The sequence below is a fragment of the Lactuca sativa genome, chromosome 8, assembly GCF_002870075.4.
Source record: "Lactuca sativa cultivar Salinas chromosome 8, Lsat_Salinas_v11, whole genome shotgun sequence".
In the NCBI taxonomy this organism is placed as follows: domain Eukaryota; kingdom Viridiplantae; phylum Streptophyta; class Magnoliopsida; order Asterales; family Asteraceae; genus Lactuca; species Lactuca sativa.
The window spans coordinates 220,607,187-220,679,275 of record NC_056630.2 but is presented as its reverse complement, the minus strand read 5'-3'; the positions used below and the strand labels follow the sequence as shown (position 1 = coordinate 220,679,275).

At 37.2% G+C, this 72,089-nt stretch overlaps 3 protein-coding genes and 1 long non-coding RNA gene across 8 annotated transcripts in view; 2 read left to right on the top strand and 2 right to left on the bottom strand.

Annotated features, from left to right (window-relative positions):
* Positions 1–3,391, top strand: part of LOC111890623 (histone-lysine N-methyltransferase ATXR3) — a 10,143-nt gene extending 6,752 nt beyond the window's left edge. For both annotated transcript variants that reach the window (XM_023886720.3, XM_023886722.3), the window contains exons 8-19: positions 1–364; positions 437–508; positions 591–701; positions 766–866; positions 950–1,049; positions 1,131–1,226; positions 1,312–1,479; positions 1,577–1,756; positions 1,838–2,085; positions 2,161–2,269; positions 2,348–2,650; positions 2,734–3,391. The exon at positions 1–364 is cut by the window's left edge and continues 630 nt beyond it. In XM_023886720.3, coding sequence (XP_023742488.1) covers positions 1–364; positions 437–508; positions 591–701; positions 766–866; positions 950–1,049; positions 1,131–1,226; positions 1,312–1,479; positions 1,577–1,756; positions 1,838–2,085; positions 2,161–2,269; positions 2,348–2,650; positions 2,734–2,910 — 2,029 coding nt within the window. In that variant the 3' untranslated portion in view covers positions 2,911–3,391. The remainder of the gene's footprint in view (positions 365–436; positions 509–590; positions 702–765; positions 867–949; positions 1,050–1,130; positions 1,227–1,311; positions 1,480–1,576; positions 1,757–1,837; positions 2,086–2,160; positions 2,270–2,347; positions 2,651–2,733) is intronic.
* A 22,719-nt stretch (positions 3,392–26,110) lies between these two features.
* On the bottom strand, positions 26,111–30,957 carry LOC111890626 (formin-like protein 3). 2 transcript variants are annotated; one of them, XM_023886725.3, is made up of 7 exons: positions 30,009–30,957; positions 29,548–29,938; positions 29,023–29,482; positions 28,186–28,379; positions 27,834–28,069; positions 26,801–27,655; positions 26,111–26,611 (listed from the first exon to the last, which is right to left on the bottom strand). In XM_023886725.3, exons 1-6 carry the CDS (start codon positions 30,147–30,149, stop codon positions 26,825–26,827), a joined length of 2,253 nt encoding a protein of 750 aa, XP_023742493.1. In that variant the 5' UTR covers positions 30,150–30,957; the 3' UTR covers positions 26,111–26,611; positions 26,801–26,824. The 2 variants fall into 2 exon arrangements, with proteins under 2 accessions (XP_023742493.1, XP_023742495.1); XM_023886727.3 differs by having other exon boundaries at positions 29,548–29,934; positions 30,009–30,147.
* Positions 30,958–34,651: 3,694 nt separating this feature from the next.
* LOC128128127 (uncharacterized) lies at positions 34,652–71,182 on the top strand. Its single transcript, XR_008225764.1, has 2 exons — positions 34,652–34,962; positions 71,040–71,182. It is a non-coding gene; the product is annotated as an uncharacterized LOC128128127 (long non-coding RNA).
* Positions 35,168–41,388, bottom strand: LOC111890627 (beta-amylase). 3 transcript variants are annotated; one of them, XM_023886729.3, is made up of 9 exons: positions 41,117–41,254; positions 40,523–40,672; positions 40,222–40,290; positions 39,258–39,656; positions 38,906–39,070; positions 38,414–38,674; positions 36,977–37,186; positions 35,631–35,870; positions 35,168–35,550 (listed from the first exon to the last, which is right to left on the bottom strand). In XM_023886729.3, exons 2-9 carry the CDS (start codon positions 40,544–40,546, stop codon positions 35,353–35,355), a joined length of 1,566 nt encoding a protein of 521 aa, XP_023742497.1. In that variant the 5' UTR covers positions 40,547–40,672; positions 41,117–41,254; the 3' UTR covers positions 35,168–35,352. The 3 variants fall into 3 exon arrangements, with proteins under 3 accessions (XP_023742497.1, XP_023742498.1, XP_023742496.1); XM_023886730.3 differs by having other exon boundaries at positions 40,523–40,607; positions 41,117–41,235; XM_023886728.3 differs by lacking the exon at positions 40,523–40,672 and having other exon boundaries at positions 41,117–41,388.
* Positions 71,183–72,089: the final 907 nt, after the last annotated feature.

Sequence of the window (72,089 nt, the reverse complement as noted above, 5' to 3'; positions counted from 1 at the left end):
TCCGGAAGTTAAGGATTATAAACCTAGGAAGCAACTTGGAGATGAAGTGATTGAACAGGAAGTGTATGGGATTGATCCGTATACGCATAATCTGTTGTTGGATTCCATGCCTCAGGATTCTGATTGGCATCTTTTGGATAAACATGTGTTTATTGAAGATGTGCTGTTGAGGACTTTGAATAAGCAAGTTAGGGGGTTTACTGGGTCAGGGAATACTCCTATGAAGTATTCTTTGAAGCCTGTTATTGAGGATATTTTCAAAACTGCTAAAGAAGGACATGATTCAAGGATAGCTGAACTTTGTCAGTATATGTTGAAGGCTATGAGTAGTCGTCCAGATGATAATTATGTTGCTTATAGAAAGGTATAATTGGGTTGATTTTAATCTGTGTAATTGGGTTGATTTTAATCTGTGTGTATTGTTTCTGTCATTCAGGGGCTTGGTGTTGTTTGCAACAAAGAAACTGGTTTTACCGAGGATGATTTTGTTGTGGAGTTCTTGGGAGAGGTAAAGATACCATTTAATTACAAGGGCATTTACGTCTTTTTCCGGATATTCAAATATATGTTTATTACATTATTTTTTTTAGGTGTATCCTGCATGGAGATGGTTTGAGAAGCAAGATGGTGTTCGTGCTCTACAAAAAGACAGTAAAGAACCTGCACCTGAATTCTACAACATTTATCTCGAGAGGCCAAAGGTAATTTCAAATTTACTAAAATACCCTTCTTGAAAAATTTACCTGACAATATATGTTTTCTTAGGGGGATGGCGATGGTTATGACTTGGTTGTGGTTGATGCAATGCATAAAGCCAACTATGCTAGCCGGATATGTCATTCCTGTAGACCGAATTGTGAAGCAAAGTAATTTTTTTTTTAATACATTTACTATTTTACTTTTTTTTATTCAATATCATTAATTATTCTCATGCATAATAATAAAACAGAGTAACAGCTGTTGATGGTCAGTACCAAATCGGGATATATAGTGTACGCCCTATTGTGTATGGAGAAGAAGTTACTTTTGACTACAACTCTGTCACTGAGGTAAAATTTCTGCAACCTTTGACTTTGGTCAAAATATAAATTTCTTTAAATATTTAATTTTTTATTTTTACTGATGTACAGAGTAAAGAAGAATACGAAGCATCTGTTTGCTTATGTGGTAGCCAAGTTTGTCGAGGGAGCTTCCTGAATCTAACAGGTGAAGGAGCTTTCCAAAAAGTAAGCTCCTTAATTCCTTAAAATCCCAAATCTTTTTTTTTTTTTTTTTTAAAAGGGAAACTGGAATAACAGTTTTTTTTTTTAGGTACTTAAAGAATGCCATGGGATACTAAATAGGCATCAGTTGATGCTAGAAGCTTGTGAAGCGAATTCAGTTTCAGAAGAAGATTATATTGAATTAAGTAAAGCTGGACTTGGTAGTTGTTTACTTAGTGGGTTACCTTATTGGCTAGTTGCTTATGCTGCTCGTTTGGTATATATATCACTTACTCTCTTTTAAAATATTCATGAAAAAAGTCAAAGTCAAAGTCAAACACGAATTTGATTCCAACAATCTGTTTATATTTTAGGTAAGGTTTATCCATTTTGAAAGAACTAAGCTTCCGGAAGTGATTTTAACTCATAATTTGGAAGAAAAGAGAAAATACTTCACAGATATTTGCATGGATACCGAGAGAAACGAAGCTGAAATTCAAGCTGAGGGTGTTTTCAATCAAAGAATTCAGAATTTAGCTCTTACACTTGACAAGGTAAACTCTTTCTTTTCTCCATTTCAATTTTCCCGATTATTTTTTTTTTCTTTTTATAAAATATAAATTCATCTTGTTCAGGTGAGATATGTGATGAAGAAGGTTTTTGGGGATCCAAAAGAAGCTCCACCATTAGTGGAAAAACTGACTCCAAAAGAAGTAATTTCATTCATCTGGAAAGGCGAAGGATCATTTGTTGATGAACTTATTCAATCAATTGCACCTCATATGGAAGATGGACATTTAACTGAACTTAGATCCAGTATTCGTTCTCATGATCCATCTTCTTCTGATGACATCCAAACTGCACTTCGAAAATCTTTATTATGGTAATTATTTTATTTCTTTATTACACCAATATCCTATCTACTTGTATTTATTTACTTATGTTTGTTTTTTTTAAGGTTGCGTGACGAGGTCCGGAACCTTCCGTGTTCTTACAAATGTCGCCATGATGCTGCTGCAGACTTGATTCACATTTATGCTCACACAAAGTACTTCTTTAGAATACGGGTAAATACAGTTAGGGTTAAATTCGTAATTTGATATAAATATATATTCTGAATTTAATTCATGAAATGATGTTTGCAGGAGTACGAAACAGTAGTATCACCACCTGTGTACATTAGCCCTCTGGACCTGGGCCCAAAAGCAGCTGTAAAAGTGGGACCCGGATTGCACGAATACCGAAAAACATACGGGAAAAACTACTGTCTCGGGCAGCTGATTTTCTGGCATAACCAAGCTTACGCAGAGCCAGATTCTAACCTCATAAGAGCTGCCCGGGGTTGCTTATCCCTGCCCGAAATTGGCTCCTTTTATGCCAAACTCCAAAAACCCTCCCCACAACGTGTCTATGGCCCACGAACTGTCAAATCCATGCTTTCTAGAATGGTTAGTCTTTTAATTACTTTTCATTCATTTTATTAAGACATTTTATACTGAAATTATGTTTTTGTTTTTTTTGGTTTGGTCAGGAGAAGCAGCCGCAAAGGGCATGGCCAAAGGACAAGATATGGTCTTTCAAAAGCTGCCCGAAGGTTTTGGGCAGCCCGATGTTGGATGCTTTATTAAACAAGTCTCCGTTAGATAAAGACTTGGTGCATTGGTTGAAGCATAGACCAGCTATTTACCAGGCCATGTGGGACCGATGATGGATGATAGATAACAAACAAACAGACAGACAGACTTTTAACTTGAAAAGGAAAAAGAAAAAGAAAAATCCAGCCCTAGATTTGTTGCACTGCCCGAACTGACCGGACCCGACCCGGGCAGAAACATTCAAAGAAGCATTATGGGAATATCGGGCGGCTTCTTCTATTCTTGTGTACAGTTTCCCCTTTTGCCTTTGTAGGTCTTGTAATTTGTAATTCATTATTGGGTAGGTGAAGAAGTAAAAGTAATTTTTTTTTTGGGTTTTTGGTTATTTACCTCATTATATGAGAGAAGTAGAAAAGGGAAGGGCAAGATGAAGAAGATATATTTGGCTACTGGTTTTGTTGTCATATTTTTTTAGGTTTTTATTACTGGTTTTTTTTGTTAATTCCCATAGTTTATGACTTGTGAATATGCTTATGCTAATCTTGATGTTTGTTTTTGGGGTCATAAATCTATAGGCTTATTTATGTTATGAAATTCTAGTCCTAGTTTTTTTTTTCTTCTTTCTTTGTTTGTCTACCTTGTTCTGTTTGTTACACATGATGAGATTATATCCTTATGAGTTTTTGGCAAACAAACACCTACACACTCTCTACTAAGTTTGTTCATCACATACTGACACCAGCAACAGCAACGCAAAAAAATTTGAATTTTTTTCTACTATTTTGCCACTAAAAAGTGTGCAACTACATAAAAGAAAAATGTGCCACAATAATCTTCTCCCATATCTGTCCAATATGAATGAATGCAACATATACATAGTTTATAATGATTACACATTTACAATTTGTTGCATAGATCATGTGCACTCATATGAGGTTATGAGTGAAGTGACAAATTATGGTCGGGACACTTGGATGAGGCATTGATATTCGAGCTTATGAGTAAACAAGAAATGGGATTATGTTGACATTCCATAACGTATTCTAGACACTTGGTTCTTGCTAAAATTAGTGTGGTAGAGGGGTTTGTTGTTCACATTTTACCTAAGTTGATTATGAAATTAGTTTTTCTTACTTTTAAACCAATTTAGCAACATGAATATCTTAAAGATGCATATTTATACAAATTTTCCCCCCGAAAATTATAATTTTTTTAGAACGGCGCCAAAATGTAGATGTAAATTGTAAAAAGTTGAAAATAGTGTATTGTATTGTTTTGCATTTTATGTTATTTTATTAAGTCATTTTTTATGCGAAGTGAAAATGTATAGACTTAGTATATTTTTTTGTATGTTCCCTATAAATAGGGACCAAGGCTAGAAGTAGAGAGACATGAAGTTGAAACTCAAATCTATCTTCTGCTTATTTTGTAATCAGTCTTAATCAATATGAGATCTGATTAATATTTACTCTTTGTGTTCTTCATCTTCAATCGTTCAAATCTATCTTTTCTTTTCTCAATTCTCGATAACAATTCTCTTCAATTGGTATCAGAACAGGATTCAAACTGCTTAGATCTGATTTTCGTAATAAGAATCATTTGCTTTTTGAGTTGCAAAATTTACTCAAAATTTTCCGCGCATTTTTGGTTTTGAAAATCACTTTTGATCTTCAGATTTGATTTGATTCTGTATTTGAATTGTTAAGTCGAGTAATCGATTAGTGATTTGTGATCAATTCATTTGATCAAATTCTGAAATTCATCAAGTTTTCAAGTTTTTGGATATTTTCTGTGTTCCATCAATGACGAACTTCAACATGAATACAATGACTTCTTTCTCTCACTTGCTTGGTTCCTCAACCAAAATTCCGATGTTAATTCCAGAATATTATGATCAGTGGGCAGATAGAATGGAAGATTACTTAAATGGAATTGATGAAGAACTTTGGAATTGTATCGATGGAACAGTACAAGCTCCTGTTAATGTTCAACCAATTGGATCATCCACTGCATCTACTGATGTTGAAGAACAACGAAAACGACTGAAGAATAATGAAAAGAGATGCATGAGGGAACTAAGAGGTGCTCTACCTCCTGTGGTTTACAATTACATTCGTAGTTGTAAAATAGCCAAAGATATCTGGAATACTCTAAAAGAAAAGTATCAAGGTAGCGAAAAGACGAAGATCAACTCTATGAAGCAATGTCTAGTTGAACTGAAGGAATTCAGACAAAAGGATACAGAAACTCTCGAAAATTACTATGATCGTCTGAATGAGCTTATGTTTCGATGCAATAGGTATGGTATCACTAGATCTCTCATGGAATTCAATTTAACTTTCATTATGGGTCTTCGCAAGGAATGGCGAAGTGTGAGCATGATGATTAAGAATCAACAAAGTTTTGATACAACTACATTGAATGATCTATACAATCAACTGAAAACACATGAATGTGAGGTCTCAGAAATGTATGAAGAATCAAAACAAGCTATTGGTGGTCCTTTGGCTCTCGTTACAAAGGTATCAGAAACTGATGAAAAAGATGGTTCAGATGAAGAAGGATTTTTGATGAACTCCGATGATGAAGCTGTAGCATTCTATTCAAACAACAGAGTTAAGAAGTTTTTCAAAAAGCCTTTTAATCCAAAAGGAAAGAATAGTGATGCGAAAAATGTTGTCACAAGAACTGGAGGGGAGGAGAGGAAGAAAATGGAGAAAATAGATGAAAAACAGAAAAATACGAATGAAGAGAAAAAGTTGAAAGGTGATTCAGGAATTTACTATCACTATTGCAATGGTGCGAATCATTTCGCAGCTGATTGCATGTTGCGAAAGAAAGAAGAGAAGAAAGAAAAAGTTAAAGATGAAGCATACTACTCTGAAAAGATTGAAGAATTACGTGCTAAGACCAAAGGAATGTCTTTAGTTGCTAAGGGAGAATCTGCTGAAGAAGAAAGTGGAACTTATCAGATCTGGTCTTCAGGATCTGATGACGAGGAAATGAGGCATCCCACACATGGGGCAATGTTCGCAAGTTTTGAGGATTGCGAAGAGAACATTACAGGGCGATGTTTTGTGTCTAAATCCATTGACAAGTCACCCATGACAACCAAGGTACGTGCAATTCTTGAATCTTTTAATATTCCTTTATCTGCTTATGATGCTGAAATTGTTTCATTTGATGATACTGTGGCTTATTTTGATTCTGTTATTGTGTCTGCTAGTAATGAAGCTAAGAAATTAAATGTGCAACTTAGTGAGACACGAAGAGATTTAGAAATAAAGAAGAGCAGAGTTGAAAAATTGGAAATGCAAGTCAAAAATATAGATTGTGATAGGAATAATCTTACTAATGATGTTAGGTTGTTGCTAGCACAAAGAAACATATATTGTAATTCTGCAAAATGACTGTATGCAAAATTAACAGCTTTACATCATTCTTCTGATATTAGCAAAGAACAACATAGGAAACTTTTACCTTTTCTTGAGTATGAACGTGAAAAAGTTGATGTTGTTTCTTATGATTGCGAAAGTACAATTGCTCAATTTGACAAAATACCTGATGATAGATATTCATATGGTATTGTCAAAATTGATGAATTTCTGAATGCTGATGAGTTGGTTAACATTGTCAATGAAAGTTTGACAAAGAGTGAACAAGTGAAAATCATAAAGAAAACAGAAAATTCAACTCTTGCCTCAAAATTTAATTATGCTGATATTGATGAAAATTCTGATAATGTGAGTGAAATCAGTGAGATAGAAGAGGAAGAAGAGGTTGATTGTTCTCAATTGTCAATCATTAATATCACATCTAAGATTAAAGATAAAGAAATAATAGTTGATTCAATAGTAAAGGATGAAATTGATAAACCTTCAACTTCGCAACATTGTAAGTTTGATAATGTGGAAGTTGAAAGCTGGAAATCTGATGACACTGATGAAAATAAAGAAGAAAAGAAAGTTTCAACTGAAACACCTCAAAGGGTTGTGGTTGATCAAGTGTTTGAAAATACAAAAGAATTTGACAAAATTTTAAATGACAAAGACGCACATTATTTGGAAACCAACACAGTGGTATATCCAAATTTTGTATGTACTGATAAAACCATTTTTCCAAATCAAGTTTTTGTCACTACTGAAAATGCTGAGAAAGTTCATCCTGAGTTCAATAAAATTATTGAAAAAGATAATCAAAAGTCCACAACAGAAGGTTTTTTCGCAAATCAAAACACAGAAGAAAACAATTTAACCCAAAATCCTTATGTGTTTCAAAAACAAAAATCATTACAAAAATGGGTGGTTAAAGGTGAAAAATCAAACAAAATTTTTGAAAAAGTTGAAAACTCAAAGGTTGAAGTGAAACTAAATTCTCATGAATTCAAATTGATGATTGGAAATTATTCAACAGAAAATAATGTTTCAAAAAGAAAAGCAAGAAAAGCAATATTCTGGCAAGTTGTGTCTAATGAAAAATCAAGAGATGAAAAAGAACAAATTTCAAAAACATCATCAAAATCTCAAAACAAAAACACACAAACATATTCAAGTTTTCATAAACAAATAAACTCTGTTGACAAGGTTCCATATATTCGCAAATATGACAACAATCGAAAATTTGAGAATTCGCAAAAATTTGCCAATAATCAAAAGTTTCAAAATGTTGGCAAATTCACGAATACTTCATCAAGTTTGAAGAACTCAACTCAAGCCAAAGTGAAATTTTCACCAAAACAACCAAATTTTCCAAATCCTTCAATATCAAAACCAACCAAAGTTTCATATACAAAAGGAAAATTTGATGTAAGTACGATCAATCATTGGTTTGAAGGGAAAGGAAAGAAATATCAAAATGGGAAGTTTTCAGAAGAACAAATCAAAAGTGCATTTGATAAGTTCACAAATAATTCTTCAATTGCTAGTGCATCATCTCATAATTCGCAAGTTCCGGTTCAAAAATGGAAACCAGTTATCAAAAATGCGAATGTTGTGAAGGATAAGATTACAATCAATGGGAATCCAAAATTATTGAATGACTATATCTCAATATCTAGAACTGATGATGTTGATATAATGGATTCTGTTACAAACAAAGTGAAAACATGGTTTTTAAATTCCAAAAATTTGTTTCATTCTACTAATGATGGACCCAATAAGTCTTGGGTTCCTAAATTTTTTCAATAAATGCAGGTGATATGTGACGAACAATATGATATGAAATGGTATATTGATAGTGGTTGCTCTTATCATATGACTGGAAGAAAGGAAAATTTGCGAGATTACAGAAGCTTGGAAAATGCTGGAGTAGTCAAATTTGGAAATAATCACAAGTGTCAAGTGAAAGGGTATGGGAAAGTCACAAATGGAAACTGATGGGTTTTGAGCATTCTAACACTTCCTAAGTGTACATGCAACCCTAATAACCTTGGATCTATGTTTGTCTAATTATCATGCAAAGTTGAATTCCAAGGTTATATTCCTATCTAGCATACATGGGGAACAATTTTAACTTGAATCATAGATAGAATAACTTACCTTGTTGTTGCTTGTGTTCCTTGAAACCTTGTGAGCCTAGCACCCCAAGTGTGATGCCTCAAATGCTTCACACAACACCAAATGCTCTTGGAAAGACTCTTGAGATAACACACACTTCTCAAAAATCGGCCAAGCCCTCTTGTTTCCTTAGTAGTGCCGATTTTGGTGGAGAATATGCTTCTTATATAGTGTTGACACATCTAGGGTTACACCATGTAAACCCTAATGTGTCATGACTCTTCATTTTCATGACCCATGGGTTTGTAACTCCCATGGAGCATCCATGGAGCATCCTATGGGTAGAACCCAACTTGATAATCCATGGAGCCTCTTAGCCCACTATACAAGATATGGATGATTTACACAATCAACCCAAATATTTAATTAGTTATCCTTTGATCACTTAATTAATTCCAAATTAATTCTTTGATCAACTAATCAAATAATATTATTAATATATTAGAACTTATAATATATTAATAATCTCCAAGTGTTATTTCTCTCATTTAGTCTATCCAATTGCATGGTGCCATGCAACCCAAATGGACCATGCCGGGTCGGGTCAAGTACAAGCCCGAAATAGTTATGGACTTAGACACCTTATCCAACAGTCTCCCACTTGGATAAGTCTAATAACTATATCTCTAGTACTTCAGGAACCGACCGGCAATCGTAGCTCTTTACAAGGTTTCTCGAAACTTGAGAAGATGATGGTACGCCATTTAAGATAAGTGATCATATAATCCTCCGTTCTAGATATCAGCCGGACAAATACATGGAACATAGTCTTGCTTATTGTCCAGCATTTGTTTCCCGATTTCCGATTTGTTTGACATAGAACTCAATTGAACACATCAACTTAGTTCTGCCCGGGCCCGGTACATGGGTCAAAACAAAATCATCGAGGGGCCCAGATATCAGCTTCTAATCCAAGAAGGAACAGATAAACTTCGACTCATATGTTTGTTCTACCACTCATTGAATTACACACAAAAGTACGTTTTATAACATCGAGTTACCAATGCGGTTTCGTACAGTCAATGCATAACCAACTTGTAAGTAACAAATCATATCTCTAGGTTTGAAGACTTATATGATATTACCGTCTCACGATCACTCGAGATAGAATTCCATGAAGTGATTCCAGTGAGCGTGGGTTGAGTCCAATGCTCAGAACTTATGAGCACTCATGATTGTTGTAGCCTTGTCCAACACCTTGGACCTCTACAACCCATCATGACAGTCTTGATTCATACCTACTTCCGACATATGACCGACTGTGGAGGTTTGAATAATATGTTACACCAAACAAAATTATTCTGGAAGTCAAAACATGCAAAAGAAATATAGTAAACGATTGACAAGAGATAGCAACACTTTACTCATAAATAAAACACCTTTTATTCATCATCAAATGTCAATTACACTTTACAAATTTCTGAGTTATCTAACTACTAAAACTTATATCATCCTTCAGCCCTATGCTCCGAGCATGCTGGAGATGCTTAACCCTACTCAGTCCCTTCGTGAGGGGATCTGCTGGGTTCTCATCCGATGATACCCTCTTTGCCACGAGGAGTCCTTCTTCGATCCGATGTCTAATGAAATGGTATTTTCTGTCGATGTGTCTGGATCTCCCATGATCCCTTGGTTCCTTGGCTAAGGCAACAGCACTTTCACTATCACAGAAAATTTCCATTGGCTCTTTAATAGCTGGTACAACTCCAAGGTCTCCAATGAAGTTCTTCAGCCATATCGCTTCCTTTGCTGCTTCACTAGCTGCAATATACTCTGATTCACAAGTAGAATCAGCCACTGTCTCTTGCTTGGAACTCTTCCAAGAAATTGCTCCTCCGTTTAGGGTAAAGACCCAGCCCGACTGAGAGCGGAAATTATCCCTATCAGTCTGGAAGCTAGCATCACTATACCCTACAACTCTCAAGTTATCAATCCCACCGAGGGTAAGGACCCAGTCCTTAGTCCTCCGTAGGCACTTGAGGATATTCTTTACCGCAGTCCAGTGTGCCTTGCCAGGGTTCGCCTGATACCTGCTAACCATGCTCAAGGCAAAAGCTACATCGGGTCGAGTACACGTCATAGCATACATGATCGATCCTACAGCCGAAGCATAAGGTGTTCGACTCATTTCTGCTATCTCAGCCTCAGTGCTAGGGCTTTGTGTCTTACTCAACCTGGTGTTACTCTGGATGGGTAACTCTCCTTTCTTGGAGTCCTGCATGCTGAATCTCTTCAGCACCTTATCCAAGTAGGTACTCTGACTAAGTCCAATTAGTCTTTTACTCCGATCTCTCAAGATTCTTATCCCTAGAATATAGGCAGCTTCACCAAGGTCCTTCATAGCGAAACACTTCCCAAGCCAGGACTTTACTTCCTGCAAGGTTGGAATGTCGTTTCCTATGAGCAGTATGTCATCCACATACAATACCAAAAAGCTAACTATACTCCCACTAGCCTTGACATACACACAAGATTCATCTTCACTCCTAGAAAAGCCAAAATCCTTGACCTTTTCATCAAAGCAAAGATTCCATCTGCGAGGTGCTTGCTTCAATCCATAAATGGATTTCTCAAGCTTACACACTCTATTAGGGTACTCGTTGCTGACAAAACCCTCTGGCTGACTCATGTAAACATCTTCAGCCAACTTCCCATTAAGGAAAGCGGTTTTGACATCCATCTGCCATATTTCATAATCATGAAACGCAGCTATGGCTAACAGAACCCGAATAGACTTAATCTTGGCTACCGGAGAAAAGGTCTCATCATAGTCCACTCCAGGAATTTGAGAGAAGCCCTTTGCAACCAGTCTAGCCTTATAAGTGTGTACTTTACCATCCATGTCAGTCTTCTTCTTGAAGACCCATTTGCACCCTACTGTCTTACGACCTGGTACTTTTTCAACCAAGTTCCAAACTTGATTGTCATACATGGATTGTATCTCGTTATCCATAGCCTCTTTCCATTTAGCAGACTCGGGGCCTGCCATGGCTTCCTCGTAGCTGTTAGGGTCATCTTGACTTACTAGTGTCTCATCACTAATAAGTGTCTCACCTTCTGCAGTAATATGGAATCCATAGTAATGCTCAGGTGCACTCCTAACTCTCGTGGAACGTCTCAGAGGTACAGATTTGTCAATTTGCTCAACAGGAGTTTCCTCCTCAAGTTGAGGGCTAGAGTTTGAAGTTCCTTCACCGCTTGATTCTTGAATTTCTTCAAGATCAATTTGCCTCCCACTGTCTCCTTGGCTTATAAACTCTCTTTCTCGAAAGACTCCTCTTCTTGCTACAAAGACCACATTGTCACTAGGTCTGTAGAAGAGGTAACCAAAGGAATGCTGTGGGTAGCCGATGAAAATACACCTCTCGCTTCGAGGTTCGAGCTTATCATGAGTCTCGCGTCTCACGAAAGCCTCGCAACCCCAAATCTTGATGTGGTCTAGTTTAGGTACTTTACCAGTCCACATCTCGTGAGGAGTTTTGGCAACTTTCTTTGTAGGGACTAGATTGAGGATATGGGCGGCAGTCTCTAAGGCATACCCCCAGAATGAGATTGGTAGCGTAGCTCGACTCATCATGGAACGAACCATATCCAACAAGGTTCGATTACGCCTCTCAGCCACACCATTCAACTGTGGTGTCCTGGGAGGTGTCAATTGTGAGACTATCCCACATTCCCTTAGATAGTCGAGGAACTCTGAACTAAGATACTCACCACCACGATCGGATCGAAGCATCTTAATGTTCCTGCCCAATTGATTCTCGACTTCCTGTTTAAATTCCTTAAACCTCTCGAAAGTCTCTGACTTATGCTTGATCAAGTAGACATATCCATATCTACTATAATCATCAGTAAAAGTCAAATAATAACGATTAGCATCCCTTGTGGCATGTTTGAATGGTCCACACACATCCGTGTGTATAAGGTCCAACAAACCTTCACCCCTCTCACATGAACCTGTGAAGGGTGACTTTGTCATTTTTTTCAAGTAAGCATGATTCGCAACTATCATCTGACTTTAGGTCAAACGACTCCAAGACTCCATCTTTTTGGAGTTGGCCTATGCGTTTCTTGCTTATATGTCCAAGACGACAATGCCATAATGATGCTTTATCCAAGTTATTATTAGTAGAATCAATACACAAAACATTATTTCCCAAGTTATCTACAACAGATACAGCTTCATACACACCATCACAAGGTAATGCTTTAAAATAAAAGACATTATTATAGAAAACTTCTATAGAACCAACTTCATTATTAAATGAAAAGGTAAACCCTTGTTTGTACAAAGCATGAAAGGAAATAATATTTCTTGCCATTCCTGGCGAATAACAACACTTATTCAAATCTAAACTAAACCCACTACTTAGCGATAAAGTATAAACTCCAATCTTGGTAACAGGTATAACTTTCCTATTCCCCATGATCAAGTTTATCCTTCCTTGCTCCACATCCTCACTTCTTCTTAGTCCCTGCAAGTCACAACAAATGTGAATACCACACCCGGTATCAAGGACCCAAGAATTAGAATGGGGTGAGTTATTAGAAATGATAGTGTAAATACCTGCATGGTTGGGTTTAACTTTCCCATCCTTCACATCTTGCTGGTATTTTGGGCAGTTCCGCTTCCAATGAGCTTTTTCATGGCAATAGAAGCATTCAGCCTCTTTTGGGTCAGAAGAAGGAGTAACGAAACCTTTCTTGGTTCCACTTGAAGAAGAGCCATCAAGGGTCCGAACCTTGGTACCCTTAGAAGAGCTCTTTCTCTTCCTCCCTCGATTCTTCCCGATTGCCAAAACCGGAGTAGAGTTTTGAGTAGGAGTGATAGCAACCGACTTCCCCTTAAGACCTGTTTCTGCGGTCTTGAGAAGTCCCTGAAGTTTGCTGAGGGTGACTTCTTCCTTGTTCATGTGATATGTCATGCGGAATTGATCATAGCACGATGGTAAGGAATGCAAAATAATATCTATTGCAAGATCCTCCGGGAAGTTCACATTAAGCTTCAGCAAACGATCCACATACCTTTGCATTTTCTGCATGTGGCTCGTGACGGATTCCCCGTCCTTCATCATGGTTGTTATCATGGAGCAGATGATCTCATACCTCTCTTGTCTTGCACTTTGATGGTATCTTTCCATCAAATCTTGGTGCATGTCATAAGGGTAGAAATCTTCATAAGACTTTTGGAGTTCCGCTGTCATCGTGGCCGTCATGATGCAAGCCACTTTCGTAGTATCCCTTTCATGCGCCCGAAATTCAGCGATCTCCTGAGGAGTTGCAGTGGACTCATTAATCTCCTTAAGCTCCTTGTCAAGGACATATTCTTTGTCCTCGTAGCGGGTAATCATCCTGATGTTTCTGATCCACTCATTAAAGTTGGATCCATCAAAGGTGACTTTCCCACACAAGTTCATAAGGGAAAAGGAGCCATTAGGATTAGAGCCAGAAGCATTGTTGAAAGACATCTGAAGGAGAGAGGACAAGATTAGTTTAGATATAAGAGAGTCCTTAATAAAACACCCAAATGTAATATTAAGGCTAGGACCCAATCACAATATAATATGACTTAGAAGAGGTATGCCGTAATCTAAGCTATATCATATTTGAAAGGTAGGTGAATGACGATTCACCAATATCCACCACGAAAACCGCAATATTTTACTATTAGGTTTTTTGAATGGTTCTTAGAAATTCCTAGATTCTTTGAGATTCAATGAACTTTTCAAAGGCATGTTTCAATCTCGAGTGTGCCCTCCAAGTTTTGTGACTGGGATACCGAGGATCACAAAACGAGGTGTGAAGTAACCATGCAAATCACTTGGTACCCTTAAAGTTTATCACTCAATCGATGTGCCGGTTAACCACACACGCTCCATCGATACTATAATAAACCCTAAGTCACCCTTTACCTACCTTGTTAAGTCCAAGTTAGTGTGCCGGTTAACCACACACGCTCCACCAACGACTTAATCAAAGTGTAAAGTGTAATTTCATGGAATAGCACCTTATTCACATTTTTCCTAAAGTAACTAAGATTGGGAATTTAATAAAACATTTAGTTACTTTATAATATTCATCATACTTTGAATGAGAATTAATAAGTCCTTGTCTTACCCGTTCGGCTAACGACCCTCCACCGATCAAGCAAGCGGTGGGTGAGAGTGGACACCCATTAAGTCACCATTTTATAGGCAACAACCTTATACCCACCTTATAGACCGGCTTCGTGAATGAGGCGTACTAGCGGTAAGACGACTTTGTTCTTATACATATATATATAATTATTAAATCATAATAATATAAGTATAAGGGTTGAATTTTAACTTTTAAAATTCTAGGGGTTGGAACTAAAGTTTTAACTTAACTTTACTTGTTCCAAAACTTGAGGGCAAGTTTTGTAAACTTTCAAAACTTTTCATTTCTTGTAACTTATGAGTTTAATAGAGTAATAAAATGAGAACTTTTCATTTTTCTAACTCCTGTGTTCTTTTAATGGTTTTTTTAATCCAAGAGACTTTTGGTTTTCCATAACTTGAGGACAAGTTATGGACTCCATTAAAACACATTATGATCATGAATTAATCTACCACATAGGTTACAAATAATTCCTATGATCATCTAAACATCATAAGAACAAGAACATGAATATGAACACTTTCAAGAATCAAAATCACATTTAATCTTTGTAATTTTGATAACTAGTTGTTGTAAATGAGTTAGAAAAGACATTACACCTTCTAAAATAAGTTTTCAAGTACCAAAACATTTTAGGGTAATAATTCTAATCCATTTCCAGCAACACAAGTCGAAATTCTGCACTCTGTCGACCCTACTCGCCGAGTGCATAAACCTACTCGCCGAGTAGGTTGAAGATACACATGAACTCGTCGAGTCCTCCCCATGGACTCGCCGAGTCCATCAGTCAGACAGCAAGATTTTCGACTTTCTTCAACTTTTAAGCACAAATAACAAACAAACAAGCCTAGGCTCTGATACCACTGATGGGTTTTGAGCATTCTAACACTTCCTAAGTGTACATGCAACCCTAATAACCTTGGATCTATGTTTGTCTAATTATCATGCAAAGTTGAATTCCAAGGTTATATTCCTATCTAGCATACATGGGGAACAATTTTAACTTGAATCATAGATAGAATAACTTACCTTGTTGTTGCTTGTGTTCCTTGAAACCTTGTGAGCCTAGCACCCCAAGTGTGATGCCTCAAATGCTTCACACAACACCAAATGCTCTTGGAAAGACTCTTGAGATAACACACACTTCTCAAAAATCGGCCAAGCCCTCTTGTTTCCTTAGTAGTGCCGATTTTGGTGGAGAATATGCTTCTTATATAGTGTTGACACATCTAGGGTTACACCATGTAAACCCTAATGTGTCATGACTCTTCATTTTCATGACCCATGGGTTTGTAACTCCCATGGAGCATCCATGGAGCATCCTATGGGTAGAACCCAACTTGATAATCCATGGAGCCTCTTAGCCCACTATACAAGATATGGATGATTTACACAATCAACCCAAATATTTAATTAGTTATCCTTTGATCACTTAATTAATTCCAAATTAATTCTTTGATCAACTAATCAAATAATATTATTAATATATTAGAACTTATAATATATTAATAATCTCCAAGTGTTATTTCTCTCATTTAGTCTATCCAATTGCATGGTGCCATGCAACCCAAATGGACCATGCCGGGTCGGGTCAAGTACAAGCCCGAAATAGTTATGGACTTAGACACCTTATCCAACAGAAACTTCACAGTAAACAGAGTTGCCTATGTTGAAGGACTTCAACATAATTTGATAAGTGTATCACAACTTGTTGTGGGTACTGGATATCAAGTTGTATTTAATGAAGAAGGAAGTATCATTTCAAATGCAAAGACAAATGAAATACTCCTCAAATCCAAAAGATATGGTGATATGTTTACACTGGACATCAAACCGATTGTGGGAAAACCAGCTGTGTGTTTACTATCAAAAGCATCTAATAATCTCAGCTGGCTTTGGCATAGAAGATTGTCACATTTGAACTTTCGAAATATAAATAAACTTGTAACTGAAGATTTAGTTCGAGGGTTACCAGTATTAAAATTTGACAATGATTCTTTGTGTGCAGCTTGCGAACAAGGAAAACAACATCGAAAAGGTCATCCGATTGTGATAGATTCAAAAATAGTAGATCCATTGGAACTTCTTCACATTCATCTATGTGGACCATCAACTGTTGCAACAATAAATAAAAGCGGTATATTTTAGTTGTTGTAGATGATTTCTCAAGATTCACGTGGGTGTTTTTTCTCAGGTTAAAATCTGAAGTTGCTCAGACGATGATTGATTTTATCAAAAAGATTGAAATTAGTCTGAAGAAGAATGTACGAAAAATTAAAAGTGATAATGGTTCTGAGTTTAAAAATCAAACTCTTGACATTTTTCTCACAAGCAAAGGCATTTCGCATAATTTCTCATCACCATATACTCCACAACAAAATGGTGTAGTTGAAAGAAGAAATCGATCTCTATGCGAAGCAGCCAGAACCATGTTAACATATGCGAATCTACCTCAATATCTTTGGGCAGAAGCTGTGTCCACAGCTTGTTTTACTCAGAATCGATCATACATTCATCGAAGATTCAATGTTACTCCATATGAAATAATCAATAATCGGAAACCGAATGTAAAATTCTTTCATGTTTTTGGTTGCAGGTGCTTTATCATGAATCTCAAAGATAATTTGTCCAAGTTTCAAGCTAAAGCTGATGAAGGCATCTTCTTAGGATATTCACAGAATTCAGTTGTATACAGAGTGCTTAATAAACGAACAAGAAAAATTGAAGAAACTTTCAATTTAACATTTGATGATTACTATCTTAAACAAATTGATAGTAAATTTGATAATAAACCAATACTTGTGGATTCAAATACTCAAATTGATAATTCTGAAATCAATGATTTTGATTATGACTTAATTTTCGGAATTCCTGACAGGGCAATTGATGCAGAAAATAATGCTCCAGATAATCAAACATCAGAATCCTCAAAACATACTGATGAATCAACGATAACTACAACATCGATAACTTGTGAAAGCACACCAGATGTTCGTATGGAGGAGGAACACACGAGTATTCATGAAGATTGTCTGCCAACTTTTGAGGGGGAGAAAGAAATTATGAATCATCAAGTTGAGGAGGAGCATTCGCAAAATCAACAAGAACATCATTTTGAGGGGGAGTATCAAGATGCAGATCATGTTGAGGGGGAGCATGATGAAACAGAGACAATTAATCTTGATAAAAATGAAGAATTTCATGAATTTAATGATAACTTTTCTGTTGCAGGATCTGAAAATGAAGATATGTATGAAGATGCACCATTAGAATTTGATCCAAATTTTCCACCACTTGAGAAATGGACAAGAAATCATCCAAAAGAACAGGTAATTGGTAATCCACAAGAAGGTGTGTTGACTAGAGCTCAACTTCGTGCGAAAAATGAGGTACTGAATGCAAACCAAGAACTTTGTATGTTTAATGTCTTTATTTCGAAAATAGAGCCAAAAACAGTAAAGAATGTTATGGAACACTCAGATTGGGTTGTTGCTATGCAATCTGAATTGGCTGAATTTGAACGAAACAAGGTTTGGAGATTAGTTTCTAAACCTTCTGATGTTTCAATTGTTGGATTAAAATGGATTTTTAAAAACAAAACTGACAAAGATGGCAATATTATTCGAAATAAAGCAAGACTAGTGGTTAAAGGTTATTCGCAACAAGAAGGCATTGACTATGAAGAAACATTTGCACCTGTTGCAAGACTTGAAGCAGTTCGCATATTTTTAGCCTATGCAGCTCACAAAGACTTTGATGTTTATCAAATGGATGTTAACTGTGCATTTTTAAATGGAAAACTCGAAGAAACAGTGTATGTTGAACAACCACCAGGATTTGTAAACAATGAGCATCCTAATCATGTTTATATTTTAGATAAAGTTGTATATGGGTTAAAACAAGCACCAAGGGCCTGGTACGCAACGCTTACAAATATTTTGAAACAATCTAAATTTAAACAAGGATCAGTCGACCCCACATTATTTCGCAAGAAAGTTGGGTGTCATCTAATGCTTGTTCAAATTTATGTTGATGATATTATCTTTGGTTCAACTGATCCAGCATTGTCAATTGAATTTGAAAATTTAATGAAAAGTCAGTTTGAAATGAGCATGATGGGAAAAATTAATAATTTTCTTGGTTTAAATATAAGACAGAACAGGGAAGGAATCTTAATCAATCAAGAAAAATATACGAAGAACTTGCTTGAAAAGTTTGGAATGCTTAATAGCACAAAGCTCAGAGTACCTATGGCAGTAGGAACAAGACTAACTCCTTCGTTAGATGCTCCTGCTGTTGATCTAACATTATATCGTAGCATGATAGGGTCTTTATTGTACTTAACTGCAAGTAGACTTGATATTATGTTTTCGGTTTGTTGTTGTGCTAGATATCAAACTAATCCAAGAGAACCTCATTTGACTGCAGTGAAAAATATTTTTCGCTATCTAAAGGGAACCGTTTCTTTAGGACTTTGGTATCCTGCGAAAATAGGATTTTTCATTCAAGCTTTTTCAGATTCCGATCTAGGAGGATGTACTTTGGATAGAAAAAGTACGACTGGTGGATGTCAACTATTGGATGGAAAATTGGTGATCTGGCAATCCAAGAAACAGACTTGTGTGGCTATATCAACCGCTGAGGCAGAATACATATCTGCGGCTGCTTGCACTTCGCAAATTATTTGGATTCAGAGTCAACTTCGTGATTATGCAATAAACATGAAAAAGATTCCTTTGTATTGTGATTCACAAAGTGCAATTCGCATTTGTCATAATCCAGTGCAACATTCAAAGACAAAACACATTGTTCTTCGATATCATTTTATCAAAGATCATGTGGAAGATGGGAATATTGAAATTCATTTTGTCAAAACAACTGAACAACTTGCTGATATTTTTACAAAACCTCTTGATGAAAAATCATTTGTTAGAATTTTAGCAGGTTTGGGGATGATTAATGCGAATTCAATTTTATCAACACAAGACTAAAAGTTTTGTTCAGCAGATAAGAGTCAACATCATTCAGAGGTTACCGTTCATTCAGAGGCTTCGCATGGCTTCGCATCCACATCTTTTCGCATCTGAGCTCATAACCACTAAGGTAAGGTTTACGAATAATTTTTTTATTTTTGAAAAATCAAAAATCCAAAAAGATTTTATTTTTTATATGTTTTTACTTTTGAAAAATCAAAAATACAAAAAGATTTTATTTTGTTATGTTTTCAATTTTGCAAAATTAAAAATCCAAAAAGATTTTATTTTTTTAATTTTGAAAAATTCAAAAAAAAAAAATCACAAAAATATTTTTTTTGTTCTTTAAACTGTGTGTGCTGAGAATTTAATACAAGGCTACAATGCGAAGAGGTCATACATTTGTGTTTCTATGGGAAGGTATTAAATTTATTTTACAAACTAGTTAGGATGTCCCTAGAAACATGCTGCTGTATGTAGACCAAAAGCCTCAACACGACTTTATGTGTGAAAAGAAAGCCTTAATGAAATTATCTCATGAAAATTTCTTCCCAAAAAGGCTTATATTCGCATAAGTCAAAACGAGCTACCTTACTCTTCTCAAATGAGTTAAGAGTTTTCTGTTTTGGTCATTTTAACAGAGGTACACTTCGATTCTTATCCAATCTTTTTAAACCAAACAATTCTTACACTCCAAATTTTTTTTTTGAAGAGATTTGTCCTTGAGGTCTTTGATCAAACCAATCAAAACCTAGACAAATCACAACTCTGTGTTTATGATCTAACATCATGAGTCCGTGATGGAAGTGAAACCCAAAAATCATAAACCTTAAGGAATTGACGGGGAACTTTGTTCCAGATTTTTACGAAACTTTTGTTTCAGTATCAAAAATTTCGAAACTTCAAATCATATTCGCATGTGTGGTCTTGATCAAATATTCACAACCAAGAATGTTTGTTACCCAACAAGATCCAGAAGAAATTTTCTTTTGAATATGATTTCAGTGTAAGTTTTATTCGCAAATCCTTGTCATGATAAATATTTTCACAAGCCAACTTGTCACTGACTACACTGGTCAAACAAGTAATTTCATTTACAATTTCTCACCTTATGTTAAGGCTGATATGTAATGAAATTTCAAACCAATCCAAAATGACTTTTAAAAGAAGCCCTTTGATACTTCTCTACAAATATTCGATTGTAATTCACGGGAAACTACACAAGCTGTTGATTATCTCTCTTGATGATTAACGAAGCAACCTTTGCCTGGGGTTTTACTGCATTCATGTCAAATTAATTTTTTTTGACATCACAACATTCCAAATTTTCTTGTTTCTTATCTTATTACGTTGACACAATGCACACACGAAATCCTTGAGGTTCTGAGTAAAACCAACTCAGACTGATGATTTCGCAAGTCTGGCATATGACTTCACTTTAAATCCCAAAAGTGAACGAGCCTTGCTTCCATGCGAAGGGTTTTACCGGTTCGAATTCTATAACAGATACTTGACAGGCTGTATACTCAAAATGGTTGGTATTCTATCCGGTTTTCGAGGAGATGTGACAGTTACTTTTTGAAACATAGTTATCTTTTGCAGTCATGATCCGAGTTTCAAGGTGCCACATCGGATAACATTAAATGTATCCCGCTTTAATTTTAAATCAATTTTGAGTAACCTATAAAAGGGGGATCAAGAACACTATGTACGGTTACGCAAACAAGAACTCTCACAAAACTTCAAAGATTAAACCTTGATCCAAACTTCAACTTTCTTTCTTCAAACCCTAACAATGGCAGCCACTAATTCCAACACTGATGAGGTTCTTTCTCAATCACTGATGAAGATTCAAGGCACCAATTACCAAGTTGATCCAAACGTTTCTGCTTATCCAGAAGAATTGAAGATGCTTACCGTTGCTCTGAAACGATCACCTTTATCAACTGCCATGTTCAGTTCATTCTCTGTTCCAATGGTGTGGCTATCTCGTGCAGCTTCAACGGCATCATACAATCACACGACGGATGTGATTACTTTCAATTTAACCAACAACAAAGGGGTTAAACTGTCCAAGAACTTGTTTGTGGAAATCTTGAAGATTCCAAACAACCCTCCGTTTGTCAAACCTGTCAACTCGCAGATCATTCATATGTTCAATGAGATGGGGCATCAACTGGAGTTGGAGAAAATCAGTGACTTCAGGAAGTCTGGATTGCCATGTATCTGGAATTTCCTATTTGGTATTTTTCTAAGGTGTCTTACAGGAAGATCAGTCGGATTGGATAGAGGAAGAGTGGAAGTATATGCTATGGTAATGGGCATATACTATGATATCAATGTTGATTATGCAACTCAGCTGTGGAAAGAATTTGTTAAAAGCCTGGAAAATACAAATTCGGAGAAGGGGATTTCCTGTGCAAGATACTGGAGCTTAATCCTGGAAAAAGTCTATGAAAAAGAAGCAATTCCAGTGATGACAGATGTTGAAGTTGCTGAATTTTCCTTCTATCAATTTCCAAAAATTGTAGAAGATGATGAGGCAATTTTTTCTCGTGTGGCTCGTATTCCGGATGCGATGCTTCGCAAAGTTTCTCCAACTCACAAAGTTTTGGTGAGATATTTGCGAAATATTGATACAGCTGATCAGACTGGAGTATTACCAGACATTGCTACTCCATCGAAGAAAAAGAAGGTTAGCAAGAAAAATGCGAAGGGTTCATCCTCACCTACAGTACAAGATGAAGCTATTCCAACCGAAGAAACTTTATCAAAGTCGAAGAAAGAACTCTTACCTTCTAAGTCTGGGGTACTGAAGCAAATTCGCAAAGCGGAAGTGAGTAGTAAAGGCGTTACTATTCGCAGTATTCCCGCACCGGTGTCTCCAGGCAAGAAAAGACAACGGGCTGAAGATGTTGTCAAAAATATGCAACGCACGCTTGTCAAACGAAGAAAGATGGTGATTCACAATGAATCATCTGATGAAGAAGTAGTTCCGGAAACTCCACCTGTCACATCTATGGTAAATGTTTCCTTACCAATAATTCACTCTTCGCAAATTTCTACCACTATTACACAAACCAAACCATTCGAAATAGTTCTCACCAAATCAGTTTCTGAGGAGGTACCTATTTCCGATACGGTTGTCAACGTATCTGATACGGGGGCACCTATCCTGAGTGTTGCACCAACAATTCAAACATCTTTACCCATTTCATTACCTGTTACCACTTTATCCACTACTTCATCCATATTTGATCATGCCCTTCAAAACCCATTCACAACACTTTTTCCATCCCAATCACCCGAAAATCCTCAACCTTCGCAACAATTGTCTTATACTGAAGTCGAAGGAGGTGTCTTTGGAGGGATACTTGATGACATTCCTTTTGATTCAGATGAAGAAGATATTCCTGATCATATGCTGATGACAGGAAAACAGTTTAAAATTCTGAATCAAAAGTTAAAGACCATTATCCAAACACAAGCTGATTCTGGTAGAATGTCTTCAATATCAGCCATGGAGGTTGATGTTATGATAAAAGGAGCTGAGAAACGGATCATGGAGAAGATTGATCAATCAGATAAAAATAATGAGCTCAGACTTAAAGCACAAGGGAGCAATTTTACTTCTGCTGTTCAAGATCTCAAAGCTGCTACAAAAGAACGTCATATTCTTTTTGTACAAGATGTCAAGAAAGTTCGTGAGGATGTCGACTTCAAGATTCAGGAGTTGAAGTCTGAACTTGCGAAGGATCTTCAGGATGTTCATATGAAACAAGAAGATGTTCAAAAGAAAATTGTGGAGATTTCTTCTCAACTCCAAAAGCTTAATGATATTCCTGTTCTTGAAGCTCATAAAGCCGCAACAACGGAGAAGTTTGATCAGCTGATAAAGTTAGTCACTGAGCTTAAAATAGCAGTTTCGCATTCTTCATCATCACAAATCCTTACTCCTGAATTCTTGTCTCTAAAGATTAATACTTTAGAACAAGTTATTCAAAAAGCTCTTGCTCCACTTATGAATTTCACTTCTTTACTACCGAAGAGTGCTCCACCTGTTTACACATGGGTGCAAGGGGGAGAGAAAAGTCGAAGTAAAGAAGAGGCAAAAACAGTTGGAAAAGTGATATCAAATCAGCTTGTAGCTACTCTTCCTATTCCTACGAAACCGATTTCTTCAACTACAATTACCACAAAAACAGTTTCCAAAGGTATTGTTATTGGAGAAAACGAAGGAGGTTCAATTTCAAAACCTCAGAAAGATGTTGTAGGAAAAGGAAAAGGAATATTGTACGAAAAGTCGAAGGAGGAGTTGAAAGCTGATGCAGAGGCTGAATTGGAGGATGAGACAAGTTCAAAGCATCATGAGACAAAGGGCAAGTGATCCTCCCTCCATGAACAAAGGAGATCCTGCGAAACTTTACTCTTATGAAACAATAGAGTCGAAAGTTGTGGGTAGGGAGATGTATGAGTTCGAGAAGAAGCCGAAAAGAAGTTATGATATTGCGAACTCCGATCATTGTCAATTGGATTTCCCGATAAACGAAATGTTGTTCATCACAGCTCAATACAAGATCAGTGAGAAATTTGATAATCCTGATGATTATACTCATATGAAAATCAGATTTCATGCTGTCTTGGGGAAGAATCCAGATGAAGTTTGGTCTTTAATTAAGATCAAAAAGGTGCTGACAATAAAGAAGGATGTTTTTTTGAAGATATGCTTCAAAATTTTTGGTATTTTGTTATCAGAGCAGACAAACAATATGACTTCACAGTAGCTGATTTTCCATTGATGAACTGCAATGATTTAATTCAAGTAGCTCTGATCCTGAAGCATATGGAAGAAAACAATCTTAAAGGCTCTGAGACAGATGTGTTCAAGGTTGGCTTCGCACATGTGAAGACATTCATCGATAACTATTTCGATTGTTTGGCTCTTACAGATGAAGAATTAGCGAATGTTTTGGGAAGAGAAGTAAAAGTTCCATGCGAGGATACTTTGACACAATCTGCTTTGTCGAAGTATGTTGTTGGTGAAATATGCCTGAAACCATTTGGCATGGTATTTTCGGGAAGAGATACAAAAGGAAAACCGAAGAAATTTTTGTTCAAAGTCTCAGAGATTGAAAGATATAATTCTTCGCCATATATGCACTTCATTGTATGTATGAATAACTGCAAGAAGAATAACGAAGGAGACAAGAAAGATCTGAAGAAGGTGATCTCCTGGTATGGAGAAGTGCGAAGGACAATTCACTCTGCAATTCAAAAGCTTTTGAGTTGAATTGCATCGACTGTTTACAAAGGGGGAGAATGTAGATGTAAATTGTAAAAAGTCGAAAATAGTGCATTGTATTGTTTCGCATTTTATGTTATTTTACTAAGTCATTTTTTATGCGAAGTGAAAATGTATAGACTTAGTATATTTTTTTGTATGTTCCCTATAAATAGGGACCAAGGCTAGAAGTAGAGAGACATGAAGTCGAAACTCAAATCTATCTTCTGCTTATTTTGTAATCAGTCTTAATCAATATGAGATCTGATTAATATTTACTCTTTGTGTTCTTCATCTTCAATCGTTCAAATCTATCTTTTCTTTTCTCAATTCTCGATAACAATTCTCTTCACAAAAACTATTAAATATAACAATAAGTAGTATATTTCAAAATTTATAAAACATACACAATAGGTGAGGACCGTTTGAATATTAGAAGTGTTTCCATATTCTTATCAATATAGTATCCGTTATATTATTGCCATCATGAAAAATATATTAATAGACTATTATCATATTATCAACGTAATAAATTGAAATAAATACAATATTAATATCAGTGTTAAAAAATTTTATTTAATTTCCGACAACAAATAACTATATTGTTATTTGTAAAATAAACTTGGTTTGATCACATACACATATTATTTTTAAGGGAGTGTTGAGCAATAAGTTTTTGAAATCTTTAAAAACTTTTAGTTTTAAACAGACCAAACAAAAAAATATCATTTAAAAATACAAGCTTAAAACTTTTAATTTAAACAAAAACTTTAAATACAAAACTACTTCAAATAATTAAATATCTCAACATTAATTATAAAGCTATAAAATATATTATATCATCTTATCAATCTATATAACCTTTTTTAATCATCTGGATGAAAATGGTATATATATATATATATATATATATATATATATATATATATATATATATATATATATATATATATATATAATTTCCTTCGAAGTTTACTATCTTGAGTTGTAAATGTCACCAGCTATTTAATTTCATGGTTCATTATAGACTCCTTGTTGAATTTGGTCTAAAAACAAAGTTATTATGATTACTTCATCAACACCTCCTGTGTCACGAACATCTCCAGATATACGATCTCCGCATGACCTTTTTTATCGAACTCTATTTAACCTTTATTTTCTTCGTTGCTCTTAATAAAACAAACAACAAATGATATGCTTAAAATTGTATGTATCATAACAAAAACAAAAACAAAAACAAAAAATAATGCATATTAAACTCAATAACATAAACCAATATAAATATAACAAAGACTCAGATCACGAACAAAAGGGTGATGATGCCTCATTTATACACATGATAATCGTGAATTGAATAGGAACTTAATAAGCATAAAAGATCAAAAATTATCATTAAACAAATACAAAGAGGTTGGATTTGTTACAAATAAGAATATTTAGACCCTAAGACTAGCACAATGACAATTAAATTTACATGTTATACATAAAAATAAACTAATTTACCTCAAACATTATTTTTTTTCCTCGTCTTCTTCAATATGTAGCCCATGTTTTGTTATGTAGGACGTAACGAAACAAATGCCTTTATAGTATAGGTGGCATTCACCAAACTGAAAGTAAGTTTCGATTGTACAAAAAATGCAATTTTTTTCACACGCAAAAAACATGGAACAAAATGCGAGTGAGTGACTCGATTTCGATCTCTCGTTTGTGTAAAAGACATAAATTCCCTCATCCTTGTCATCAAATAACCATAGAAAGCTTGTTCAATCTCATGTCTTTCATCATTTCCATAATTTTATCAACTCGTATAATCTTCATAACTTCTTAATGAAGTAGAAGCAAGCCTTTTCGCGTTATATGTTGTCTGTATCAATGACGTTAAAAAAGCATTTAATTAAGTAATAACACTTGCAATATATAATGATAAAATGAACGAGGGAAAATATGTAAACAACTTAGGGCTCAATAGTCGATAGGAAAACCTCATTTCCTTGACTTTCTTTGTTAATTCATTCTTTCTGCATTAAGTAAAAAACACTCATATATAGCTTACCAGATTAAACTCCTATTAAGCTCATTAAGGAGACATGTCATCATCATCATCATCCGAACTCGAAGAATCCATCTTTTTATCTTTCATAGCCGGAAACAATTTATCCCGGACACTCGACCACGACAGTTGTCGACTCTGTGGGCCCGGGGGTACCCTTTTTCCCAAGGGGATATTTTTCTTTTTACTATTCTTCTCATTATTTTTCTTAATGTCAACACACACTATATCCAACAATTTCAAAAAATCCCTAACAATAACAAACAATCTCAACCCTTCATCTTTCGCCGAGTTCCCATGGAAAAAATCCCCCGTGCTCTTCACCATCATCATTATCCTCTTCTCCTCTTCTAACATCCACACAATCTCACTTTCCGCATGCTCCATAAAACCATTAAAAGTCTCACAAAACTCCATAGCACCTTCCGTTTTACTCAACTCATCATCGATCAAATCTCTTGTTTTTTTCAACATGTTTTCTAATTTTAAAACCGTTGATGTAATGTGATCACCATCAATAATTGCTGCTTTTTTCACATCCGAAAGCTCATTACTTAATTTAGAAACAACCTCGAGACCAAGTTTTCGATAATATTCATCGCTTTGATCATTTGTTTTAATGTGTGAAGAACGCGCGGATTTTATTCCTTCGGATTGGATGATTTCTTGAACTACAAATGTTAATAATGTGGTTTTTCCATCTGTCCCCTTGACATCCGAAAGTTTTAAAAGGGAATCAAGTTTGATTGCTTGGGCCCCACCACGATATGTCCCAACATTCATACGGTTACCCGTTTTTAAAACAGCTTCAAGAAGTTTTAGGAAGAGCCTACTGTTTTTTAGCTTTGTGCAAGCTACCTGTATGCCAAAAGGGTACAATAGTAATTTTCTATTTTTATCTAAAACACATCGTCAAGAAGTGATACTAAGGGCATATAAGTAATTTTTTCTAAACTGATATGAAAAAGTAGGTTGGTGAAAAGACTAGAAAGGGTAAAATAGTCATTTTGGTTTTAAATCTAAAATAAATTGGTACCTCTAAAGTGAGAAACGCAGTTTTAAGTGGAGAAGATTCTTCATGAAGAGAACTCATAAACAACAAAGCTTCAAGACGTTTATACACAAAAGGGACTTCAACCAAAATTTTAAGGAATCGATCAGCTGGAGTAATAAGTGCCAGGTCACCTTGATATAATCGAAGCTTTAGCTCTTCTTCTTGTGTTGGTGGCATTTTTATTAAACTTGTAATTAACTCTACACGAAGCATGCTACCTAATAATAATAATAATTCATTCGCATATAAAAAAAAAATCAGTTTGTTGCGTAAATTGTGTAAAAAGGTAGAATGTTTATTTAATTTTTAGTAAATTGTAAAAGTGAAAATTCACCTTCTGTGACAGCTTTACAGACATCTTCTATTGTCGCGCTTAATGCTTTTAGAACAATCGACAAATTTTGTGCTTTTTTGGGATCGATAATTTGGATCAATTTTGGTTGAGTTGATGCGGATTTTACAGTTTCGCCCTTGTTTTGGTTTGTAGAAGAATAACCAAACAGACTTTGCATCATCTCTTCGTTGAATCTGTCGATTTTAAGAAACTTCTTTATTTTTATGTAACGAGTCAAAGCTTTGACTTTGACTTTTGACCGTGGAACAAAATTTTTCAGTTTTTGTTCCCGACATGGACCCAGTTTTCATCTACTGTTTGTCCAAAAGACATAAATACCCTTCTCGTCCTCAATGGGACAACAATTACACTCTCTTCCTATCCAAAGAGATGGAACATGGGACAGAGACTTGCTTTTGATCTCTCATATGTGGAAAAGACATAAATACCATTGTCATTTTCAATGATACAAAAATTGCAACTTTGTTTGCAAAAGAAGTAAATATCCTTTTTATCGTAATGAGACCACAAATTCATATTTTTTGTCATATCCAGAGATGGGAGATGGGACAGCTCTTGATCTCTCCTATGTGAAAAGACATAAATGTCCTTGTCATTCTTAATGGGACAAAAATTACAACTTTATACTTAAAAGATATAAATACCCTTCTTTTTATCCTCGTTGAGACCACAAATTGTATTTTTTTTTGTCATGTCTAAAGAGGTGGCACAAATACTCGCTTTTGATCTCTAATATGTAAAAAAGACATAAAGGCCCTTGTCATCGGACAGAAATTACAAGTGCAAAAAACTGAAATACCCTCAAATGAAACTTACTGAAATGATCCTGCATTAAGTTCACGCCAAACCATGGATCGATTGGGAGCATAATTCACTTTGTCCCAGAAAAACGGCTTCAACTTTGTTTTGTTACCACTTGAATTTCCAGAAATACCCTTTTCATCTCCAGAAGCGAGATGCCCTCTTTTAGGCAGAGGTGGGCCAGGTGGCTTTTTCATAGCACCTGGTTTTGGTGGAGCAGGCGGGAGGGGACCATTTCGGGGTGGCGGTGGCGGTGGTGCTTTTGGGGCCGGTGGCATTGGCGGTGGAGGCGCTGGCGGCGGTAGCGGTGGTGGAGCTGCTGGTAGTGGTGGTGGAGGAGCGCTTCTTCCTGGCGGAAGTGGTAATTTTCCAAGTTCTAGTGTTTGAGAAGAAACATTTGCCGATAAATTGTTGGTGCTAAAAGAATTAATTAAATCTTTATTTCCTACAACAGCTTGTGGTGCTTGTGAAGAACCTGAAGAAAAAAAAATCGATTTTTTTAAACATGATTTATCAAGATTCAAAGACAAAATTTTATACCTGAAATGCCCTCGGGGGATATATTGACAACGGGTTTCGGTTTTTTGTCCTGTTGTGCACATTGAGATCTAGCTCTTGGGTGAATGCCACCTAGGCAACAAAAAACCATTAAAACAAAAAGAGCAAGTGTCGCTATAGCAGTTGAAACAATAATCCCGAGTAGCAACACATGATCCGGAGGCTTGTTTTTGGGTACTGAGTCAACTCGGATTACATGTTTGACCAGAGATTCATGTTTGACCGGAGATAATAACTCTTTTCGAGCATTATGCATAAGTGTTTTTCTTGATGGCGTATCAATATCTTCATGATTTGGGTTGAATTTGTTGATAGTTTTGGTGATTTCTCCAACTCCAAGCTCTTTCCTACAATATATCCACACTTGCTCTGCCTGGATGAAAGAAATTTCCATTAGCTTATCATCTAATTCATGAAAAGGAAAATGAGGAAAGAAAGCATACGGTGTTTTCATCTAGATTTTGAGAACTCCAATCGCCACCATTACAGGAAGCTGTCTCCGAAGCTCTGTGATTTCCTTCGGAAAACTCGAAAATGGAAAGAATAGCGAGAAGTATACCAAAATGGACCCTTATAGCGCCCATCGGTTTCTTAATCTATCTTTTCATTCCACGATACACCTTTCTCCATTTCATCCAATGTTGTGTGCATAAAATCACACCAACATTGGCATATAACCTCGGAATTAAACAAGAACGCCTTTGTAGCCTCACGAAAATCAAACAACATTCAGATTGGTTTCAAATCACCAACCGAATAAACCCTAATTTCACGAATTTGGATCTAGTTGGCACCCGATTTGGGATTTTTAGTTCCGATCAAAACCCAACATTCAAAAGAAAAAAAAAATGAACTCACAGAATCCCGGATGTATTTAGGGATTTTGGAATGCGATATCGCGAAAAACTAAGAAATAATTAATCTTCGCGATGATTAGGGAGAAATTGATCTGGAAGCCCTAATGCTAAATCAAAAAGAAACTTCTGTACCGAGTAATTGAATTGATTCAAAAGAACAAACAAATGGTTGATCTCAAACAGTTGAATGCTGAAGCTGAGCTGCTAAAATATGAATCAGATGTTAGAAACAGAAAATCCGGAAACCCTTGTTTGCTTGAAGATTTGGTGAAGATATTCGGAGAGAATTAATTCATTGGGTGGTTTGCAAATTTCGATTGTGTCTTTTGGTGAAGATGAATATTGAATTCCGGTTTAACTGCAATAGTCGGAGACCGGTAAATTTTAGACAAAATTGCAAGAATGGTCCATGTGGTATCATTTTTTCATAAAATTTAGTTCGAACCTTGACGTTTTTAGCTTTATGGTCATTTTGCGTTAGTTTCGTTACAAATTTGGTCTCTCAGTAATTTGAAATGACTAATATATCCTCCCAATTTTCCTTTTTATGTTTTTTTATTTAAATTAATGTTTTATTAAATTAAAATATAGGCTCTCTCTCTCTCTCTCTCTCTCTCTCTCTCTCTCTCTCTCTCTCTCTCTCTCTCTCTCTCTCTCTCTCTCTCAAGGAAATAAAAATAACCTAACAACCTATATCATCTTCTTTCTCAAAATCGGGTATGATTATCACACCAACATCCTCTATCCTCTCTTTCTACCTTAAGCTTTGACTCCAATTCTTCATGTGGGTACATTAGAAAAGTATATCTTTTTTAGCCTAGCCGCACCTGTGGACCTTTCTAACCCCTCAAACGGTCCATACCCACCTTCTTTAACCCCTGTTTCGATTTCAATTGTCTTGCATTAACATCATAAACATAAAGATTATTCTAGAAATCGTTACAACCTGTAGATCTACCATCGTCAAATCCCTTGGCTCGATAAAGACTACAAGGAGCCACCACCAGAGTCATTGTGAGTCATTGTTCAAGTCAGGCGAATTGTCGTCCTGGTCATTTTACAGAACTGGTATCCCAAAGTTCACCACAACCTTCTTGTTCCTCTACATTTTGGCATTGACTGTAATGAGTGTGATCAAATATCAAAGAGGGGGCATATCAATCCAGTTATGAAATTCATATTTTTATTTACATCAAAACTATCGGTAACTAGGGCAATGTTCTACATGGCCATGCTATTTCTTGGAGCGATCGGTGTTGTCAGATTTGTGAAGGGGTTTCATGAGAATTGAATCGAGCACCTGGTAGGCAATATCTGAATACGAATTTTACCATTTTCTAACACCAAATAACACCTTTGTGAGTAGAAAATGGGGAGTGATTAATTGTATCTAACTTTGATTTGTTTTGTGTTAACAGAAATAGGGGGCCATCACTGATATATAAATCGTGATGAAGTTTAGTAGTAATATTAGAGGACAACAACACTGATCTTCCCTATGGTTGTGTGTCCGGAGAAGACGATTGCCTTAAATTGACGATGAATGGATGATTTGGGGAGTGTTACTAGTTATTCGGAGCAAACGTAAAGTCAAATACTTTATCGGCAACCAAAATTTGTTGCCTCTCTGACGATCAATTCCATCGGGTTTTATGGTTTCAGTCTCGGTGGGGAAACCTAAAGTAATGGAGATGACGAGTTCTCTGGCAATGATACATGAGGTAGCACCGGGTATCACTGTGCATGTCACAGAACGAAACGATGGCGAAAACGTTCCGGGGCGGAGGACGTCATGTATATCATCACAACCATTGAATAACAACAATCATAGCAACACAACCATTATAGTGAATATTTGAATAAAACGTTTACATCTGTTTGAAACTCAGTTTGAAATACATCCAATAGTTTTGCAAAATAAAAACTTAAAAACTCTTAAATGTTTCGGTTCCTCGAAAATCCAGCAAGTACCTGTCTACTGATTTCCTGAGAATACAAGTAGGGGGATTTGTAATGCCCGGTTCCTGGTACGCATTTTAAATATGCATTTTTACATTAGGACTCGACGAGTTGGAGGCCCCAAATCATCGAGTAGATGCAAATCTTGGACGCGGGTGGAAGAGTCTACTCGCCAAGTTAGAAGCCCCGACTCGACGAGTAGATTCATCTGGATGAAACCCTAAATCTTAGGGTTTGCACCCTAGTTAAACAACTTATATGGCCTCCACTCCAGCCTCCATCACCCTCAGACCCTATTCTCAAAACCCAAATCAGTTTGTGAGTGTTCTTGAGCTTTTTGTGTCATTTTGTGTTTTTTTGAAGCTTGAGAAGAAAGAGGAAGCTTGGGAGATCAAGAGCAAACAAGTAGATCAAGAGACTGTGTCACATACCCAGTTCATTTGAGGTATAAAGTTTGTACCTTGTTCATTCATTCATTAGATCTCTCCATGGGATAATTTAGGACCATTTAGAGCTCATTATGGAACCATTCATGGATGCAAGCTTGTTTTGGTGTTAGGACTTCGGATCCAGAGTCTTAGAGGGACTCCATGGCATATAGGTGCCAACTTTATGGCCATGGGAGTCCCATGCATCTTATGGAACATTTTTTAGGACTTTATGAGCTAGTTAACCTATACATGCACGTAAAGTTTGTAACTTTACGTGCTATATCGATCCTAGGAGGTCAGATCTATGTTATGGATGCATTAAGCCTGAAAGAAATCGACTGGATAGACTTGGACTTTAGGGGACTCGACGAGTCGTTTATAGGACTCGACGAGTCGGGTCATGGATCCCTAACCTTTTTTTATCTCTGAGCAATCTGGTTGCGTCCAGAAGAGGACTCAACAAAATGGACGTGAATGTGGACTTGAATAATAGAGAAATCGACGAGTTCAAGGCAATGTCCCGACTAATATGAAGAAGAATTCGATGAGTTCAAGGATGAACTCGGCGAGTCACGAGCAAAAGGTCCCGATTCTGTATGAAGGAGAACTCGACGAGTTCTTGAAAGACTCGACGAGTAAGATCGAAGTTCTAGTACTTTGTGGATTATGGAACTCGACGAGTTGGCGGACCAACTCGGCGAGTTGAGTCAACCAGAAGTTGACTTTGACCAAAAGTTGAATTTGACCAAGGTGTTGACCTTGACTTTAACTTTGACATGAGTTGACCCTTGAAAGGGTCACGAGTATGAAATGGTAATTAAGGAAGGTTGTTATGTGTAAGAGTTTGAGAGGAGTTGATCCCAACGCTGAGGACAGTTTAGTTACTGCACGACATTGATGTGAGTTACCTTCCAGTAAAAGTGGGTCTAAGGCACCAAGGCCGACCCACTAGTAAGAGTTATAGTAGAGATAATTGTCTTCGTGATAATTATCTGGTATGTTGTTATCTGTTATGATTATGTGCTAGCATGATATGATGTTATGTGATAGTAGGTAGTAGGGGGAATAGTCCCCGTGTTACGTTCGTAAGGATCGAAGGGTAGGTCGGGCACCCCAGATATGCCCGATAATATGTTTATGCCATGTCATTATGTGGTAGTAGTAAGGGTGAAATAGTCCCCGTAGCCGGTTGAGATAAACCGGATGGTAGGTCGGCGCCCCATAATTGCGTAGGTTGGCACCCCAGAATTGCCAGACAAGGTAGGTCGGCATCCCAGAATTGCCTGACAGGGTAGGTCTGGCACCCCAAAATTGTCCGACAGTATGTTTATTATGTGGTATGTGGTATGATAAGGGAACTCACTAAACTTCGTGCTTAAAGTTTTTAGTTTTGTTTTCAGGTACCTCTTCATTGAAGGGGAAGGAGCTGGCACAAGATTTCCGTACTATGAGATTCTTGGGATTGTACTCTGACATTGTTACTATTTTTATGATATGGTTTTGAGACATGTGGTTATGGTTTTTATGAAATAATATGACTCGATGTTGTTTCTTATGATTGTTTTTGTAAATCATTTTATCAAAATGAAATTTTTGGTCTTGAAATTTTGTAAATTGTTTTATCAAGTGACACTTAAAAAAAAGCGTTGTTTACTTAAAAAGAATGTTAGCATTGCACTTAAGTGTATGTAACTACAAAAGTTGACACATCAATATCATTTAACTTTCGTGTAGATGGTCTAAAGAGGATGGGATGATAAAATAAATATATTTATTACTCGTAAACATAGTCATGTGAACAAGACTTCTGACTACTTGGACTAAATTGTATGAGGTAGTTCAAGTTTAGGGCTTTTAATGAAACAAAAATAGTATTTGGACCATAGTTGCATGTTAGGTCTAAGTTCAGGGACATTTTAGTAACTGTTTATTAACTGTATTTTCTGAATCTGCAACATTAGCCTTTTGAGTTTTTTTTGTCTCTTATGCTAAGGCGGGCATAGCTTCAAAGAGATCCAACTTTCTATGGAGAAATCGATCGAATCATAGAAGAATCCAAGTCTTTTATCGATCCATCAGCTGCATGTATCGATCCTTTTATATGCAAGTTAAATTCCACCAGATGAAGCGTTAATATTTGGGGATATCAGGTACGCACTAGAACTGTTTGATGAAATGCGCGAGAGAACACTATATAGGAATCAGTAGTAATCATCATTGAAATGAATCATAATATGAATTGTATGGATGAAGTTAATCACTAATTCTTAGAAGATTCTTACTAAGATCAAGACGCTGAATCTTCCAATTACCAAATCCAAATGCTTGGCGTGTGATAGTTAGGGCTATGCAAAATGCAAATCGAATGATGTATAGTTTGAAAATTACGATCTTAACAAGTTTTCAGATGATACTCTAGGATCACGATTCTTATCTTTTTATCCTTTTTACGTTACAAAACATTATAATTTTTTTGTTTTTATGTACTCGACACTTGCGATCTTCCATTGGAACTTTGTATACACTTTCGATTGATAGTTTTAGAAGAATGGGATCATGTTGAAGAAACCATCAATAAAATCATCAAGCTGACCTCCAACACTCATGTCTGTATGATCATCAAAAGGGAATGATTTAATCCGTTCAGTTGCTTCTAGAAGTTCTTCAATTGGAATCTTGGGTTTTGATCTCTCCAATGGGACCACAGTTGAATATTTCCGTAGATCTGAACAATACTCCTGTATAGATTATGTTTGTGTAAAAGACATAAATACCCTTCCTCTGATCATAAAAAAAAAAAAAAACTCTACAAACATACCTGATCAGCATGGAGTTTCTTCACAAATCTTTTGAATAGATTATAATTCTTCTTTAAAAGCAAATCATCTCCTAATCGAAGAAAAGTCAATGCTTCCATTTTCAGTTTTGGTGATTCTTTTCTATTGATTCCATTTGGCCTCACACTCAAAAGAATTTGATTGTAAGCTTTATAATCATATCTTTCAAGTGCATTTTCACCTGCCATAATACCTTCCTCTCTTTTCACTGCAGTAAACACCTGTTTTTACACGTTTGAAACATCATAAATTAACCAAGTTCAAATTTTCTGCAAAAACATAAGTCGATCTATAAATCAGGTACACAACAGTCTGCTAACAACAGTAGTTTCCTGTTTCCACAAAGAGCCAAATCAACATTGGAACCGAAAACACTCATAGTGATTATGCTTGTTTCATAGATTTTCAGATGCAAATTTATGTTTAGAATAAATTACAAAAATAGTCCTTGTGCTTTACGATTTTTAGCATCTTTAGTCCAAAAATTGTAACTTTTTTCAGTTGTGGTCCTTATTTCAAGGTTTATATTGCTTTGGGTTCTTATTTCAAAGTTATCGATATGAAACCTTGGACCAAATGTGATGCTTGTTTCCTAAATTTTCAGATGAAAGTCTATATATAGAATAAATTACAAAAATGGTCCCTGTGCTTTCTGATTTTTAACACCTTTAGTCCAAAAATTGAAACTTTTTTTTTGTCAGTTTTAGTTCTCATTTCAAGGTTTATATTGCTTTGGGTTCTTATTTCAAAGTTATCAATATGAAGCATTGGACCAATCAAGTTTCATAAATTTTCAGATGAAAGTTTATATATAGAATAAGTTACAAAAATGGTCCCTGTGCTTTCCAATTTTTAGCATCTTTTGTCCAAAATTGAAACTTCCTTCATTTTTGGTACTTATTTCAAAATTATCGATATGAAACCTTGTACCAAATACAATGCTTGTTTCATAAAATTTTCAGATGAAAGTATATATTTAAAAAAAGTTACAAAAATGGTCCGTATGCTTTCCAATTTTTAGCATCTTTAGTCCAAAATTGAATCCTCCTTCATTTTTGGTCCTTATTTCAAAGCTATCGATAAGAAACCTTGGACCAAATACGATGCATGTTTCATAAATATTTCAGACGAAAGTATATATTTAAAAAAAGTTACAAAAATAGTCCCCATGCTTTCCAATTTTTAGCATCTTCAGTCCAAATACGAATCGATATGAAACATTTTACCAAAACCGAAAAATATTTAAACTTTGAACTGAACATGGTAAAAATCAGAAAAAGTACAGGGACCATTCTTGTAATTTACTCAAGTTTTTTTCAAATTAAACCTGTTGGACAAGTTCTTGAGGTCCACTTTTTGCAGATGTAGGCTGTTCAGAGTCCCTCATCTCCAAACAAGTGAAATTAAAAGCAGCATAATGCCTTGAAAGCATTCTTGCAATAGGGCAATATCCATCTCTATCATTCAGATTATAATATCCAGCTGTTAACTCTGCAGCATGAGTTTCATCTTTATACCACCAATGGATTCCTGATATCTGTTTTATCAAAAAAAAAAAATCACACGATTAATATCTGCACTAGATACTTCCACTTACAAGAAATAGCAATGTACTTTCATTTCTTCATATTACAACATTATACTTTGAAAAGTCAACCTATTTATAGCAATATACTACAAAACAATTTTCATTGCTATAGTTTGGTAGATATTTTAAAGTAAGACAAAATTTTATAAATGGTTTTTTTAGGATATCTTTAGGAAAGGGTTGATTTAAAAAAAGACCTTATATTTTGTGTGTGTGTGTGTGTGTGTGTGTGTTTTTTTTTTTTTCGGATTAAACCTCAAATATATTTTTTTGCCTGAAAAAGACCTTGTATTTTTTTTTTTTAATTTTTCCTGATTTGGCCTTTTTAGTTTTTTTTTTTTTGCCAAAAAAAGGGTTAATCTCAAAAAAAAAAAAAACCCTTATATTTTGTGTTTTTTACGGATTAAAACTCAAATTTATTTTTTGCCTGAAAAAAACCTTGTATTTTTTTACGGATTAAAACTCAAGTTTTTTTTTTTTTGCAAATAAACCCTCAACTTTTTTAGTTTTTCTCGAAAAAAAAAAACTTACATTATACAATTTTTTTGGCAAAAAATGACTAAAAGGGCCAAATTGGGAAAAATGAAAAAATACAGGGTTTTTTTCAGGAAAAAAAATAAACTTGAGGTATAATTTGGAAAAAACACAAAATATAATGTGTTTTTTTTAGATTAACCCCAAAAAAGAATTGTAAAATGTGAGGGTTATTTCGAGAAAAATTAAAAAAGTTGAGGGATTATTTGGAATCATTTAGAAGCTTGAGGGTTTTTTTTGGAAAAACATACAAAGTTGAGGGCTTTTTCTGGAAAAATATAAATTTGAGGTTTAATCCAGAAAAAAACACAAAATATAAGGTCTTTTTTTGAGATTAACCCTTTAGGAAACGTTACACCGGTGGTCCTTGTGGTTTCAAAATCAAGCATAGGTGCTCCTTCAGTATAACTCCGTTACAAACAGTTGTCAAGTCTAAGTAAATTGACCAAAATACCCCTAGTTTTGTCTTTTCTTTTAACTTACCATTTTAGAAACTACAGGACCAAATATGTAAATTAAAATGAGTTGACATAATTGGGTCAATTTTTTCAACACAAAAGAAATGGAAACTAAGTTTTGGTATGAAATGAATGAAAGTAAAGTACATTGCTATTTCTTGTATTTATATTTTATACTTGTTACCTTGCAAGCTAACTTCACTTTACAACCCATGAAGGCTTTGTTGGCTTCTTCCAAGATCTCATCACCATGGATCAATAACTTGTTGGAATACCAAGTCAAAAAGAACTTCCCTTTTTCACTAAGATAACCTTTTGATCCAAAAAAACCCGTTTCATTTGGTTTATTATTATATTCTCCTGCATCATTTGGAAATTCCCATTCTGGGTGTCCCACTTTTGTTGTAGCCTCTTCAAAATCCGCTTTGAGATATTTGTCGTAGCACTGAGAATATCAATAAAATCTCATTTCAATAATTTGTTTGCCTTTTCAAAGTACAATGCGTTAAATAAGAAAGAAAAAAAAAGTTGAGGATACAATGTTCGAATAGAAATGGAAGTAGGATGCTATAATAAACATATAAATGATAGTATATTATTATTTCTTGCATTTAACCCAAAATAAATGAGGGGAAATTTATATAAAGTAAAAAGAAAGTACATTGCTATTTCTTACCTGAAATTCACCTATACCCGGGAAAGCCCAACCCTGGCTCTGCGGGTAGGAGGGGTACCTGAGCTCTCCTGCAGGGCCAAGCCCAACTTCAATATCGGTAAACAATTCCGCTTCCAAAAAGTCAACCATGTTCTCTTTGAAGCTCTTCATGTAGTCACTATACATCTGTATTTATAAAAAATCCCACCATAACGAATATTTTAAAGTACATTGCTTTATTAAGAAAAAAGTTAAAAGTACAATGTATGAAAATCGGATGCTATAATAAACAAATAAATAAAAAATCCCTATATTTTTTCCCTTTGTATACAATGATTTATCGAAAAATTTGTTATAGCGTAACAAACCTAACCTCAATTGCAGTCCGACCACCAAAGAGCGGTTGATTGTCTACGCCAATCGTGAGATACTCCACGTTACGGTTCCCTACTCTGTCAGTATAAAAAATATCTGGGTCCGTGACGCCTACGTCACGAACCCAGTGTGGGATGGGGATGTTGACAACGTCCCCAATATTCCCACCGCATTGGTGGAATGACATGACCACTTGCATTTTCATTTTACAGTCTTGCACAAGTTGAAATAAAGTCCGATAAGCTCTCCAATCGTACTCTTTAGGTCCTTTGGATTCAACGATCCCCCACCATACGTCACACATCACCCCATCAACGCCTGCGTCCTTTAACTGCTTTAGCTGCTTCTCGAGACCCTCTTTGTCTTTGAGAACATTATCGTTTGTTATGATTTCCAACTGTTCGTTAATAAAATCAAATTTGTAAAGCGTTAGAACTTAATGCGGAAATTATTATTTCCCTTAGACTCTTACTTTCTCTCTTTTAAGTCGTTCTTCCTACATTAAGTACAAAAATCAACCATACATAGTTTCCGGATTAAATTATGGCCCCATTATGTCAAAAAGAAACATTGTTAGAATTTAATGGGAAAAGCCTCATTTCCTTTATTTTCTGTATTTGTATCAAGACTATGTTTGACGAGCTAGCTGAAAAGCTAGCTTATCAATAAGCTATCTCAAACAACTTTTTAAAAAGCTAGTTTATAAGCTACTTTAACTGGATCACCATACTCTAAATTGCAATAAGCTTAAAAAAAAGGAAACAACACCTTAATCCACTAAGCTATTTATGAGTGTTTCTTTTTGTCTTAATACTGAAAGAACAACTTGTTACAAAAAGTCCTAAAGTTTTATAAATTTGCTCTCATTTATTTTTTTTGTGCAATTGTTTTCTCAAATATTGTTAAAAAATCATTTATCTAAACAAAATAAAATAGGGCCTAAATATTTGTAAATAATTTACCTGAAGCATAACGTAGATTGGCACATAGTTCGCCAGCATGCTATCTTTATCATTGAGAGGAGTTGATGCCTGTAATTTTTTGCAAGAGTGTGAGAGATGATTGGTGATTTTTTAGATTTTTATTTGAGAATTTCATTTGAAGGGTTCGTTGCATATATTTTTTTATTTTAACTTTAAGTAAATTATATTTTTGGGCTCTATGTAACTTTTGGTTTTAAGACAAGGTGGACAAAAAAACTTTTTGTATTTTTTCGTCCCTATTTTGCTGTTTTTTGTTACCTATTTTTAGTCCATGACTTACACGTTGTATAGAAACGGGGTTCATTCCGCCATATAAAATGACTATTTTGCCCTTGTGTTCTTGAATTTCTTTACGTCCTTCATCTCTTCTTCAATAAATCCAAAATCAAACCAAAACCCCAGAATTTGATCTAAAATTCAATACCAAAATCTGAACCGAAAAAGCAAAACAAAATTAATCAAGGCTACATTCCCTTACCTACAACTCATCAATGCACTTGATGTGGTGGTGCTTGGGGGCAAAATGGTCATTTATATAGATTTAACAAACGGCCAATTAACTTAGACAATCCATATACCAAAAACAATAAAAAAATATTCTTTTTTTTACCATGTAAAAATTGCTATTACACACGGACCAAAAGCGTAATTTACTCTTTACTTTCTTTCTTTTATATCGTACACACTGATTTTTAGGATCACTTAATCAAGATAGCAATTTATGTTCTCTCTTTCAGCCCTCAATATGCTACCATTTACAAACCAAAATAATAATAAAAAAAATAAAAACACAGTATAAAAGTTGCAATTTTTTGTGTCATTGACATAGTCATAATCAAAATACACGTCAAACACAGTATAAAAGTAGTTTTACCTTGAAAGAAACCTCTGATGCCAAAGCACGAGGAGTTTTGATGGATTTCTGATGACAACTATTGAATCCTTGGTTTTCCCAAACTGTGTACATATTTTTCTCCAAAAACTGAATCCGAGGTAACTTCCATTGGCGGCATCTCGCCGGAAAACCACAGAGTTTTGGACACACTATGCTTGCCATTGTGACACGATATAAACATTTATCAAATTCAAATGGGGATTTATAGGGAAATTTTCAAGAAAATAATGTTTGCTTAATTTTGATTTTTATGTTATGTGGCTGTGGGAATTTGTTACAAAAAAAAAAAAAAATCCAGAAATTGTGGTTGAAAGATGGTACTTCTACTTCCTTTACTTTTTGCATGCATACAAACATTTGAATGTGTCTTTGTCTATCTTTTTTGTTTGGGTCTCTTTTGGAATTTCATTAATTGTTTTACTGTTGTATTTATTTTTTCAATTAATTTTTGTCGACTTAGAGACGCTCAATGCCTTTTGTCTATTTCCTTAGATTCTTTTTAATAAAAATCAATGTGACTAAAAAAAAAACAAATTATATTATTAAAATAATAACATATTTATATAAATAAAACGAATTAGGAAGTTGTAGGCATTTTAAAAGCAGACTTTCGGCTCGTGTGGTCCGTTTGACCCAATTCACTTGTTTCCTTAGAGACTTTCGACCTACTGGGGGTTTTAGGCTTTAACTTAGCCGCTCACAATTTTTTTAAATAAAGAAAATCAAAATGAAATGATTAACGGTGAACTATTCACTCAATTTTTTTTTTCTTTTATATGTTATATCTTATGTTTTTATTGATGTGTAGTTTGGAGATCAAATATTATCTCAATAAAATTAATAAAAAATGCTAAAGTTTGTAGAAAAATTTCTTTTTTAAATAGATTAATTTTTTATTTATAATAAATAGTTGGTTTGGATTAGATTATTAATACGTTGAAAATTTTGTTAGATTAATATGTTGAAAATTTTGTTAGATCTGATTGTATAGGTTGAAAGATGAGAAATTATTTTTTTAATAGAAAATTTGGCTTGGTTGGGTCGTTAATAATGATAGTATTATAATTATTTTTCTTTATCATTTTACCTATATAACTTTTTAGGATTTTTATTTATTTATTTAATGTATTATTGACAGTTTTATAAATGGTTCTTGTGGTTTTAAAAAGTTGCACTTTCAAGATATCTTTAAAAAAATCTTACGATGATTGTTCTTATGGTTTCAAAACCTTTCATCGTCAGTTATTTTAACTAATGAGTTGTTTCTTTTTTATATATATATTAAGATATCTGAGTTGAAGTTTTTTTCTCTTTTTTTTTTTGGAAATTAGAAAACCATCTAAACAAAGTAAATGTCCATTATAACCTAATATATATATATATATATATATATATATATATATATATATATATATATATATATATATATATATACACACACACACACATACACACATGGCTAGGTTAAAATGTGGAAGAACATCTATTATGCGGACGTGTGTGGATATTATTATTTTATAAAAATGACTAAGATAATAGGTTGTCTGGTAATGTGAATACGTTCAACCTCAAATAACTATCGTCATTATCGTGCATTCTCACTAATTTTTTATTCATTTTGTTTTCACACATCGTGTAACATCCCAAAAATTTCAACCAATTAAAACTTTTCAAAACAATCAATTTACTAATTAAAGTGTTTACAAAACATTGTTTCTAAAACATTATTTAAAAATCAGTGTCTCCCAAGACCAATGACACAAAATAAGGTGTGGCATGCCTTCGCCTTGCCACGGTTCTTTGAAATACCTGAAACCATTAATCGAAATTGTAAGCACAAAGTTTAGTGAGTTCCCCCCAAAGTACCACCACATAACCATAATAACAAAAAAAAGCATCTCGGGTCCAATCATTCTCGGGATGAAATACCCTAGGCAAGATGCCAATATACAATGGGTCCAAAACCAATCGAGGTTGGATTACCCCGGCCCACAACCTATAGAGGGAATGCCCATACATACTACATACTGGGTCCACAACCTATCAAGGTTGGATTACCCCCGACCCATATTAGACTAGGCGATATTAAATTATTAATTATAAGTATATAGTTAGGGGGCTAAATGTGTAACTTAGAGGCTTATATGTACCCGTGTAATTATCATTCATAATACACAATACATACACAATTCATACCAGATTGTTATGGTATCAGAGCCAACCGAATACCTCACAAACCCTAATATCTGTCGCCATCCTCTACTGTCAGAATCACTGTTCACGAAGGTATTGTTCACGCGATTATTGTTCACGAAGGTACTGTTCATGCAATTACTGTTCGTGAGACTATTATTTCACCCTCTTTTGCCTCTTGGCCAGCGTTAGCTTCCGTTGCCTCTACAATGACCCTCACATTTTTTTCTTCTAAAGATAAAACAACGCACAACTCTTAGAAATTTGGCTTTACTCTATCTCCTACAAACTATGGGCACTAGAAAGCCATGATTCGGCCTTTCTCCTCACCAATAGCTTATTTGGCTATATCGATGGCACAATTCCTCAACCCACTACCATAATATCATCAACAGAAAAAGATGTTGCACCCATTCCTAACCCTAGTTACTTGATCTGGCTGTCGAATGATGCCCACGTCAGAATGTTACTCATGTCCACGATTTCTGAGGCCGCCTTTCAACATGTACAAGGTATAACTTCTCGTGATCTCTGGCTTTCTCTAAAACGAGCATACGGCTAACATACATCCTCCAGAGAATATACTCTCAAAATACAACTTCTTCAAATCGAGATGAAAGGTGATGAGACCTCTACCGCCTACCTTGCCAGAGCGCAGGAGTACTCTGCTGCATTAGCAAACATCGGTAAACCAATATATGAACAAAATCTGGTGATGCTCGTGATTGCAGGGTTGTGAGAAGAATACTTTGGCCTCAAGTCCACCTTACTTGGTAAGGAGAACCCTATCGTATTTTCAGATCTGTATGGATTGCTGGCTAATCATGATTACTTACTTCGAAAGAATACTCCATCTCCACCACTTGTTCAGGCCTTTACAACTACCACATGGAACCGTCTGCCTTCGATTTCTTCGGACACACTATAGTCTCTTCAATAATTGATGGCTCAGTTAGGCCTCAATATTTAGCCAAAGACACCACATGCTCTCTGTTCCAACCAAACAAGTAACAACAATTAAAAACACATTCGTGGTAATTACAACAACCAGGGTCGTGGAGGACGCGGAGGCAATTACAACAATAATTGAGATCGATCTCAAGGTAGTGGAAATCACAGTCAGTTTAACTGGGCCTCAAATCAGAACATGGTGTATGGGACTTGCAATAGATGTGACATTGGACATGTTCCTTTTCAATGCCCCAACCGAGACCCTTCCACTATTCGGATGAAGAAGCCATCTGCCAATTATGCAAATTATTAGTCTCAAGCTTCCACATCATGGTTCCCAAACACATGTTCCAATAACCATATTGCACCAAATCTCGACGGATTCGATACTACTGAGCCATACTACGGAGAAGACAACCTTCATGATAGCAACGACAAGGGCTTACCCATTCTTCACATTGGCTCAAAACGTGCTTATTCTCCTCAGAAAACCTTGTCTCTAAACAAATTCTTCATGTTCCTAATATCAAAAAACACCTTCTTTCTGTTCAAGAATTTGGTCTCGATAATAATGTCTTTTTTGAAGTTCACTCTTCCTTTTTTTGTTGTGAAGGACGAGGACACACAAACTACCCTCCTTACTGGACCAAGTAACAGTGGTCTCTTTACCCTTCGTCTTCCTACCTTTCCGTCGATGTCTAGAGTTGTTTTTTCCTCTATTCGGGCTTCCTCCACCATTTGGCATCAAAGATTAGGACATCCTCATCCTCAACTTCTTTAGTTTATGCTATCTAAGTTTAATTTACATGTTTCGAATAATAGTTCAAGTTCTCCATGTAATTCCTGTTTTATTAGAAAATCTTCAAAACTTCATTTACTTCCGTCAAATAATAAAAGTTCTCATGTTTTGGATTTACTTTTTTTGTGATGTGTGGGGTCCTGCTCCTGTTACCTCTGATGGTCACAATTATTTCTTACTCTGTGTTAATCACTATACTCGTTTCACATGGTTCACGAACATCAATGAACGTAAACGAACCTTCACGAACATAAATGAACGAACGAGACCATTGTTCGTGAACGTTTGTTTAACTAAACTAATGATAATTTTTGTTCATATTCGTTCATTTATTACAAAAACAAACATAAACGAACTTTCCACTGAATAGTTTACGAACGGTTCACCGAACATTCAATTCGTTTATAGTCCTACATATAAGTGAATGATGTAAACAAAAAACACATAAAAAATAACATTAAATAATTATATTAGACAAACAAAACGTCAAAAAAAAAAAAAAAACGACATTAAAAATATATTTAAATAATTTTTAAACCATAAAAACATAGATAAATAAATAAAGCAAAAAATAAATAATAATAATATGATTTTATATAATTTAGATGATTGATTTAAAAAGTAAAAATAATTTTATAAATAATCTATATTAGTTCTATTAAAATAAAGATAAAAAACAATAATATATATATATATATATATATATATATATATATATATATATATATATATATATATATATATATATATATATATATATATATATATATATAATATTGTTAAAAGAATAAAAAAAGAAAGAAAGGTAATTTGGTCTTTTTATATGGACCAAGGACCAACAATGCAATTTTAACAAACCACAGGGATGTAACCTATTAAATTTAAAACTTAGTGATCAAAACTGAGAATTCGACCAAACCATAGGGATCATTTTTGTAATTTACTCTAAAAATAAAAAAAATTATTCAAGAAGTTGCCAAAGAAGACAAATATGAATATTTCTTAACCAAAATAAATCCATGTTTGTTTTTCAAAAATCAAAGATTATCAAATATAAAAATCATTCTAACATATAAAAAATGACTCAGGTACAATTTATGAGTTTTGATACAAAATATAAGTTTGTTTTTAATAAAAACTACAACAGAAGTCTTATAAAAATAACAAGTTTATTTTTAGTTTATATGTAACATCCCGAACTTTGCAGGTATATTTCGAATCCCTCCTCGTTTTATTAGTTGCCATCTATAGTCCCTGAAATTTGTTGAGTTGGGCCATTAGAAGTATAAGGGATAAAGTTGCAACTTTGAGTCAGGAAGGATTAGGCTAAGCGTACATAAGGGTACGTTGGGCGTACTAGGTGCGCCCTAGTACGCTGGGCGTACACTCATGTACGCTGGGCGTACTCGTGTCAGGTGAAAACCCTAATATTTAGGGTTGGGGACTATATAAGCACCTTTATAGCTTATTTCCTCTGATTATCCTCAACCTCCACCTTCCAGAAACGTCCCAAACCCTAGTTCTTGTGAGTGAGAGTGAGTTTGTGGGTATTTTGGGCTCCTGAAGGTGAAGCCATTGCAACAAAGAGTTGAAGAAGGAGATTGGCTTGTAGATCTGAAGTTGTGTTGCACTCTAGAAGCTCCATAAGGTAAAAAGCTTCAAACTTTATGCTTGTAGGTTATAGATCTAACCTTTTTAGTATTATGAAACCCTTTCTTGCCCCAAAACCCCAGTAAGGTCTTAATGGATTAAGACCATGTGTTAAGAACTTTCTGGACGTCCAAAATGATAAAGTTCGAGACTTTATAGTTCTATGGCACATTTGGTCGATGGATCTGGAGTTTGGGCTTAAGTGCTTAAGCCATTAAGCACTTATTAGGATTTTGGTGAAGCCCCGCGTATGCCCAACATAATTCCTGTACGCCCAGCGTATGGGGTCAACCACCCCGATGGTGGTCAACATGGAGCAGAAGTACGCCCCGCATACCGGAGGAGTACGCCCCGCGTGCATCCTCTGTGGACTTTTGATATTTGGACCTTGTATTGGACCACTCTTTGGACTATTTGGGCTTGGGCCTTGTTGGGCCGTGAATACTAGAGCGGGGCCAGTTTTGATAAGTGGTCCTATGGTTAGGCTCAATTGGGAGGATTAGGCCATTGATGGGATTATATTTATGGACTTTGGGTAGTGGATTGATATTGGGCCTTAGGCCCAATTTAGAGAAATGGATAATATGCCTTTGACAATTTTCAGATGTCCATTTCATAACATAATATTCATCTTTTAGACAGTTGAGGTTGTTGGTGAGGTAGCGGTGGGAAACTTTCAGTTCAGTTCTGCACTACTTGTTAGGTGAGTTATCCTCACCATATCAACATGGCCTAAGGCACCAAGGCCGACCCTTTAGATTGATATCCTGGTTATAGTATGCTTGTATGCTGTTATGATCTTTTAGATTGATATCCTGGTAGATAGGATGTTGTTATGCTATTATGATCTATTAGATCGGTAACCTGGTATGTAGGATGATGCTATGTTAGTGACCTGGTTAGGTTGGTATCCTGGTTATAGGATGTTGCTATGATTGATGATCTGATAGATCAGTATGACTATTATATATATGCTAGCATATGATGTTTATGTGCACATATTGTTTGATTGGGGGTTGGGTTGAGGCGGTCCTGCTTTGTGCTGAAGGCCAACATACCCATGGCGGTCCGGATAAAACGAAGGTCCTACAAGGGGGTTCAGTTAGGCCGAAGGCTCGACGAGCGGTCTGGATAGGTTGTAGGCCTTGCGAGGCGGTCCAGACATGCCGAAGGCTCGAAAAGCGGTCCAGATAGACTGAAGGCCAGCAAGGCGGTCTAGTCAGGCTGAAGGCTCATTATACATGATGTTTGCTGTTTGTATATGTTGTATGATATGGTTACATCGGTTTGGTGTTGGTATTTTGGGGGTAACTCACTAAGCCTTCGAGCTTACATTTAACGATTATTGTTTCAAGTACTTCTGATGATCGCGGGAAGGCAAAGGCGTGATCGTACACCTCCTTATGTTTTTATGATGTGATTTTGGGATTCTCTGACATTAAACCATTTTGAAAACATATTTGTAATAATTAACTATTTTTGAATGTTTTAAAAAGTTTAAATTGGCTTGAATTTTTGGATGTTACATTATAACAAAACCAAACCATCAAGGATCCATTTATAGAGGTTAAAATGAAATAAAACATCAACCAAAAAGTGTTTTAGAATGACAATCTTTGAAGCCTTTGTACCCACTTGGTTTTGGGGTGTTGATGAAGATAGAAAAAATTCAAGAGTAAAATTTCTCTATGTGTATCCACCATCAAGAGTAAGACACTTGTAATGCTATTTCGTTCTTGTAATACTTTGTTCTTTAAGCCTTTAAGTGCTTAACAAATAAGCAATAAAAAGGAAGACAAAAAGAGTACCAAAAGCCAAGCAACGAACTTCAAAAGTCAGAGAGTTTCTAGCCTAGAAACTCATGACATTTTGGAGAGAAAAGAGAAGGGAAAAACTAGCCAATTTTCATGCATGAAGCTCTCATTTTATATCCCAGGCAAGGTAAGGGATTTACCTTAAAATACTCTAAAGTAATGGTAGCCTTTAGAAGCATATGAGACATGTTATGGAGGTTGACAAGCAACCTCTCTTCTTTAAATAAAATTTTGGTCATGCCTCTTGAAAGAAGGAGAATACTTTCATTTTTATAAATTCAAAGTTTATAAAATATAAAACTTTGTCTTTAGGTAAAAGACTGATGAGTTAAAAACTCTTAGATCGTTTAGATCTTTCACAAGTGCGATAAAAGAATTCTAACAGTTTAAGAACAAATAAGAACAAACACAGACCATAATCAAATATCAGCTTATGATTCAAAACTGAGTCACGCCTCAGCAGAGCTCGATGAAGAACTTCCGCTGTAGAGGCGAGCTAGGGTTTACAGAATTGTAAATACGAAAAACAATCAAAGCGCTTCCTTCTAAGCCTGCATGCATGCAGCTTATATACTAAACCCTAATGTAAAATAATGCACGGCTGGACAGGCCCAATACCGACAACTAAACCAGGCTATGGACCGAGCCATTGACGCAATCCTCTAGACTCAACAATCTCCCCCTTTGCGTCAAATGAGGCGAGAGATTATTTCTTCTGAGCAGGTTTCACCGTCTTTATAACTTTGAACAGTTTAGGAATAATGGCGAGAAGAGTCTGTCGGAATAGAATGTACCACCTCAGCATGTTGACGAACAACTTTTTATCAGCAGCAGTGTTCTGGTCGCACCTTTGTATAATTTCCAGCATATGCTCGAGACAGGACGTCGAGAAAAGGTGTTTGTCAACAAGAGCGAACATACACTTTTGACCTTCGCCCCTGAGAAACATCACTGTGTGATACTTGGAATCAATCTTCCCCTTGATCATGGAATTAACATTGCCAGCTCTGCCCATCGGTTTGATCGTTGGTCACTTGTGTATGGCAGATGCAATTTCCTGGTCCATCTTCACTACCTCATGTATGTAGCAAACAAGCATACGCTTGACATGATCAATAATTAGCTGATACTCCTGAGGATTTGACAAAAGGATGTTGTTGAGGAGTATCCAGTCATGGGGGTTGAGGTTCGGTAGATCAGCAAGGGAAAAGTGGTGAACAGAGCCTTCGGTTCCTCTAGTCACTCTGAACTTGACATTAATGAATTTCCCTGCTGAATAGGGCTTCATCACCCTGACTGTGGTTATCTTCTTTAAACTCCATGTTTGGTATTGAGGTTGAGCAAACTCCAAGTAAAACTCTAACAGATCCCTATCTACCTTCGGGTCTGGAGATGGAATGGCAGCAGTGGAGTTGAAACAATGGAAGACGAATACCTTTCTAGTGATTGGCATATCGAACTGTGCATCCCTGGAGTTGTCAAGGCTGAATGACATTATTGGTTCGAGCCATAGAGCAGCTGGCTCGTCAATCGCACACCTCTGAAGCGATTCTTTAGTCCATTCAGGGAACATGACCTTTTTCTTTTCAAGGAGCTCCGCCTCCTTTCGCTTCTGTTCTAGCTCAGCCTTCTCCTTCAAAGATAATTATTCAGTTCGTTTTTCTGAAGAATCAATCTTTGGGACAGGCTTCCTGGGGATTTCAACATAGACATCATCTTCTTCGTTGTCGGTATCATCTTCACCGATTTTCTTCTTTTTCTTCTCCTTATTACTGATCGAAGCTTCATTACCCTTCGGTTCAGCAGCTGGCTTGGAGGTAGAGGAAGGAGGTTGATTTGTTTCTTGTTTTTCTTGCATCAACTCTTTTTCTCCCCCTTGTTGCGGTTGGACACCAGTCACCGGAACACCTTCGATACGGCTGAGGACGTCTAGTGCCGGTCGGAGGTTTTCTGCCAAATGCCTTCGGGTGGTGATAGTAACAAGGGGATCATGACCTTCAATTAGATGAAGAAGGATGGAGTGAATGTATGCACCAGAACTCCTTATTACCTCCCTCTCTGACTTGAGGTCATCAATCTCAGCATGAGTAGTTTCAGCTTGTGAGTTTGCAATTTAAGCTGATTTGTGCGTCTGGCAAGCTCATCCATAACACCGTTTTCCATAGCTAAGTCCGCTTGAAGTTGAGATAAGTGTTCGTTGACATTAGCATGGAACGCTTCATTCGCCTGTTAAATAGCAAGGCGTGCTGCTTCAACCTTCAAGCATTCAGACTGAAGAGTCTATTGAAGAGTTTCTATAGAAGAAGTAACTGTAGCAGCATTCTTGGCAGCAGCAGCCTGCAAAGAGTCTAAAAAGATGTGAGCCTGGGAAACTAGTTTATTGACTTTTGCGGTCGCTTCCTTGCACTCCTTTGTTGAGGCATCAACAGTACGAGAGGCCTGTTGACACTGAGAAGTGGAGGCTTCAATAGCCTTGGCTGCAATAGTTAAGGAGGCTGAATGTTCTGCAACAACTGATGAGAACAAGGCCTTTAATGCAGCATCTGAATAAGCCCCGGAGGAAGAGGAGGAAAGCAGTTTATCTAGCTTGTCGTTTACCGCTTTGAGATGACGTTTGGTGATAGGCTCATCGTCATCATCCTCAAACTGGACTCGATAAGGACTAAAGTATGTAGAGTCGAACTCCAAGTCCTCACCGCTCAAAATTGGAGTTGTTTCTATAGAAGGTGTGGGCGATAAGGGTTTAGAAGTAGTTGGAGGTTCGGTTGTAAAAGTAGGTTCAGTTACTGGTGGTATGGGAATGGTGAAGGTAGGTTTTGTAGTGGCGGTAGAGGTTGTATCTGTGAAAATGGGAGTGGGAATAGGTATTGAAGTGAAGGGTTGAGAAGTGGTTGTTTGAGAGATAGGAGGGATAGAAGCAGGAATTATAACAGGTGGAGGTGAAGGAGGCAAAGAACGAACTGGAATTTCTGGAGTAGGGGAGTGAGGTGGAGTGTCGCCTCGACCTGAAACCTCTTCATCAGAACTTTCGTTCTCAGAGTCTGAAGATGGAGCGTTCTTCTGCCTAGGAGGAACATATTCTGAATCCGAACTGCTTGAGGATTGAAGAATAAGTTTCCTAGCAGACTTTTTCTGCTTTTTAGGTTGAGGTGGAGAAGGAGCAGCTTTATCAGTTTTCCTCTTCTTGGGGGTCTGCCCCTTGGATGGTTTTGTTACAGGACCCTCCTTCCGTGATTCAGGTTTCTTGCCCCTTTTGGCTGGTTTATCAGCGTCTTCAATTGAACGAAGCATCACCGGCGTAAGTTCATGTGGACCAAAAACTTTACGCTTCATGTACTGCTGAAGTACGTTACTGGCTGCAAAGATACAACCGAGCATGGTTTCTGGAATTGAGCCGATGTACGAAAACTTTGTGGGCTCAGTGACGATGATCTTCGTCGTATGAAAGGTGGCGATGGAGGAAAGCAAGGAATCCACCATAATAGGGACACGATTGCTATCCATTACCCATTTGGTGATAATGGACCAGAAACGCCCACATGAAATTTCTGAGTGCTTTGACGAAGAGAGTAGACTTTGAACCAGCTGCTGCCAAATTATAGACCCATAGTCAAGGTTGAGCCCGTTGTACAACCCATACAACACCGTCATAAAGGCCTTGCTAGCACCGTCAGAACTAGCACTACGCTCAGATAAACCCTTGAACAAAAGAGTGAATAGGCCATTCCATTGAGGAGGAAGGCAGGACTTCTTGAACTTCGTGACGGTAGTTAGGTTTTCAGTATACCCCATCTGATAAAACATAGTAAACAGTTGACCAGTGGTAATGGAGTCAGGGTTTACCAGAGATGGATCTTGTGAGAGACCGATTAGGGCACATAATCGACTCTTGGAGATGGAGACTTTCTCATCGTGAAGCTCAAAGTGGACATGTTCATTGGCCTTGTCGTAGAACTCCGTAGAGTAGACATGAGATAAGAACGACATTGGCACAATTTCAACCTTTGTCAGTGCATCGACGAGTGGAGAGTATTTGAGACACTCTACCACATACAACATGTACGGATCATAAACGAAGGGAGTAAGATTGATGATTAGGTTTTGTTGGGGTTTTATTGTGAGTAGGGGTTGACAAACTGAGGTATCATGAACAGATGAAAATTCTGCCATTGTAGGAGCGTGAGAGTGATGATGAACAGTTGCAGAAAATAGGCGGGTTTCTTGGAGATCTTTTGGAAGTGATAAAGATTGAGAGAGCCCCTTTCCAAATCCTTTTATACATACAAGGAAGAGAGAGAAGAATCCGGTTGAAATCTTGGATTATCTCTAAAATCGCGCCTGAATTGATGTGTGAACAGTTGGCATGCCGAAGATGACGCAGGAGAGAGAAAAATGTTTCCCCCTTTTCACGCCTTTTCATAAAATCACCCTTTTCAAATCGCCAAACCGTTTGAATTTCTGATGAGTCAGCTACCTTTTCATCCCCATCGTTTCACCTGACGACTCTTGAGTTTTTGTGCCTTGATAATCTATGTAAAACTTAGAGTTTTGGAAAATTAAAAATTTTCGTGCAAAGAGTGTGAAAGATAAAGAAATAAAACAAATATTTTGGGATTATTTGTGATGTCGTTTTTAGACATAAACCAATTGATTCTGGGCAAAAATCACTTCCTTCAACGTCAAGAGAGACATTGAAGTGCTTGCTTGGTTTCCCATGAAATAACGATCAAAAACTTGTTAAGTAGTTTTGAAAGGCATCTTTTAAAGGTTAAAGGGGTGGTTTTCGCTTCAATTCATAATTTCGATACTTAAGATAAGATCAAAAGAGAATGAAGTACTTGTGAGATCATTGTGATCTGTTAAACAAGTAGGTGAGAAATAATTTGTTAGTGACGAGAGAATTTAAGAAATCTGAAAAAAAAAAAAAATAAACTGGATCTTTTAGGGTTAGAGAATCCTTGGTGAAAGGCAATCTCATAAAGACCACTCAAAAAGAAAAAGAGATTCCATTGGGTAACAAGTAAGATCTTGAATTTTTGAATTCACTGTCAATTCATTAGTGGTGTTGAATTTTGGGTTTCACTTAGTACATAGTAGCATGAGACTAAGATCATGAACACAGATTTTGTATAACCATAAACCTCAGTGGTTAAAACTGAGAGTCTTAGGGGTTATAGTGATGAAACGAAATATAATGGAGAAAGATGATGGAGATGGTATAAGAAACGAATGTACCTCTGCTTATTAAAGAAAAGATGGTCTAAGCAGACAACTCTAAACTCAGTGTGAGTAGAGTAAGGTAGCTCATGATTAGAGTGAACTTGATAGCCTGGATTGGGAAAACATGATTGGTGTAGATCATGTTATTAAGGCTTCACTCAGAATCAGTTGAGGCTTGAGTCTACATACAACAGCATGCTTCTAGGGACACCTAACTAAGAAAAAAAAATATTTACCTGCCGGAGATGCGTCATTGAGAGCCACACTTGGATAAAAAAAACGTTAGAAATATGGAAAATAGTAAAAACACAGAAAATATTTTTGGAGTTTTGTGAACATTGACCAGTTGAACGAAACGAAAAAAAAATATTTTTGGGATTTTAGAAATGGAAAGGAAGTAAATAAAAAAAATTTACAAAAGAATACATTTGAAATGCCTTTAAAAAAATAAGGAAGTTGAGAAGGACCAAACCCGAAATAGACCGAACGCTCGGTTCATTTTGGTTCATGGACCAACTTCACCCGAAATAGACCGAACCCGAAATAGACCGAACGCTCGGTTCATTTCGGTTTATATAGGTTCACTGTATTTCGCTTGTTACCTTTATGAGAGCGAAGACAATTTCGGTATTGAGTCGGTTTGCATCATTCCTAGGCCTTGTAAGATCTTATTGAAGCTTGCTTTAGGTAAAGCCTTTGTGAATATGTCTGCCAGTTGATCAGTCGTTCTGACGAAGTGAATTTCGACGTTGCCATCTTCGACGTGATCTTTGATGAAATGATATCTCAGTGCGATATGCTTAGTCTTCGAGTGTTGCACTGGATTGTAACAGATTCTGATTGCGCTTTCAGAGTCACAATACAAGGGGATTTTCTTCATGTTTAAGCCATAATCCCGGAGTTGACTCTGTATCCATACGACTTGAGATGTACAAGATGTTGCAGCAATGTATTCGGTTTCTGCAGTGGATAACGACACGCAAGTTTGTTTCTTGGATTGCCAACTTACTAATTTTCCATCCAAAAACTGACATCCTCCTGTGGTGCTTTTACGGTCTAATCCACAGTCACCTAGATCAGCATCTGAAAAGGCTTGCACGAAAAATCCGAAATTGGTTGGATACCATAGACCGAGAAAGGAGGTTCGCTTCAGATAGTGAAAGATGTTCTTCACTGCTTGAAGATGAGGTTCTCGAGGGTTGGCTTGAAATCTAGCACAATAACATATTGAGAACATGATATCAGGTCTACTAGCTGTAAGATACATCAAAGACCCGATCATCTGTCGGTAAAGTGTTGTATCAGCTTCTGGTTTCTCCAATGATGGTGTGAGTTTTGTTCCAAAAGCCATTGGTACTTTTACTTTGGAGTCTCCCGTCATTCCAAACTTGGTGAGCAAAGCCTTGGTATTTGCTTCCTGATTAATAAAAATGCCTTCGGGTCCCTGTCTAATGTTCAATCCAAGAAAGAAATGAATACGACCCATTGAGCTCATCTCAAACTTAGTTTCCATCAACTTTCGGAATTCAGCTGTTAAGCTAGGATTCGTGGAGCTAAAGATGATGTCATCAATGTAAATTTGGACTATCATAAGGTGGTTACCTTCTCGCTTACGAAAGAAATTGGGTCAACCGAAACTTGTTTGAATTTAGACATCTTTAAAAAACGAGTAAGAGTTTCATACCATGCTCTGGGAGCTTGTTTCAAGCCATAGACAACTATGTCGAGGATATAACAGTGATCATGATACTTCTCGTTTACAAATCCCGATGGTTGCTCAACATACACGGTTTCTTCAAGTTCACCGTTGAGGAAGGCACATTTGACGTCCATTTGGTAGACTTCAAAGTTCTTGTGAGCTGCGTACGCTAGAAAGATCCGAACAGATTCCAATCTAGCCACTAGAGCGAAGGTTTCTTCATAATCGATTCCCTCTTCCTGACAATATCCTTTGACCACCAACCTTGCTTTATTACGAATGACATTTCCTTTTTTGTCCATCTTGTTTCGGAATACCCATTTGAGATCGACAACCGAAGCATCCTTTGGTGTTGGAATAAGACGCCATACCTTGTTTCTTTCAAACTCATTTAACTCATCCTGCATGGCTTGAACCCAGTCTGAATGATCAAGAGCCGAATTAACAGTCTTTGGCTCGATTTTGGACACGAAAGAATTGAACATGCAGAACTCAACTTTTGAAAATAGAGCAGCCTGTTTCGCTTTGATTTAAGATCGTGTCAACACCTTTTCAGAGGATTCCCCAATAATTTGAGTCTGAGGATGATCTTTGGTCCCTTTCACTAGTGGAGGAAATTTTAGATCATAGATGGGATCGAATTCAACATTAATTTCTTCTTCGAGTTCAGACAAATTGTCATCTTCACTAACTGTTTTCTCCCCCTCGAAGAATGATTCTTGTTCAGGACCAGCATTTGTACCTCCTTCATTTGTTGGAGTTTCAGTGGAGGTGGATGTATTTGTTGATGAGTCCTCCCCTGGAAAGAAAAACCCTGATCATGATGAGGAGAAGAACCCTCCCCCTCGACAGTAGGATGGTCATCAGAAGGCTGGCTTCCAGCTGTATCTTTGGTTCCTTTGGATTGTTCATCAGCCATTTTTCTAGCAGCATCATCTATAACTTGTTTCAAATTGTCAACTTTGTTGTCTGCAGCTGTTGACTCTGAGTCAGTCGCTTTCTGAGGTTCATCAAACAAGAGCATGAATTGATCAAAAAGATTTGAGATTGAGACAGTAACCTGACCGTTCTTTGGAAATATGTATTGTGATGCATCTTCGGTTGCCCTTAACTTCTTAACATAACTATCATCAAAAGTGACATAGTATGTTTCTTCACTTTTCTTCGAGCGTTTATTGAGAACTCTATATGCCTTGGAGTTCAGGGAGTAGCCTAAGAAAATTCCTTCGTCCGCCTTAGCATCGAACTTGTTGCGATTCTCTTTGGAGTTGAAAATGAAGCACCTAGAACCGAACACATGAAAGAATTTCACGTTTGGTTTTCGGTTGTTCAGAATCTCGTAAGGAGTAATGGAGAATCGTTTATTTAAGTAAGATCGATTCTGAGTATAGCATGCAGCCGCAATTGCATCAGCCCAGAAGTATAATGGCAGGGGTGCGAAGCATAACATGGTGCGAACAGCTTCACACAAGGATCAATTTCTCCTTTCAACAATGCCGTTTTGTTGCAGTATAGGGGGCTGAGAAATTGTGAGTTGTCCCCTTTTCAGCAAGAAAACTTTCGAAATCTTTGTTTTTGAATTCCAGACCATTATCGCTCCTTATATTACGAACAATCTTTCTGAGTTATGTTTCTATCTGTTTAATGAAGAGCTTGAGCTTTGTTACAGCTTCTGACTTTTGCTTGAGAAAGAAGGTCCATGTGAACCTTGAGAAATCGTCTACTATTACCAGAATGTACTTGTTTCCTCCAATACTTTCGATGGACGATGGACCACATAAATCAATATGTAGTAATTCCAATGGTTCTATTACCTTAGTGTTGATAATAGAAGGATGGCTCTGCCGACTCTGCTTTCCCATTTCACATGCTGCACAAAGATGTTCTTTATCGAATTTCAGAACTGGCAGCCCTCGAACATGATCACCCAAAACTAATTTGTTGATGTCCTTGAAGTTCAGGTGAGAGAGCCTCGTGTGCCATAGCCAGCTTTCATCGGAGTGCCATAGCCAACTTTCATCGGAGTGAGCCTTCAGTGGATACATTTCTCCTTTTTGCTTGGATCTTAAAAGAACGTTACTTGACTTCTTCTCGACAATTTCTGAGCCTTCATCGTCGAAAGATACTTTCAACCCGGTACTAACCACCAGCTGTGATACACTTATGAGGTTGTGTTGGAGCCCTTCAACGTATGCTACCTTCCTTATGGAGAATTCGCCGTTAGTGATCATTTCGTAGCCTTTAATAGTTCCAAACGAGTTGTTGCCATACTTTATAATGTCGCCATCTTTTAGAGAGCGAAACTCCCTTAGTTCCTCCTTCCTTCCTGTCATGTGACGCGAGCAACCACTGTCGATGTACCATTCTTCGTCGAACTGCTCGTCACGTATAACCTGCGAAAAATTAAGCAGATTTGGGAACCCAAAGTTTCTTGGGTCCTTGTGAGCCTTTTACAGGACATGGTTTTGTAAGAGAAATATCAACCATATATGTACGTTTAACTAAAGTTGTTTCATCTTTTCTTTTAATGGTGAAAACTTTAATTTTTGTTGACTTAGAAGGACTAGTGTTTTTGACAGACGGACTAGGATTTTGAGATTTGGAATTAGGAGAGATGTTAGGTTTTAGGTTTTTGAGATCAGACTTGTAGGCTTGAGGACCAAAACTTTTCTTTCGGTTGGAGTTGGATGAGGGACCGAAACTCTCCTTTTGGTTGTTTAGGGATGAGGGACCGAAACTTCCCTTTCGGTTGTTTAGCGACGAGGGACCGAAACTTCCCTTTCGGTTGTAATTGGAAGATGAACCGAAACCGCCCTTTCAGTTGTTCAGCGATGAGGGACCGAAACTCTCCTTTCGATTGTTTAGGGATAAGGGACCGAAACTTCCCTTTCGGTTGTAGTTGGAATATGAACCGAAACTACCATTTCGGTTGTATTCACTTGAGGGACCGAAACTGCCCTTTCAGTTCCAATCTTTTGAAGGACCGAAACCGCTCTTTTGGTTCCTGTCATGACTGTGCTTCTGGTTCCCTGATTTTTCCACCAATTTTGACTTTCTTTCAATCCTTACAAAATCAGGATTTTGAGAGTTCCAGAATCGTTTTCTTTCGGAGAGATTCTTCTTGTATCTTACGTTTCGTTGATGCTTTCGTTCGGCGACCTGTTTGGGATTTCTATGAATGTTGGCCTTTCTTTTAGAAGCATGAGCACAACATTCACCCTTTGTTGAAGAGGTATCACTCGTGGTTTGTGTCGGTTCATCCACATAAGGTTTGGTTCCACTTGTGCTCGACACATCGTACTTTGTAGGGTCATTGAGTGGTTCAGGTATATATCTACCTTTCACTCTCCATGAGGTTTTCTGAGAGAGGCCCTTCGTCTCGTCTGCGTTGTCGATTGGGGCTGACCAAAAGTACTCATCACATCCACCAACATTGTCTTCTTCTACCATCGCTGTTAACTCTGCAGTTTGTTGTGGAGTGACCCCCGACATAGTATAAACTTGATTTGGGGTAGTTTGAACCTTTTGGTACACAACAACTTTAACTTTGAGAGATTTGGTCTTGTCGGTAGTGGAGCGAGCGTACTCAACAGAGTTTTTAGAAATGAGGTTCTTATTGGAGTTTGGTTCATTCTTGGCTAATTCGGAACAGTCTACCAAATCTTCTACAGAAATTTCACTCATATCATCGTCCTCATTAAGTTCAGATGTATTTTCAACATCAATTTTGTTATTTGAACTCAAGTTGGCATTCAATGAGTCAAATTTTTGTATAGTTTCGGCTCTCAGTTTCAATCTATCATTTTCATCAAGTAGATTTTTGAGCATGTCCTTGTGGTCCTTGGACGTTATGTAAGATTCAATTTTGTCCAGACGTATCTTATATGTTGGGGACACTTCATCAGAGGACACGACACTTTCACAGTTGTATGCTTCTGCATCGATTTCATCCTCCTTTAATTCAAGGAAAGGTAAAATCATACGATGAATTTTCTTCCCTATTTCACAATCAAGATGCAACTGAGTAATGTTAAAATAAAGTCTCTTAGCAATTAAACAAAAAACGTTTCTTTGTTTGAGAAGTTTAAGATTGTCTCTTTGCAAATAAATCGAATCATGTTTTGATCTAATTAATTCTTTTTCCTTTTGCTCGATCCATATTCTTCGTTCCTCACTCTTTGAAGAAATCCTGCTGATTTGATCAATTAGGTTAGAATTTGTGACACGGGTTTGGGTAAGACTGCTACTTATGCTAGAGAATTTTGACTTCAAATTATTTAATTCCTTTTCATAATTATTAGCAGGTAATTTTAGAGAAGCAAGAATATCTTGTACCTTTTTGATCAACTCATCGCATTCATTGATCTGAGCACTGACAGGCTTGGCAGCGAAGCATCTGTCCTCTCGCTCTCTTTCTTCTTCAACTCCCCCATCAGTTGTGTATCCTCTCATTTGGGACACACCCTCAGTCACTGCAAAGCATCTTCCCATTGACTGCTCTGCTTTTGCCATCGTAGCCTTTCCGTGAGTAGGCTTCCTGACTTCATCATCCTCCAAATCTGTGGACCAGACTTCCACACCTCCAAACTCATCACTGTTGGTTGAACCCTGCACGATTAAAGCATTCATAGTAGAGTTATTAACAAAAAACTTTCTTTTCTTTATCTCCTCCAATCTTCTCAGGAGGCTCGCTTCCTCATCATCTTTGCCTGTCTTCTCTTCTTTCTTTCTCAACATGCAGTCTTTGGCGAAATGATTTTTGCCTCCACAGTAATGACAATCAAAACCTGAGTCTCCTCCAGTCTTAGTCTCCTTCTTCGACTCTTCGGACTTTGATCCCAGCTTCGGTTCCTCCTTGACCCTTTCGGCGCTATAACTTCCCTGCCAATTTCGGTTTTTGTTGGTTGGGAATTTCTTCTTGATGAATTTTCTTGGGTTTGACACCATCATTGCATATTCCTCGCCGGTTAGATCAAAATCAACAAGATCTAATTCTTCTTCTTCTTCGATCGAACTCTTTCCTTTAGAGACAAGAGCTAGAGAACCAAGACCCGAAACAACATTCGTTTCCTTCGATAAGACATTCTCATGGGATTTTAAGATACCCACAAGCTTTGCCAAAGAGTATGACTTGAACTGTTCATGAGCTTTGACAGTTGACACAACAACTATCCATTCAGGTCTGAGACCATTCATGAAAGTGACCTTTTGTTCAATCACCTTTCTTTCAATACCATGCTTTATCATCTTGCTCAAAAGATGATTGAAACGATCGAAAGTTTGGATCAGCTTTTCTTCGGGCTTTTGCTTAAAATCACCAAACTCTGATAACAGGAGAGTTTGGATAGAGTGTTCCAGATCTTCATCTGTGGAATATAATTCCTTCAATCTATCCCAGATCTCCTTGGCTGTAGTACAGGAACTAACCAAACGAAATGTATCTGATTGCAGTGCAAACCTTATCATCCTTAGAGCTTTTATGTTGGACTGAAACTTCTCCTTTTCATCCTGAGGAATGTCTTTGACGTCATTAACGAGTTGATTGTATTCCTTCTGCGTTTTAACAATCTTTGACGTGCTGGAATGAGCGAATGGGCCTGAAGTGATTGCTTCCCAGATTAGATACCCATTGTCCTCCGATCCAATCACGTAGTCTTCAAAGTGATGCGTCCAGATTTCGTAGTCTTGCGTATACAAGATTGGTATTCTTGTTGTAGACCCTATGTTGTTGGAGATATTGATCGGATTGGTTTGAGAATCGTCCATAGACATGATGAATACTTTTGATCGAAAACCTGTAAAAGATTAGACTTGTAAATTTTCAATCAGGGTTGGATTAACAATTAATGAGATACGTCAATAAAGAGTGACGGCTCAATAAATATCAATCAATGCGGAATAAGAACCCTACGAACTTCTTCGACAAACTGCATACTGCATCGGACCGAAGTCCGGAGCACATAACGCAAAAACATGCTTGAATCACAAAGACATCAAGCACATTGAACTACTGCACCGGACCGAAGTCCGGAACTACTGCTGACTAAACGGGCCAACATTGTGGCCGTAGACCCATTCCTACTTGAAGGAAAACTCACCTCACACTGCTGAAGTCTCGTAGACACAATCCCACACTGCTAAAATCCCGCAGAGTCAACCCCAGCTGCTGGATGACAGATTCCCGAACTGTCAACACCAAAACAACACCCAATTAATAATTGGGTCCCAACACATAATCATAATACATACTTTGGATAATTACTACATTACCCCAAACTTGGCTTTATGTAAGCCCAAGGCCCAATCTATAGGCCCAAAATCAACTAGGAAACCAAAGCCCAACATATGGCCCAATTTTCCAAATTAGGCCTAAGCCTATACATGGTCTTATTCTAAGGCCCAACATCATATAATCATTAAGGCCCAAACTGTGGCCCATCTATGGCCCAATTTTCCAAATTATTACCCTAGGCCAATTAAATTATTTTAGTCCATATGATTATTCTTGGATGGACCATTAATAATCCAATCATCAAGGCCCAACATAAAGGCCCAACAATAAACCCAAATGAAGTTAGGGTTTCACATAAAATACCGATTAGGGTTAAGTTTCCTACTTAACCCATTAAGGACTTAATCCATTAAGTCCAATATTGCTTAGATTAATTTCTGCCAGTTATTATTATTTAATATTCCAAGTTATTAAACAATTTCAGTGTGTGTTCCGATTAATTCCCCAAATTAGGGTTTTATTGTAGTTAGGGTTTTCTAACCCAACTACTAGCCCATTTATCAGTTTGTTGGGCTTTTAGGTCAACTAGGCTTTATTAGGCCTATTAGGCCCACTAGAATATCATTAAGCCCAATATGGTTTTCCTTAGGCCCATTAGGCTTCATTGGGCCCATTATGACTTACAAGGCCCATTAGGGTTTCAAGCACCCCCAAACGAATCAATTCACAAGGCAAGCACACTACCACCCGACACGGCGGCCGGTGGCGTCAGCCACCACCCTAAGGTGGTTTTTCAATTTCCTTTCATTATTTTTCTTTCCGGTTACATTTACAATGCTAAACCTCAAAATAAACACACACACTAGACAGCATAAACACACACACACACACACAACCACCCTATGGTGGTCGGTGGTGGCGGTGGTGGGTTTTCTAAGGATTCTAATCAAGCAACACCCGAGGAGAATGGCTTCATCTACAATAAACGCACCCATAGCACCATTGCACACCCACAGACGGCACATGGCGGCAGCAAAGGATTTTTATGATGGCAACGGCGGCGGAACGGCGACAACAACCAGTAATACCGAGTCTTCCTTCCAGTTGCCGAGGATTCTAGCTTATTCATTACCACACAGCAGCGAGTTCGACCCATCGTATTCCCCCGGTGGTAGTCCCGGTCGCTCACAGTGTCAATGGTAACAGAATATGGTGATGACGGTGGCGTAGAATCGAAGGTAACGACAACAGCAGGTTCGTGGTGGCGACTTCGGTGGTCGACGGACTCAGTAGTGGTTCCCGGCATCTACAGCGGATCGGAGGGGAGGTGGTCCGATGACCTCGCTACAATAGAAGAACTGGGAGAAAGGGTTACGACTCCGACTTGCGAACAACGGAGGCAGTCGGCGACTCTTCATTGGTTTGATGCCGCTCATGGCTTTTCGTCACAAACCATGGTTGCACCGATGATTGGCTTCGCTTGGTCGGCACCGGTGGCTAGCAGACGATGGTCAGAAACGAAAGAGACGGGAGTGTCATCGACTGGACGACCATGGTGAGGGTGGCGCTGAAAGCATTGCTTAGGGTTAGGGTTTTTTTTTTCCAATATAGTTAGCTCTCTCTCTCTCTCTCTCTCTATATATATATATATATATATATATATATATATATATATATATATATATATATATGTATATATATATATATATATATGTATATATATATATATATATATATATATATATATATATATATATATATATATATATATATAGATGCATGAGGGGAGGTGACGGGTATAACCCGTGTTTCACAAACTTACATCCATTTTAACAAGATCGACCCCTCCCCACCCAAATGTTTTCCATTTTAGATCCAAATCTTACCTTTTAGCCCCTAACTCCATAATTTCCTTTCAGTTTAAGTCCAAAACTTACCAAATAGCCCTCCAGTTGAGAATATTTTGCAAAGCAACCCAACAATTACCTTTTTAACCCATGCCTTCAATATTCTTTACAAATCAAGCCCAAAACTTACACTTTATTAATTTATTTAAATAAACGGGCATTACAACTCTCCCCCACTTAAATTAGATTTCGTCCTCGAAATCATTCATTACCATTCCCTACTCGCCCAACCACTCTTGTATCATGGTCACCAACTTGGGCACACCCTAGCCTTCCTAGGGTAGCCTTGGTCAGTCTTCGCAGAGACCTAAAATCCGCAGGTGAACGAATTCCTCTCCACAAGATCACATCTACTTCGTCTAAAATTTGCTGCCTTGAGATAGTCTGATTCCCTGACAGACCACTCATAATGGATCATTATTGTTGAATCCAGCCCGTTTACCCTGCAACTGATTACTCAACTTCTGATCACTCGCGGTTGCCACTATAAACAGGGTCACAGACCCAATTATCCATGCTGGTCGCTTATACTTGGCTAAGGCTCAGGTAATCCCATTGCGATTGATTTAGCTTAACCCAAGCGATCTGTTATTCCATCCGTACTCTTAACCAAAAACACCAATATTAATACTACCCAAACACTAGAACCGCCCGAACACTGAACTTCCTGAAGTAGTATGCTGCTACATGGCTGCTTCCCAAAATCTACCGAGACCTTCCTGGTCTCAATTCACCTATCTGTCATCTGAAATATCAGGTTCCGGCCTGGCTACGGAGCCAAAGGATCCTTACTTAGTCATCTCACACGACTCCTGAACGAAATCCCTCTCTGGAACTAGTTACCACTAGTTATCATGCCACTGTGGCTCTAATAACCTCCCGATCCAACCGATCAGGTCCATACGTCGAATTCTGAAAACACCAAATCCGAGGCTAAAACTGATTGCTACGTGACCAATGGTAGCCTTATATCACAACGAACTTAAGCAGTCCATTGCTTCCTTGATCTACTAACTATAGGGGCGTCCCAACTGTTGTATCGCTGGCTCAACCAGATCTAATCCATTTGGGTAATCCCGAAATCTAATCCGTGGATTTCCATATCCTCACTGCTGCAACCGAACTGAAGGGTACTATTGTTCCTTCTGCGTCCTAACAACGCACTCATGTTATCTACCAACCTAGTGAATGCTACGGCTACACCCGCAGACTTACCACACTCTATTGCTATCTAGCTGCTAGTGAATGCTACGGCTACACCCACAGACTTACATCACTTCCCATGCTAACTGACCACTAGTAAATGCTACGCTACCCTCGTAGTCTTACAACACTTCATACTAATGGTCCAATAGTGAATGATACGGCTACCCCCATAGTCTTACAACACTTTCCAAACTGGGTTGAACACGCACTCGACCTAACACACCACTAAACTTGAGTCCTAACCGGAACTTCAACCTGGTTCCCGAAACCTGCTATCACGTGACGATACTGTATCAGTACCATACCCATGCTCATGATCAAAGCATCACAATAATCCATTAAATCATCTACACCCTCTGGCAAGGTGAGAATCGGTGCCTCGCACAACCTCTGTCTGAGAGTCTCGAAGGATGCCTGCTCAGGCCCCCAACAAAAGGCCACCGACTTCTTGGTCAGTTGGGTCAAAGGAACCGCAATCTTGAAGAAATCCCACATAAATCTCCGGTAATAACCTGCTAGACCCAGGAAACTCCGAATCTCAGATGGAGACCTCGGAATCTCCCGCTACATCACAACCTCTATCTTGGCCGTATAGACTAGTATACCCTTCTGGTTGACAAGGTGCCCAAGAGATTGCACCCTGCGCAACCAGAACTCACATTTGGAGAACTTTATAAAAAGTATCTCCCCCACTTAGATTCAACTAAGTCTTCATAGCACGTAGGAATTGAAGGATTCCTAATCCTTCTCGCTTTCTAGTATCCCACTGATGACAACCTGTGCTTACCAATGCTAGCGATTAATCACCGGTTAAACCTTAAGATCGCCCATACTCGGAAATCTTGATGAGTAATCTTGAATTCTGGTCCAGTCTGACACCTCAATCCACCTCCCAGGCTGACAACTAGAGGCTCTAATCTTCACTGCCCAAAAGTAGCAACCACCAGCAACGTCAACAACACCGAGATGGTTTTAGCTATGAAGCAAGAGGAGGCAACCACTGATCCCACTAACGTCGCAGGTACATTTCTTTTCGACAATTCTTATGCCCGCATCATTTTAGAATTTGGTGTCAAGAAAATTTTATTAGTCATTCATTCAAATATCTTGTAAACATCGTCCTCGTCTAATAACCGAAACATTTACCGTCAAGATGGTTACCGGTGAGAATGAGTGCACTAACGACTTATCCCTAAGTTGTATCCTTACCTCGAGTAATCATTCTTTCCTCTTTGACCTGATGTTAGTTTCAATAAAGAGCTTTGATGTTATCTTTGGCATGTATCGATTGAGTCCTGATCGTACTGATATACTTTGTTATGAAAAAGCTATTCGTCTCAATCTCCCCTCTGATCGGACCTTCATGATAAATGGTAACAAGCTTAGCTCAAATCTTCGCATCATTCCCTGCATCAAAGCTCAAAAGCTTCTGCGAAAAGAGTGTCAGGTATTCCTAGTCCATGTAATCAGTGAGAAACAAGAAGTTAAAGACCCCGAGAGCGTCTCCGAAGACTGTAATAGTCTTGATGTCTTCCCGAGGAGCTTCCGAGAACTCCTCCCGAACATCAAGTCGAATCTCGTATCGATTCAATCCCTGGAACTACCCCCATAACCAATTCTCTATATCGCTTCACTCCAACAGAAATGCAGGAGTAAAACCAGTCGGCTTAATGAGTTGATCGTCAAAACCGATATTCTCTTTCCCGAATAGATGACTTATTCGATAAATTTCAGGAAGTCAGCTACTCCTCGAAGATAGACCTTAGGTCAAGACACCATCAGCTACGAGTTCATGAGAGTGATGTTTCCAAGTCCGTATTCAGGACTCGATATGATCACTATAAGTTCGTAGTGGTACCTTTCAGTTAAATCATTTTCCTAGTTATGTAGTAGGCGATGAAGACATACGTGTGGATCCTCCTAAGATCGAAACAATAGAAAAATTGGTCGGCACCGAAGACACCCATAGAAAAACCTGTCAATTCTTGGGTTTCGCCGGCTATTATTGCACCCATCCAGAAAATTATTCCGAAATCATCAAACCCTTAAACCACTCCGACACAGAAAGGTATACCCTTTTCGTTGGAGTGAAAAGCAAGATACACCATTTCACACATTAAAGTAAGACTTATGCATCACACCTATCTTGTCCCTGCCAGAATAGACAGAGGACTTCATTGTCCTTTGCAGTACATCCAATCAGAGTTTAGACTATGTGCTTAGACAGGAAGGAAAAGTTATCGTTCACGCTTTGAGACAAACAAAAGTCACACGAAATTAACTACACAACTCACGACTTGGAATTTGGAGCAGCAGTTCCTGCACTAAAGAATGAGAGACATAATCTCAATGGAATCGAGCACGCAAATTTCACAGACCATAAGAGACTACAACATATCTTCGATCAGAAATACATAAACATGAGGTGCCCTTAGCCTAAAGGAAAACTTAAACAGCAAGACTAAGACATTGGCAATGACCACCTGTCCCCGTTTACTCGCTCAGACCTGAGAAGCCTAGTCAGAAGCCCTCGGGACTGCTCCAACAGCCCAGATACCCAAATGATAATGGTAGATAACTAACATGAAAATTCACCATCACGTTACCCACTTTTCCCGAACGTATACGCTACCATTTGGGATAATTGTCAATCCCTCGATAAAAATCCGTTCAATTCCTTCCAATCAGAGAATCATTCATGATGAAAATACTCACGTGAACCCACATCCAAGAAGTAGTCTGACTGCATAGTATACCTGCGTCCATTATCTTTTGGCTGAGATGGCAGATTTACCTCAAGGTTTTGGCAAGTCCCTCCAGAAAACTCACGGAACCAAGCTGGACATGAGTACAACTTACCATCCTCAGACAATTGGACAGAGTGAGAAAGTTATTCAGGTCATGGAAAACATGTTGGGAGCATGTGTCATAAACTACCGAGCAACTTGAGATACCCTTTTACCTTTGATCGAGCCCTCGTATAACAACATTTATCGTACCAGTATCCAGACTGCACCAATTGAAACCCTCCTCAGTTAAAAGTACAGATTCTCTTGTGTTGGGCCGAGATAGGAGTCACAGTTAGCCAAGGGTCGATTCCCCGGTAGTACCCTCACTGGTTCTGAAATCATCCGCGAAACCATCGAGAAGATCACCCAGATCCGAGAACGATTGAAAGCTTCACTAGATCGATAGAAGAGTTACGCAGATATACAACGGAAACTTCTGAAATTCCAGGCTGGAGATCGTGTCCTGTTAATGGTCTCACCCTGGAAAGACATGCTACACTTTGGAAAGCATGGAAAACTTAACTCGTGATACATTAGACCCTTCGAGATTCCCGTTAGGATTGATTCCATAGCCTTCAAACTCCGAGTACCTTCAGTACTTAGCAACGTTCATCCTGTACCTTGCACCTCTATTCTTAATGAATACCTGTCTGATAAAACCATAGAAATCTATCCTGATGTGACCAAGAACCACGATATACCTAAACTATCCGGACAAACAAACTAAGATCATAAACCAAGTAATCAAACGTATGAAACCAAGCTGTATCCCGATAGTGAAGGTTCGCTGGAATGACATGCGGAGACCTAAAATCACTTGGGATCGTGGAAGATTCGATGTAGTAAATACATCCGCACCTTTATCCATAATTTGTACCTTAATCTTTCAATTTTGGGACGAAATTCCCTCTAACGGGGGGATAATGTAACAACCCGAAATTTGTTCCCTCGCCGTAACCGTTTCGTCAATAAAACTCGCCGGTAGCAAATTGTTCCAAGTTCGTTTTTTGTTAGGTCAATTAATTTAAGACTTTTATTTTGACCTTGTAAGTACCCAAACACATTAGAAACACAAGTAAACACCTCAAACTAATAATTAGAAAAATTTTAGTTTTGACCATATCGAGTTACGACAACTTAATCGGGTGCAACCCAAATCCTCGGTTTACGCCGGTATCGGGTAGAATTCCACCGTGTCTCAATTCCAAACCATATTTAAAGTTGTTTAAGCCTCATTTGAAGCCTTTTCACTCTCTCTCTCTCTAACCTCTCTCCTCAACTCAAACTTGTTGATCCAAAATCACTCATTTCAAGCTTCAAAACACCAAGGTAACTATCCTAGCTCCTAGTATAACACATTTAGCCTTCAAATTCGAGTTTAATTCATGGATTAGGACCATTATCATGAGTTTACGGCCCTAGAACAGTTCTAGGTCGTGAACCCATATAAAAGGGGTTTTTGAGCCATAAAACCCTTCCAAACCTCATTTGGAGCTTAGATATGACTTAGGGAATTACCAAATCGGACTTAGAATGCCTTAAACTTAATTTTTGAGGAGTAAACATGAGTTTACAGCCCAAGAACATGCTTGGGCTGTAAACTCATTATCTTGAAGAGTAAACTCATTTTCAAGTGTTTAAATGCCACTTAAACACACCCTTAGCCTTGGAATAAATCCTAGAACCAACCACAATTGATTTGGGGACCTTAAACATGATAAAAACCCTTCATTTGAGAGTTTACGGCCATAACCACCCAAGAATAGGTCTCAGGGCCGTAAACTCCTAAACATAAGTCAATTGGTGCCCAAAATTCATCCTATGGCTTGTAAAAATTGTTTGAATCACATGTGATTGTCCTAGCATCACCAAAATATATAAGGAATGTATGTGGGGGATTTTACGGCTGTAAACTCCTAGTTTACTGCCATAAACTCCAATAAATGGTCCATTGTGAGTTAAATTCCTTTTCCAATGCATTAGACTCAAACCTAGATTTAATCCCCAAGTGTTTTAAAGCCATTTTGCACCATAAACCTCCCATCCATGAGTTCACGGCCGTGAACTCATGTGAATATGGTGTTTAGGGCTGAAAACTCTTATAAGACTTTACTCTTGAAGAGTAAACTCCATTCCTAAGCCATACAAGTCCTTAGATGTCACCCGGGTCACTCCAAACACTTGATTTGAAGTGTTTTCGCGTCTTGGAGTATTTAACCGTATCTAATTAGTGAATTAAAATCTAATTAGATATATTTGTGTATTATTTAATATTACATAGGAACCTCGCACGTATTCAAGCCTCGATTCGACGTTTAGCATCCTAGTCGACACATTCCGCGTCCGGTGAGTTCATACCCCTACCCTTTTTCAATGGTTATTCAATGTTTTCAGGGGGGAATACAAGCAAAAGTACAAGAATATGTTGTGCTCAAACATTTTTATTTCATTTGAAATGTTTCATATTTCACTTGCTTTTAACAATTGAAACCGTATTAACCAACTGTTTGACTCGCAGAATCAGTTACAAACCGATTTCATATCTTATTATATAATTTTATATTATATATTTCACAAGTGCTTTTTACCATAATATTATTGTTAAAAGCATTAGATTAGCTCATATGTTTTTGTCCTCGGTAACACTTCAGAGAGATACGCAAGTGGAGGATCATCTTTATAAATAGAATATATATACAGGATTTCCGCATTATTACTTGTAGATTTGTTATTCCTATAAATTGGAGACACGTCCTCGGAGAACACTCCACAGAGATACGTGAGTGGAGGACCGCCTCTGTAACCAGAATCTCTTAGATAGGGAGCGTGACTTGAGTGTATAGATCTATACGTAGCTGACTACCCCACACCTGGCTGCTAGCTACAACCGAACCGAAAGGTTCAAGGGTGACGAAAGTCATAAAATGATTTGGACTTCTTATTGCCATATCTAGTCTATCGTATGGTTATGGAACTCGCAATTTGGATAACAAAAATTTACTTGTTAGTAATAATGGATATAGTAAATTAATAATCTTTGAAATTAGTTTACTATGATGATAGTTTTATATACGTGTTAAAACTAACCTACACTTAACAAGGATAACCAGGTTTTCAGTATACATCGTTTACATTACATTTCGGATTGGTAACCAACTTCTTAGGAAAATATAGGATTTTCCTGGGATAACATCTGTACATAACCAGAAATGTGTAACAATTCATATAACTAAACTTTACATTTCACAAGGGCAATTATGTTTTAAGTGTACATCTTTTACATTACATTTTGGATTTGATAATCAACTTTTAAGAAAATATGGGATTTTCTTGGATAACCACTTTTTTCAGAAAACTAAAGGAATCTTGTTCATTTTCATAAAACAAATCGCTTATGAACTCACCAGCTGTATGCTGATTTTTAAACTGCTTGTATTCTCAGGTTCTCCTTAGACAGGTATCCCGCGTTCTTTTGTAGAAGACGGAGCGTATGGAGTCACGTCTTTCTTTTGTTAAAACTTATGTATCTATGAAACTTGTATCACTTTACTTTTAATCAAATGTAATGAACTCTATGTAATGTAATGTTTTGTGTTTACTTCGCTTACTATGTACATTGGTTATGATACACAACGTGGAGTCCGCCCCGGAAATGTTTCCGCCTTCGGTTTTCGGGGTGTGACATCATCTAACATTTAATAAATCCATGATTCGAGTGTCTCAAAAGGTCATAGTAAATGTATCAAATCAAACTAATGTCAATATCATATCAAACATCTGAACAAACTCCCAGGATAAAACTTTGGTGTGTGCCATGCCATCATCCCAGCTCTTCCCCTTGCTAGCGGAAGTACCTGAAACCAAAACTGAAACTGTAAGCACGAAACTTAGTGAGCTACCCCAAACTACCACATACCATAGAATAAGATATAAACACATATTGGGCCTTTCCCACTGCATCAGATCGAAGTTCGGAAACTGCATCAGACCGAAGTCGGAAACTAACCAGGACCTTGCCCTCTGCATCGGACCGAAGTCCGGAACTAACCAAGGTCTTACCCTCTGCATCGGACCGAAGTCCGGAAACTAACTAGGGCCTTGCCCTCTGCATCGGACCGAAGTCCGGAAACTGCATCGGACCGAAGTCTGGAACTAACCAGGGCTTACCCTCAGCATCGGACCGAATTCCGAGAACTACATCGGACCGAGATGTTGCCTTAGGGTTTGGAGTTTATGGCCCAAATGGTATTTCGGGAGATTCTAGGAGAGAGGATGCCCTAGGGTTTATTGTACAACAATAGAGTTCCCCAAACTTCAAAAGTTTAGAGTTTACGGCCCAAATGCTATTTGGACCGTAAACCCTAGTGACTATATATATGGCACTTAGCAATTTTTCACACTTTTTCACCATTTCAAAGTTAGAACTCAAATCCTCTCAAGAAGCATCCGACTTTTCCTCCTATATCTTCAACTTGTAAGTGTTTCTGGCGTT

Bases quoted from the DNA above. Each gene is read 5' to 3' on its own strand.
- LOC111890627 (XM_023886728.3), bottom strand. From the start codon at position 41,299: ATGGCAAGCATAGTGTGTCCAAAACTCTGTGGTTTTCCGGCGAGATGC. The intron at 40,291-41,116 runs GTAAAACTACTT...AAAAAATTACAG, and splicing joins CATCAGAGGTTTCTTTCAAG to GCATCAACTCCTCTCAATGA. The intron at 35,551-35,630 runs GTATGTTTGTAG...TAATCTATACAG, and splicing joins AGAAACTCCATGCTGATCAG to GAGTATTGTTCAGATCTACG.
- LOC111890626 (XM_023886725.3), bottom strand. From the start codon at position 30,149: ATGGGCGCTATAAGGGTCCATTTTGGTATACTTCTCGCTATTCTTTCC. The intron at 29,483-29,547 runs GTATAAAATTTT...TTTTTTCTTCAG, and splicing joins ATCCCCCGAGGGCATTTCAG to GTTCTTCACAAGCACCACAA. The intron at 27,656-27,833 runs GTACCAATTTAT...TTTGGCATACAG, and splicing joins CTGCGTTTCTCACTTTAGAG to GTAGCTTGCACAAAGCTAAA.